Below are 72089 nucleotides of genomic sequence, written 5' to 3' on the forward strand. Positions count from 1 at the left end.
AGGTTATGATAGAGGCCATAATAGGGTGATTTATAAGGTTTACTTGACTAGGGGCAAAACCGTAATTTTTGAAAAGTTTCGGGCCAGGAATGGGTAAAAAATGGAAGTAATACCCAAAAAATTCAAGAAAATTTCAAAAAATGGAAAATGACATTTTAAGGCCTGTATATGAGGAGAAATGATGAAAATGCCCTTGAGTTGACTTAAAAGGAATTTATAAGTTTATGGCTCAGTTTGAGATATAGAGGTAGATTTAATTGTTTGAGTCATAAGAAAACCTCAGAAAATTATGGTAAAATAGGGATGTATGATCTAAGAGGCTATAGAATTTATAAAATTAGTCTCAATCCTAGAAGACCAGCAGAATGGCATTAATATTTTTTAAGGCCAGAACTGCAGTTTATGGGCTTGTTATGGGGAATTTAAAAAGAAATACTTATGGTCTGAGTTATGATCTGAGAAAATTCAGAGATTTTTTTACAAAATTAAAAAAAATTTATGGTATAAATAGATGAATTTTTAGAGTTCAGGATTGGATAAAATGCTCTAGTCAAATGTTAAATAATTAATGTCCCTTAATTAGGAGACAAAGTTAGAAAATATCTCAGATACTTTAAGGAAGACAAGTTCAACTTGATTTCTCTTCTTCTTTCCCATGTGCTTCATTTATGAGGGTGATGAGTCATCATATGAGTCACCAGAAGATATTTTATGGGCAGTAGAAAAATTAGAATGCAATACTGGTAAGTGTTAGACAGTTCCCTATCTACCCGGTAGAGTAAAATGTCTACTATGTGACTCAATAAGGTTGACTAATTGGTCAATAGTGTTGACTATTTTTTCCCCTCTGCTCCTCTAAGGTGGCGCCACATATGTGCCTTTTATTGGCCAATATCAATTATTAAAAAAATTCATTTAGGAATTATAGAGATTTATAAAATTATTTCCAACCCTAAATGATAAGGAGGTTAGTTTTAATTGAATTTAAAGCTAAATTAATATCGATAGATTGTCAGTTTTTACAGAAACAACAATTTAAAGAGTTATATAGGGAGAAAAATTATGAAATTTATCAAGAAAGTTTCCTTTACTGAGATATAATTAATATTGATTTGATATAAGAATTCTGAGATACTAGAATTTTTCGGCTATTAGATAAAATAAACCAATATTATATTACGATTTAGTAGACTGTCAGGATAACTGGAGGGGTAAAATTTCTGACAGAATGTCAAGGACACATGTCATGCCCAAATTGGCCAAGAAAGGGAAAAAGAAAATAAAAAGAAAAAAGAAAAGAAAATACCAAATCAAGTTAGATTAAAATTTAATTAGGGATAGGTAAAATGATTATGGTTAAGTCATCTTCCGTAGGATCGTGACACGTGGCAAACATGGTTCATTGGATGGCTAGGATTTAACCATCTATCTTTGAAAAGTCAAAAGTTTCTAGAAGGGTAATTAGCCAAGTTAATCAATGAATTAAGAGTTAACCTTGGTTAAAGCCTAATTAATCTTAATGGATAAGAAAGATGACATAAGCCCTAATGACTCACCATCCAAGTGTCAACATATTAAGCCACATAGCCTAAGATTTGTACATGTAGAAGGAGGTAAAAATTGAAGGGCTAAGATTAAGTCTTATGTAAGAAGGCAAAGGTGGAATTAATGAAAAATGAAGCCTATAAATACCCCCTCTTACATGTTCATTTTGTGTGAAGCCTTTCAAGTAGGAAACCTCTTGCAAATTTTCATTTAGAGAGAGAAAGAGAAGATTTAACCTCTTGCAAATTTTCATTGAGAGAGAGAAAGAGAAGATTTCTAGTGAGAGAAAGTCATTTGGAAGCAAGGTAAGCTTCTACAACTCTCCTATTTCAAGTATATTAATGATATGTGGGTTTTGTGCTATTTTAATGATGATGGAAAGTCATTTTCCTAAGGCTAAGTGCTGAACAAATTTTATCAAAATGATAGGGAATGGTTTAGATGAAGTATAGTTAAGATTAAGCATGGTTAAAGGTTAAGGATTTAGTGATTACATGTTAGTTTTGTTGAGAATCCTTTTCCCTATAATTATATATATGGTTCAGCCAAATTGAGAAATGTAGGAGGGAAGATGTTTCAATTCAATTTGATACTTCCAATGAGTTTAAATGATGATTTAGTGTAGGTATATACCACGAAAGGGATGTTAGAAGCATTAAAAATTGAAATGAAAATTTTGAACCTATTTATCCCTATGGTTCGGCCAAGTCAAGTTCAATGGGAAGGGATTGGATTTTCATAAAACTAATATGATAAATGGATTCTACATGAAAAATTATGTGGGAAAGGCCCAAGAAAGTTCAAGAATCAAAGCTAGAAAAATAAACCCTAAAAGTCAAGAAAAAGGCGGTTTAAGGGGTTATGTTAAGTTATAGAATTGAAGTAATGCTTAATGTTGTGTCATTGGTTGCCTAATAGGCTATACACAACAAAAGGGCAAAGATCTAGTCAAGAGAAAAGAGTTCAAGAGGAAGGAAAGCCAACAAGGTAGCTTTTGCATTCCATTACTTGTTAGAGTTACTATACATTGTATGTTCATTGCTATGTGTTATGATGTTATGCCATGATGCCTCCATACATGTATACCTTGGTTTATGCAAGGTTGAGATGATAGGTTATGTTATGATGTTATGTTTTTCCATGGCAAGTACATAATACTCAAGTATGTATATATGCATGTAGCTTGAATTACATTGTGATGTGTAACCATAGTAATGTGTGCAATGTGCTACTAAGATTCTCCAAGAATCTTACCCCCATACTTAACAAATCTTAGGGCCTTCAACCTCCAAGAGCAAAAGAAAAGAAGTAGCTATAGTGGAGAGTTAAGTTTGCCTTAAGAAGAAGAAGCAGAAGAAGAATGAAGAAAAACCTTATGTTGGTAAATGTAATTAAGAGTATGCTTTAAGGTTTTAAGTTATGGATATATGCTAGCTTATGTGTTAATATGTGAAAGCATGCTAGTGTTGTCCAATATGCATGATTATATGGTAGGAGAATTAGTATGCAAGTAATTGGTCAAGTAAGATAGTTTATCCTTCCAAGGGGATAAAAGTCAACGTTATGGACCTAAATTTTGACCAAAGTCAAATTAAGAAATCAAGTGAGTATAGCCATGAGATTCGGTAAGCAAATAGATGGGATTTTTCTCTTTAAGATGAGAGTTGGTTCACCTGAATCTGATAACCACACAAGAAGTTATGCCCTTCCAAAGTTGGGCTAAAATAAGTGGAAAATGGAAAAATGACCATATAAACAGTAACTTTTTCAAGAAAAATTGGGCTTGAATTTTAAGGCAATCAGTCCAGAAACTATTTTCTCTCAAAATTTTATCCAAAGAGCTTTCTATAGAAGTTGGAATCAGTCAATTTTGATTTTTTCACAATTAGTTATGAATTTTCGAAATTTGCCACATTTTTGGGTTACAATGAATAGTAATCCGTAAAAGAAAATTTTCAAACTTGATTTTTCATAACTTGTAGTCTTCAAAAGTGATTCCAAATGCTTCCGCAAGGCAAGTTAATTGGTATAAACATAAGGTGTTATACTTTGTGCTCAGATGCCTCACACTAAGAACCCTGAGTCCTTAAACTCAAAAAGGCTTCGCCCTCGTGAGGAGACCAGACTTTCAAGGAAGGAAGCTGTGGAATTGTTTGCCAATAGAGGGGTGGTTCAAGAGTGATATTTTCCAGAAACCAAGCAGTACCACTTTTACGAGCTTGCCAAGGCAAGAGGCCTTAAGGAACTAATGAAGAAGAGGAACAAGGCCAGTCTGACATTGGTGAGAGAGTTCTATACTTGCTCTGCCATAGATAGGCATAGGGGGATCACTTTCAGAGGTAGTGAATGTTATTTAACGTGGGAGGCTGTTGAGAAGTTCTACAAGTTTCCTGATATCCCTGTGTACGAATACTAGTAATGGAAGACTAGACTTGATGAAGTTAACTAGCAAGATGTTTTCCAAATCATCATAGTAGAAGGAGCTGGTTGGACTATGAAGGAAAGTGGGAGAAACATCTTCGAGTGCAAGAACATGAATGATGAGGCCAGGATTTGGCTGAACTTCATAACTTACAACATAATACCATCATCCCATATTTCTGATATCTCTAAAGTGGGCGTGCTCCTTTTGCACCTCCTGATGACTATGCAGCCAGTTGACATCCCTATTATTGCCCTGGACTACATTAATCATTGTGTCAACAATGTCCAGACCCTTATGGTATTTTCACACTTGATTATAGCTTTGTGTTTGGTGAAAGGGATACTAGAGTGTAAGTCTGACTCTCTCTTGGACCTTATCAGAATAGGTGCTATGCCGCCTCTAAATCCAACAGAGAGAGGAAAGAGGGTGGTGGAGGAAGGTCCAGAAGAGGAGGCAGCTGAGGGTGGCTCCAGTTTCAACCTCACCTCCTTGAGTAAGCAAATTACCGAGCTCAGTTAGCAAGTGACAAATCTGAGTGAGGGGTTCGATGCTTACAAAGCTATCTCCATGTCGCATGAGTTCAGAAGGCAAAGGTTTATAGATACTCTAATGTTAGAGATGGCCAGGGCTCTCAAGGTCAACTTTCCTCAAGAGTATGAACAGTTCTTCTGGGAGAACACCATTCCTGCCACCAGTTACTTTAGTAGGGTCTAGGGTAATCTTCTGGTACTGCTGGTTCTGTTAATGCTGGAATGGGAAAAGCCAATGTCCAAGCAAGAGAAGATATGGGGGCAGAAGAGGAAAGAACAATAGAAGAGGATTGAAAGCTTTTCTATTAAAAGCCTTTTGTTTTTTGTTTTGTTCTATGTTTTTCTTTTTATTTTGTTGCTCTTTCTTGCAAACTCAATACTTAAAGGCTTCACTTTGATGTATTTAAACTTTGTTGCAATGAATGGTTGGTCTACTGTTTTCTCTTTTGTGGTTGTTGCTGCTCTTTTCCCTTCCTCTTTGACAGTGGGGACACTGTCAAGTTTAAGTATAGGGGAGGGATTCATTTTGCTTTGCTGTTCCCCAGTGTTGCATCACTTTTGTGTTTGTTTCAGAATTTTTGACAAATTTTTTTTTCAAAAATCCAATCTTTCATCATCATTATTTGGCTTTGAATTGATTGTGGATGGTGAATTGCAGCGAATCGGATCATTTCTGTCTATTTTGATGCTCACTGAAAGGATTTTTACTTGTTAAATGTTGGCCAAGCTTTGAAAAACTTTCATTAGTAGTTTCTGTGACCTGAGGTCATGACCTCATTGCTTAGGTCGCGACTTGAGGTGTGGCTTGGCAAGAGAGGGCTCTTTGTGAATTCAGGTCATGACCTCACTGATTTTAAGTCGCAACCTCACCCCCTTTCCTGACTTGGTGCTTTCATGTACTCAGGTCATAACCTCACTAATTTCAGGTCGCAACCTGGCCTCATTTGCTATGTACCACTTTCCTTCTCTTTGCTTTTTGCAATGCTGTGTAAGAGGAACTTTTTTTTTAAACTACCTTTGCATCTTTTTCAAGTAAACCATTGCCTTTTTAATCAACCCTCATTGCGTTAAACAGTTTTTCTCAAAAACCATGCCCATCCTTGGACTTTTAATAATACTGGATTTTGAAAATGATTTCTCTAAAGACTTTATAGTCACTTTTGAGATTCAAGTATGTTCTTAAGTGATTATTTTGATCTTTTTAGTCCTCATCTTATGGGTTGCTTTTGTGATGAGTGTCTTAATGCCTCATGATTAATGCATATTGATTGAAACTTCTTGTATGAGCAATTGAGATATGAAATCCTTGGTAGAAGGATATTCTTGAGCCTTAATCCCTATTTTGAGTGATTATTCATATGGTTTATATTCTCTAGAATTTGTTTTAGCTCTTGGTCAAGATTACGTTTGCATTTATGATTTTGAATATGATAGAGGCATTCTTTTCTGCACCTTTCTATCAAAACACAACCCACAACCATCTATCCATTGCTTAACCCTTTCGATCCTGCACTTCCTTCATTTCGTCCATTATTTCGAGTGTTTGAACTATGATGTTGATTGAGTTGATTTCATCTTGATAAATACGACTTTCAAACCTTCATGGATTTTTATTGGGAATTTCATTTTTCAAAAAAATGCAAAAAGAACAAAAAGAGTAAAGAAATATTTTTTATATACATAAATTATAGCAACAAAGTAAACTTGAATAAAGTAGACCCTTAGTGGTAGAAGGTTAGGATATGAACTTTCTTGTTTAAGATTTAATGATATTGACTCACCTTTCTTTTATTCTTGACACTCGATTTTATTTCTATCTAGCCTTTCCATCGCTATAACCTTAAAAGTCCTCTTGATTCTTTACATGAATACTAAGTAGTAGTGGAGATTTTAGAGCTATTACAAACTTATGGTAGAATGTTTGCTGCTTGGATGTTTAAGAGAAAAGAACCCCAATAAGGAGAGATGAGCGAATCAAACACTTATACCCTTTGAGCAAATCTCTACTATTCATGCATTTAGAGTCAATTGCACTTTGTATCTAATTACTTGGTATTATTCATGTTATCATTCTTGCCTCCCTAAAAGATGTTGATTGATTAGTTCTTGAGATCACTTTTAAACATGCTAGTTTCCTTAATTGTAGCTGTACTTTTAAGGAATGATTCAAGTCTTTGTTGAGGAGTACAAAGGTTTAAGTATGTGGGAGTGATAGAACCCAATCTTTATATAGTTTTCTCAAGTGTTTTCTAATGTTTTGCAACACTTTTATCCTCATTATGCATGCATTTATATCCATTTGATTACATTAAGTGATGCATTGCATGTTGCTGTTTAAGGGGTAAAAAAGGTCATTTTTTTCATTCCTTAATTGTAATTGCCTTGATTTGTAATCAGTTAGTCTTTACAAAGCTCTTTATCATGATTTTTGAGCAATTGGAGAAGGATCCAAGACCCAAGATGGAGCATCGATGGAGCCACAAGGTTACAAGGACCAAAACACAAGAGTTTAGAGTGTTCTGCCTCCCCAGGTCGTGACATGGTTCGCTAAGGGCACGACTGGGCTGCCTTTTCAATGAAACTATGTGTTTTGGACCTGAGTCAAGATGAAAGCTCTCTGCCTTCTTAGGTCGTGACATGAAACTTCTGAAGTCGTGACCTAAGCCCCCAAGTCATGTCCTGACCCCTAAGGTCGTGACCTGAGTGCATTAAGTAAAGCTGTGCATTTTGGAATAGGTTTCTGAGCTTCTACACCTAAAAGGGACAGCCACTATGAAAGAGACTCTCCTATTTTGCAGATTTACAAGGATAGTAGCCTTCTCTATTCTCTCTCAAGCCTCCATTGATCCTACACCCAAAACCTCAATTTTTCTTCATCTTTTCATCATTTTATGCATTTCTAAACTGATTAAACCACTTCAACGACCTTTTGCTTCATTTTTCCAACCCCATTTTTAGCATCAACCATGGCTATTCATTCTTGGATCGATTGCGATCGGTTTGAAGGTATGAGAGGCTAAACCCATGGACTCTTAATGATGGAGGACGGAGCTTGAGCTTAAGGACCTAATAGGAGAGTTATCAATTTAAACTTGTGCTTGATTCTGTGTTAGAGATTTCTAGATTTAGGGATTTCTGCATCTGTTTCAGACTTGATTTATGATTGTAAATCTTTTGTTTAGACTATTGAATGTATTTGGATTGGATGCAGTTAATGCTGATTCATATATATATATCAGTTTTGAATCCTTGTGTTCATTTAATTATCAGTGATCATTGGTGATTAATCTGTATGCTTGGTATTCAATGATTGTAGAGTGACTTTCTCAGGACATTTGCATCATCCATTCATCTGCACTCTAAGTGGTTGTTAACAATGTTTTAAGAGACGTTAATTAACTTTGATTAAAGTAAGTTTTTATTAATTAAGACATTGGACCCAAGTGATTACTTAGGGGTTTCTTCAAACTTAGACATTTTCGAAAACTCCCAATCATTTTAAAGAGTAGTGATAGCTGACTTTCCATCATCAAGAGACTGTTTCACCTTAATTCCCTTTCAATCCAAAATATTTCTTCATTCAATTAAAATACCAAAAATATTTAATTCTCAGTACTTTTCATTTATTGCACCACCTTAAACAGTTGAAAATCCCCCTTTTCTTTACCTAAGTCATCATGTTTTCTATTACCAATTTAGACTAGGTTGTTTTCTAATAAAGCACTCCTCGAAAAGAACAATTGGTTGTGCCCTATACTACATTATCTGGTGCAATCAAAATTTTGATGATCCAAAAAGGCTACAATCCAGTCTGATCATGGTGTTTCCTAAACTTCACTATCTATTGCTATAAAGTATCAAGTTCTATAGCATGTTGTGCCCTCTTAGCAACTCCTTCTTGAGGTTACTGAGGTTGTTGGATGGGTTGGCTGCTCCGGCTAAGCCTTAGCCAATTTACTATAACTGTGCTAATGCTGCTACTACTACTGTAGCTATGACAGCATCCCTTTCCTGTTCTTGTCTGGCTTGTGTAGCCTATATCTCTTACATAGCCTTTTGTTGTTCCTTTAGTCTTTCCATGATTCTTTGTGTTGGGTCGAGAGAGGGTCTTGTTCGTTCTTCCTCTATCTGAGTTGCCCGTCTTGTTCTAACCATTTTGTTAAATCTTCTTAACTACAAAAGGAACATAATCATTATTGTGCACAAAAGATATTTTACATTAAACTTTTCTACTTACATATAAAGATATATCATAGTCAGTAAAAGCATTTGCTTAAGTGTTAGCACAACCTGTCATAACTATATAATATACAGTCATCCATGTTTAGGGCACAGAGGAAAAAGTAAATAGAGAAAGCATAAAGATCTCCACATCATCAAGCAGTCGATCAAAAGCATAAGGTATTGAACTGTAACACCTTATGTTTATACCAATTAACTTGCCTTGCGGAAACATTTGGAATCATTTTTGAAGACTATAAGTTATGAAAAATCAAGTTTGAAAATTTTCTTTTACGGATTACTATTCATTGTAACCCAAAAATGTAACAAACTTCAAAAATTCATAACTAATTGTAGAAAAATCAAAATCGAGTAATTTCAAGTTCTAGGGAAAGCTCTTTGGGTAAACTTTTGAGAGCAAATAGTTTCCAGACTTATTTCCTTAAATTTCCAGGCCAGTTTTTCTTGGAAAAGTTACTGTTCATATGGTCATTTTTCCATTTTCACTTATTTTAGCCCAACTTTGGAAGGGCATAACTTCTTGTGTGGTTATCAAATTTAGGTGAACCAACTCTCATCTTAAAGAGAAAAATCCCATCTATTTGCTTACCGAATCCCATCTATTTGCTTACCGAATCCCATGCTTAATCTTAACCATACTTCACCTAAACCATTCCTTATCATTTTGATAAAATTTGGGCAGCACTTCCCCTTAGGAAAATGACTTTCCATCATCATTGAAATAGCACAAAACCCACATATCATTATTATACTTGAAATAGGAGAGTTGTAGAAGTTTACCTTGCTTCCAAATGACTTTCTCTCACTAGAAATCTTCTCTTTCTCTCTCTAAATGAAAATTTGCAAGAGGTTTCCTACTTGAAAGGCTTCACGCAAAATGAACATGTGGGAGGGGGTATTTATAGGCTTCCTTTTTCATTAATTTCACATTTGCCCTTCTTGCATAAGACTTAATCTTAGCCCTCCAATTTTTACCTCCTTCCACATGTACAAATCTTAGACTATGTGGCTTAATATGTTGACACTTTGATGGTGAGTCATTAGGGCCTATGTCATCTTTCTTATCCATTAAGATTAATTAGGCTTTAACCAAGGTTAACTCTTTTAATTCCTTGATTAACTTGGCTAGTTACCCTTCTAGAAACTTTTGACTTTTCAAAGATAGATGGTTAAATCCTAGCCATCCAATGAACCATGTTTGCCACGTGTCATGATCCTATGGAAGATGACTTAACCATAATCATTTTACTTATCCCTAATTAAATTTTAATCTAACTTGATTTAGTATTTTCTTTTCCTTTTTCTTTTTATTTTCTTTTTTCCTTTCTTGGCCAATTTGGGAGTGACATGTATGCTTGATATTCTGTCAGAAATTTTACCACCCCGATTATCCTGACAGTCTACTAAATCGTAATATAATATTGGTTTATTTTATTTAATAGCTTAAAAATTCTAGTATCTTAGAATTCTTATATCAGATCACCATTAATTATATCTCAGTAAAGGGAACTTCCTTGATTAATTTCATAATTTTTCTCCCTATATAACTCTTTAAATTGCCATTGACGTAAAAATAAGCAATCTACTGATATTAATTAGCTTTAAATTTAATTAAGCTAACCTCCTCATCATTTAGGGTTGGAAATAATTTTATAAATATCCATAATTCCTAAATGAATTTTCTTTAATTTTGCATAATTTTCTGAGATCTCTAGGTATTTTTAATAATTGATATTGGCCAATAAAAGGCACATATATGGCGCCACCTTAGAGGAGCAGAGGGAAAAAAATAGTCAACACTATTGACCAATTAGTCAACCTTATTGAGTCACATAGTAGAAATTTTGCTCTACCGGGTAGATAGGGAACTGTCTAACACTTATCAGTATTGCATTCTAATTTTTCTACTACCCATAAAATATCTTATGGTGACTCATATGATGACTCATCACCCTCATAAATGAAGCACATGGGAAAGAAGAAGAGAATTCAAGTTGAACTTGTCTTCCTCAAAATATCTGAGATATTTTCTAACTTTGTCTCTTAATTAAGGGACATTAATTATTTAACATTTGATTGGGGCATTTTATCCAATCCTGAACTCCAAAAATTTATCTATTTATACCATAAAATTCATTTAATTCTGTAGAAAATCTATGAATTTTCTCATATCATAACTCAAACCATAAGTATTTCTTTTTAAATTTCCCATAACAAACCCACAAACTGCAATTCTGGCCTAAAAAAATATGAAAGCCATTCTGCTGGCCTTTTAGGATTGAGACTAATTTTATAAATTCTATAGCCTCTTAGATCATACATCCCCATTTTACCATAATTTTCTGAGGTTTCTTATCACTCAAACAATTAAATCTACCTCTACATCTCAAACTGAGCTATAAACTTATAAATTCCTTTAAGTCAACTCAAGGGCATTTTCATCATTTCTCCTCATATAAAGGCCTTTAAAATGTCATTTTCCATTTTTTGAAATTTTCTAACAAAAATTTGGGTATTAGTTCCATTTTTTACCCATTCCTGGCCCGAAACTTTCTAAAATTACGGTTTTGCCCCTAGTCAAGTAAACCTTATAAATCACCCTATTATGGCCTCTATCATAACCTTTGGTTTGAACTAACCTCTTTTCTCATTTCTGGGCCTTGAGACTTCACTGGAGCCTCTAACTTTCTTTACGTTTTAGTCTCTAGAACTTTCTCTATTTACAGTTTAGTCCCTAAAACCCTTCAACATTCCTTTTACATTTCTTGGACTCCTGCTCATAGGGATTTAGTAGCCTGCCTATCTTAGGCTAATCCATGATTCTTAGGCCCAAAACTTGGGGTGTGACATGAACTGTCACGAATCTTTAGGATTTTATTCTGCCAAATATGAGTTCCTAGGAGTGTATCTAACAATGCTTGACCCTACAGTGTGTCGTCTGTATCTAGGTCTCCTTCATGTACTTCATTATGTAACAGTCTTACATAGAAGAAGTAATCCAAATAGATAGAGGCATATTGATTTTGTGTCCGGTCAATATGCCTTTCTAGCTCCAAAAACTCCTGAAAGATATCATCATACCCTCTAAATTCCTTCTTAACCAATAAAGGTCCCTTCTTAATCGGTAAGTCCTTGGCCTTTATCTTGTTAAGTGATAAATCTCATGTTTTACATATATTTCCTAGTCCAAACTTATGTTTTTGTGGCTTTTAATTGTGTAATTTGGGTTAAGACAGAGGTTATTGTGCATCAAGGGTATAAGAGTCAATTGTGTGCTTTTATATAATAATTCTTGAGTTTCATTCATTCATTGGCTCTTATGTATCCCACATATCCTGGAATAGATGACTATAAACTTAATTTGAATATTGTAGGTGATTAGAAGATTAAAGAAACATTGGAAGAGGTCCTACCTCCATTCACCACGACCAACTATGGGATTCGTCGTGACAAAAGTTTGTTCTAAAGGAAACAGTATTACTTATTCATACGGCATCATTTTGACTTCGTCGTGGCAAAGATACAAAATTTCCAGATTTAATTCCAGAACACATGCTAGATCTGTCATTCTGCAATTTTTCAGTTTTGGCTTCATTATCTCCGTCTAGAGCTCTCCCATTTCATTCGTCTTCACTTCCCTATCATTCCTCCTCATCAATTCATCATTTCTACTCCAATTCTTCTATTTTCTACCAATTATTCTCCTCCATTCTCCTTCATATCATTGCTGCTATGGCCATTGAAGTTGCAAAACTTGGTGAAGCTGTGATTTCAGTCATAAGAGGCTAGATCTTCATTCCTTGATGTTCAATAAAGCCAATCTAAGTTCCTAAAGCTACAATTGGAAGTTTCTTTTACCTTAATCTTAGTTTCACTCTATATATTCATAGATTATAGTTTTTAAGGTTTAGATCTGTGATTTGTGATTGTAAAGAGGTGTAATTCGGTTGTTTTACATTGAAACTAAGATTTGGATTGTATTCTACACTCTAATTAACTAATTGGATTGATATTCCTTTTGTTATATTGATTATTTCTTCTCAAGCATTTGAATCTCTTAATTGACCGGTTAGGTTTTTAACATTGTTAATTAAGAGGGTAAAATACTTTTTGTAAAGCATAATCCAGGTTAGGCATTTAAGTGAGTTTGATAAGTTAGGGTTCTAGCTTGTTGGATTCATTGTTTGAGAAAGGTCTTCACAAATTGAGTCTAATAAAGGAATTAAAACTCAATCAAGAGGGGAACTAGGATGATTGGTGGACTTGACCATTAAGGATAATTAATACATTGCATTTATCTCATTCATTAAATACAGATATAACAGAGTTTAGATAGTTTTACTTTAGGTTTTGGTATAATCACTAATTACACAAGCCCTTTATACATCATACTTAGTTAATTTGATATTTGCGATAGATTACTAGGACATTAATAGTTTCCTCAAGAGATCAACATCTAGGTTAGTGCCACTTTATTACATTTAGCTTAGTTTTATTTGATAGTCTAACGACAGGGCTACATCACTAGGTCCTACGACACTGATAGGTACTGCTTTGATTGTACTAGGATATGCTTCGTCTAGATTGGGCTTAGCTCTCACTGTACTTTGAGCATCATCTTTGAACTCTATGATCTGGTTGGAGTTTACCTCTGAGTGGATGTCCTCTATCTCACTCAATAGTTCATAATACCCTAGCGGAGGAGTAGGGTCATCAAGGTCCTTTATTAGTGGATGGTACTACTCCGGGTACAAAACCCATGGCATTCTCTGATTGACAGTGCCTCCTGATTCATTATCTTCACAACAAGCCATACTTTCTTTCTTTCTACACTTACATCAATTTCATAATACACGGCCAAACACAACCCACATTTCACAAATAATAACCAATCATCAATCATATTTTATATTACACATCAATCATATTCCACACAAAACAACACAGTCCAACCAATATCTATCTAGAACCTTTGCTCTGATACCAAAATGTATCACACCCCTTTTATTAACATATGATACCATATTTAGGACCATTTGGAACCATTATCCAAGATTTAAAGGTGAGAAAATTCCATATTTTAAAAATTGGTCTTAAGTTACTGTTCACTATTCACTGAAATTTTGTGAACTTTGTAAATTCATAACTAATTATAGAATATTTGAAATGGGATAGCTCCAAGCTCTATTTCAAGCTTGTAATACAATCTTTAAGGAAAAAATACTCACTAGTATCATATCCTTATGAAACAAACTCAGGAAATTCGCAAAGCTGCACTATTCATTTGGTCATTTTTCAATTTTTTAATACTTTAGCCCAATTTTGAAAGGAACTCTTAACACAAAACTCTAAATATAATGATCTACCACTTGATTTAAAGATAAAAATGAGATCTATAAATCTACAAAATCTTAGGTCCAAACTCAATCATTTGCTCATTATTTTATGTGTTCCAAATTTGTCTAGTATTAGGACATTTTCATCCCCTAAATCCAAAATCCTCGAATTTTCCTTCCTTCCTTTCATACCATACCGTACCAGCCATATCAAATCAATATTCATAAGCATAAATACTACCTTATAAGTGCATAATTTTAAGTTTACAATATCCATAATCCATTAAAAAATCATATTAAAGTTCATCAATATACAACATAATATTATATGGCCATAAAAGTCACATAACTTCAGTATCCCAAGACCAATTCCTTGGCCTTATCCTTGCTTGATCCACCTCTTAGACAATGCATAATTTTATATAAAAGGAATGAGATTTCATTGAAATCATAGTAGCAATGAACCATAATTGTCATGTTAATCAAGATTTGCATAATCTGACATGTTACCTTATTTAATACTATTCCCAATTCATGTATCATTATGCCATGTATTGTGCCATATAAGAAATCAATCACATATTCACATTAAAATATCATTATGCATTTGGCCAAAGCATATCAAGCATCATAAAATCAACCATTGCCATAACGTAATGAACCAACAGAAAGCAAACAATATATACACATTAAACAAGCAAGAAAAACAATCAAATTATAATTTCAATGCTACCTCTTATCCTTGGTTCAGTTCGGCCTCCTCAAGGATTTAGTGTTCTCCTTGGTTCTTCTCCACAAAACCTATCAAGTCAAGTATAATTACAAGCTACATTATCAACCATTCAAGCTTGAATACAAACACTTAACCTTAAACCTACTTAAGTCCCCTTTTTCTTTGATTTTGACATTATTATTCTTCCTTTGATTTCATCAATCTCTTACTTCATTCCTACACAATGTTTCATGTAGAATCCAAATATCAATTCAGATTTATCAAAATCACACTCCTTCTCCTCCATTTTGACTTGGCCGAATAAGGTAGTATAGCTTTCAAAAATTTCATTTTTGATTCCAATAATTCTAAACACTTTTCCTTAGTATTGCCCTACACAAAAATACCTTTCAAACTCATTGGAATAATCAAAACATAGCAAAAGAAACTCCTACCCCAAGAACATATCATGGCTAAAAGGTAGGTATAAAGTCCCTTACTTGGTTTTCTTCCAAAAATCAATCTAAATAACACTTAAACATGATAATTCTAACTCATTTTCAAGGCTTCTATCCTTCCCTAATCCATACTCATTCAACCAAAATTGGATAGCACAATAACCTTAGAATACAACCTGAATTTCTAGCCAAAACAAGCTTTAAACTTAACCAAAATAAAGCTCAAGCTTACCTTGATAAATCCTTGACCAAAGCTTAATATTTCCTCCTTCAAATGCACTATCTAAAACTCACTTCTAAGCTCAAAAATTCAATTTGGTACCACCTCTCCTCTTTTGTTAATTTTTGGCTATTTTAGTGTAATTAGGGGTATTTATAGATGAAATTTCTGGCCTGCCCCCTACATATGTAGCGTGATATGATGCCACTTGAAAGGCCAAGTGGCTGCCATCAAGTGCCTAATTCCTAATCATGCCATATGTAAAAATTTAAGAATATTCTATGGATATTTTTGGTGAGAATTGGGCTTAAATCCATTTAAATATTGGACCATTTTTTACATGAAATTTTTAGGCTTTCTTGGCCCAAAATGAGGCCCAATTCTGATTTGGAATGATTCAGGAAGATGGCCTAATTATAAAATATCAATTCCAAGCAATATTGAAATTTATCGACAACTATCCACTTATAACTTTACATAATTATTTTAGGCCCCCAAAATCACATTTTTCTCCATGAAAAATCGTATTTTAATATAAGAATGTATTCTAAAAAATTTTAGAATTTTTTTTCACCTCTAACTATTTATTTTGAATTTCCTTTGAAGAGAGCTTTATAAGTAAGACTTTGGAAATAAATTCCCCAAAATTAGTTCCTATATTTTTAGGACCTAAAATCAATTTTATAAATTTAATTAAATATTTAGATAATTATTTCATATTTTTCTAGAATTATTGAGTCCTCTACATATTTAAAATAATTATTTTCACTCAATTTTTACTATTTTTTCTAAAAAACTATTGTTTTCATGGAATCTTGTAAGTAACTATTTTCAAACCATTTTCACCTTCAAGGCCTCAATTGTGGTTCCAAAACCTCTAATTTACCTTTTTGCCATTTTTTAGAGATTTTCTAGAATTTTTCTCAAATTTTTCTATTTTGTCCTTTTTAAACTAATAATTCTAAAAATATCAATACGGACCTTATTATGGTTTTATACCAAAACTTATATCATCCTTCGGTCTACTTTCTATATTAGCCCACAACCTAATTTTTTAAATTTAAATACTAGGGTAAATTTTTCAGGATATGACACCTTGGGGCTTAAAAACAATTTTATAAATTGAAATAAATCCTTAAATATTTTCTCATATTTTTTCAGAATTATTGAGACCTTTACATATTTAAAATAATTGTTTCGAACTAATTTTTTATTGTTTTTCCTAAAAAAAACCTTTATTTATTGAAAATTCTGTAATAATTTATTTTTATACTATTTTCACCTTTAGGGCCTTGAATAGGTTTTCAAACTTCTAATTTACTATTTTACTATTTTTTAGAATTTTTTTCTAATTTTTTCATTTTGCCCTTCCTGCACCAATAATTTTAAAAATATCAGTCTAGATGACTGTCAAATCTCAACTCAAAAGTTGTTTCACCTCTGAGTCTACTTTACCATTTGACCCTTTTTCTAATTTATTATTCACATTTCCAAAGTCAAATTTGGCAGGATGGGATAATTTGGTCACATTTCCAAGGTCACAGAGCTTTGTAAAAATTGAATAAGTTAAAGATCAAGATATTTATATATTGGATGAGATAATTAACCTTTTTTACCCTTGAATTAGCATAATACAATGCATAAATCGACATAATCAAAAAGGCATAAATGCATGCAAAATAAGGGTAATAGTGTTGCAAAATACCAGAAAACACTCAAGAAAATAATGTAAAGATTAGTTTCTATCATGACCCTACCTCATAAGTTCTTCATTTTATATTTAGCCTTTGATTATTTGCCACCTAAGAGATTGAACATTGTTGAGTTCTTCTTAAACTTTTGTTGTTTAATTCTTTTATGTACTATAGTTTCCAGACTGCTAGACTTTTGATTTTTCAGCTTGCTTTTAGAGAAGCAAAAGGACGAGGGTACCATACCCCAAAATATTGTTATCATTTTTGTTATATAAGTAGACCTAATGTTGCATAAGGAGAACACATGACCTCAAGTTGGCAGTGGTCATGTTCGCTTTAAAAATTTTGAGGCACTGCCTTTATGATTCTCAGTTCAAAGTATTTAATGACTACAAAAACCTAAAATACTTGGTAGACCTAAAAGAACTAAACAATAGACAATGAAGCTAGATGAAGTTCCTAAAAAATTATGACTTCAAGTTAAAATACCACCCTGGGAAAGCAAATATGGTGGCAAATGCCTTGAGCAGGAAAGCAATCCATGTCTTTCATCTATGCTTATATGAGCACTGGCTTGATAGGATAAAGGACTTAGGGGTATTAAAGGACGAGGTGACTACTTTGAGATCCCTATAGATTAAGAACCAATTTTGAGGAGAGATATGTACCGCCTAACTGGAGGATAAGTAACTAATAAGAAAACGAAGTGATGTAGAAGGTGTAGCCATTGAGTTAAAATTATCAAAAATAGGCTATTGAGATGCCAAAAAAAGATATTTGTTCTTAATAATGAGAAATCAAAGAAATGTATCCCTAAGAAAGCACATCAGAGTAAGTATATCATTCATCTGAGAGCAACCAAGAAGTACCATAACCTGAAACAATCCTTCTAGTCACTGGGTATGAAGAGAGAGGTAACCAATGTTGTGGGAAGATGTTTGGAGTTCCAAAAAGTGAAGATTAGACATCATAAGCCATTAGGATTACTCTAATGTTTGGAAGTCCCAAAGTAGAAGTGAGAGAGCATCTCCATAGATTTTCTTAGGAGTTTACCCAGGACACAGGCTGATCATGATGCTTTCTAGGTTATCATGAATCAATTGACAAAGTTGGCCCGCTTCTTGCCAATCTAACAAGACTAGAATTAAAGAGTCAAGCTCGGTTGTATATTGCTGAAATCGTCATATTGCACAGAGTAGCAAAAGACTTGACATAGGTCAGGTGGTGGACCTAACCAATATAAATTAACTGTGTTGATTTCTCTCCTTACTCCTTTAGTGATATCTCTCTAAGTCTTTACTTGTTTAGCTTAATTCAATTTTGCTTAAGTTTTAAATTTTTAAACTATCACCCAATTTATCCTCTCTTAAGTGAGTTGTTATACTAACAGTATATAGAACTAAAGTCCACAATTCAATAATTTGGATTAGGATTATTATCTAGGCAAGCAGTACTATAAAAGCCAACAGTAGGGCCATTATTAGATTTTGAGTTTTGTGAACTAAGGAGTTATCAAATAATGTTTAGCAACTTAGCATTAAAAGGATTTGCATTACCATTTTAGAGGGACTCAATATTTGTTGTGATAGCTAAAGCTTTAGATCTACATTGCTTTGGTTTAAAGCTAGTTGGCTTACCATGCAACTTTCAACACTTATGTTTCACATGACCTACCTTTTTACAATGGTCACAAGTTGGCCTATCTCTTTTCTAGCTTTCAAAATAAGAGTTGGTAGGTCCCTTTGTGGCCATAGCAAAAGCCTTAGTAGATTCTTAAGGAGTCAGAATGTATTCAAAGATCAATTGCTTTTGCTTTCTACCTACTTCAAGTAGATATAATTCTCCCCCTTACATCATCATAGATAGGATTAAGGCTAAGAAGAATAGATGCAAGAGATACGCACATTCAGAGAAAGAGTATAATGTCACAACTTATAACCATATAAGGAGCCAAAACATGTCAAATGGAACCACATTATATAGCATTGGGTCCAGAGGATTCAATTTTGAAAAATTCTCTTCTCAGGTTACTACTCATTTAGTAACCTAAAATTTTGGCTAGGTTCAAAATTTTATAACTAATTTTTAAAAAATTGAAATAGTGTGGTCTTATTTATATTTGAAGCTCTTGCATTTCTTTACATAGAAAAAAATACCTATTAGTCTATTTCCTTTTTCTATTTAGGTTCCATTTCATATGCAAGATATACTGTTCATTTGGTTAATTTTTAATTTCCAAATTTTTTACCATATTTTCAAAAATTCATAGCTTTTAACTCAAAACTCCAAATTAGGTGATTTACCACTCTATTTAAAGCTTGAAATGTGTAATTTGAGTATACCAAATCTCATAACTAGATTCAATCATTTAATTAGGTAAGTCACAGTCACAAAAATATGGTTTTATATGCATTATCAACCCTTTTAAGGCATTATCTTGAGGAATATAATTCATGGCAATACAAATTGACTATATACTATTCATTCCTTCACATACTCATGCACTAGTCATACTTTGCTAGAGGTGGGTTCATAGATACAAGCACTCCAAATAATTTACAAATTTACATAACATAATTCAAAAGAACACATAAGTTTAAAATTTCATAAACTCCTTTATTGGATCTCCATATTCTTCCCATAGCTCAAAAATGGTCTAGCCCCTATTTGGTGTCATTTGAACATAATAGGAATAAAATTTCAAAGAAATCCCAGTAGGAAAGAATGATAACAATAATGCAAACAATGCAAGGTTATTATAAAATATGTATTTATTAGACATGCCATGGAAAAGGAGCACATATACATATTATAAGAAAACTCAATCATGCATATTATCAAGATATCAAATGCAAAAGGAGTTCAACACATAACATTAATAAAGTTCAACAACATCATAGCATACAACATAACATAACATCACATAACAATCAATACAAGTTAATATTAAAGTTTGATGTTTTTGCTACCTTTCGCAAAATCTTGATCTTGTTTCTTTTCCCTTGGATTGGAAACCTTTCTTGCCAATACTCAACTCCTTGATTAGACGCTTGGATTTGCCTAGGTTTCCCTTTCTCTTGCTCTTTCCTCTTCCTCTTCCCTCTTGGTCAAATTCTTTCCCTCCTTTCCTCTTTTCTCTGGCCAAAAACTTTGCTTGTATAGGAGGGGAGGGAGTATTTATAAATCATGTTTTAAAAATTTACCCTATGGTTAAACTAAGTTACCAAGCTTAATTACCATAACATGTATCTTTTGATTAGACTTTGTCTTCTATGATCTAGCCAAGTGTTTTGGCTTGCTTAGGAAGACAAGGGTTCTATATATTTTTTCCAACTTTGCCCTTTAAAAAATGCTTTCCTTTTCAATTTTGCCCTTAACAATTGTTACAATTCCAACACTATCCTCCTTCTAAAAATGGCACAAAAATAAAGGGAAAATAGGAAAAATTAGTTCAAAAATAAACCCCAGGTCCTCAATCTTGTAACATTGTATCGTATTGGGTATTTTTTTGACTCCTAACTTTCCTGATAGCACCGACATATGTTCTATAACCCTTTGCTGATATTTCATGCTCTCTCTTATTAGAATTAACTTCATATAATAAGAATAAAAGTACAATGTGCTTCTAGAGTTTATACGTCTCAAAGAAAACATAAGATTATTTAATTTCATTGTAACTTTGACCAATTACTTCCTAATATTTTCATATTCTAAAAATCCATTTCTCTACTCTAATACTTTTCTTTTGTTAGGGAGATGTTCCTTGATTTTTTTTTTAATTCAAAAGTCAACCTGTGAATACTTCTATTTAGAATTTTTCGAATATCCGCTTCTAAAAATTGGTTTTAATTTTTTTTTTAAAGCAAATCTCTGTGCTTTCAAAGGTAAGGAAGAATTTTACAATCTGTCATAATCTCCAAACTATTTTTTTTCATTTTTTCTAATAATATAAGGCCTTCGTATCATTAAAATAATTGATTTTGACTAATTTTCTCCTAATTAGTCAAAATTCCCATAATTGAATAAAATTTCTTTAATAATTTATTTTCACCAAATTTTTACCTTTTCGGCCTCAAACACTACTCTAGGCCTTTTTTTTTATTTTCTATGAATTTCTGAGATTTTTCAGAAAATTTTAGGCATACTTTTTGAAATGCCCTTCTCAGACCAAAACTTTTCAAATTTGCAATTTAGTCCCTATCAAGGTTTCACTTCAAGAGTTATTTCGTCTATATCTTCTCTATCCCATTTGGCCCTTAGTCAGCTCTAAAGTACTCTTTTCAGTGGTTTAAAATACAGGATGTGACAAGGAGAATGTAGGAGACTAAAGCACACTACAAAGTATGTCTCAAATGATGGATGTGAGAGGTGACTATATTCAAGATTGAGGAAACAATGCTTGAGACATGAGTCACTAAATAGTATCACATCACATAAAGTAGGATCCATGACCATACTCTAAAAAAATTGAATCTTCGAATGGCAAATAGAGCAGAAGATGCTAGGTTGCAAACAACCACGCTCTGAGAGCAAGTCGATGAACTTGAACAAAGGATATTAGGTCAAAATCAAAACGAAAGTAGGATTTTTAGTTCCTGCTCTGATACCATGTAAAAATAGATATAGATGCATCTTTGAATATTATTGCATGAATAAGAAAGTTACACTGAATTGAAATAGAAAGACAAGTAACATAGGCAACAACTAATCTAAACCTAAACCTAGTATCTAAATCTATCTTATTGTATCAAATCTAAATATCTTAAATTATTAAGATATATACATAACTAAGAAATAATCAATATAAATATTCATTAATTACTAATGGACTTGAGCCTATAACTCAAAAATAATTAATTGTATCTAATTGATTTATAGGATAATTGGTGCTAGAAAATATTAATTTTTATTGTAAGACACTTGAACATTGGAGCCAACATCAAAGATCGAGGGATTATAAAACATAAGAAAGCCAAGGAGATGATCATTGTGAAGTTCACCATGACGTATGTGCAATTTCTACTGTTGTAGATTTTGTAGTCAAGCTCTAATAAATCTGAACCCAAGACCCATTTTCTAACCCAGAACCTATCTAGAACATCTTTTTTTTTAGATCCTGTTGGAAACCTTACTAATTCATTTACCTCTATCTCGCTTCTACCTCTCATCCCTATATCACCATCCCTCTCTTTCCATTTCATCCATTCTCCTTTCATTTCCATTTGATTTCTTCCCCCTCCAATCACTATAGGTGACAAATTATAGCTCTTAGGGGCTATTATGAAATTCCCCACTTATCCAACTGTTGCTAAGCAGTTTTTGGATATCAAATGGACCTCTCCATAAGGTAATTTTAATGTGGCCAATTTCTCCTCTTTTGCAATCAGTTTCACCACAGCACCTGCTGCTCTAGCTAATTGTCAAGTTAGATGTGGCTGAAAATTCTAACTCTTGGGGATGGTGATGATGGCATGAGTTTCCAAGCTTCAATAGGGAATTCTTTGTTTTAATCCATTTGGTTATTGTAGATTTTGTATCCACTTTGGATGGTTGTTGTTTGTGTTTGAAACTTAGTTGCTTTAGTTAAGTATTATGTGTGGATTAATTTTGTGATTTAGATTGATAAATATTGAATTTTGGGCTGCAATATATGTGATTACATATATGTTTCATGGTACTTTTTTCTTCTTTCCGTTAGTCCTTACGTTGTTGTTTTGATAATGTGTTGATTTGGATTACCTTGGAACCAATTGCATAAATCATTCTCAAAGTGCACATTAGGAGGGTTTAACAATATTTTTATTAATGAGGTCCATTGATTGGAATCCATTGGTAATTAAGGTTTGGCATTCAGAAAAGTCTAATAATATTTATAAAACTCTCATTGTCTTAGATAAAATGTGACTACCATCAAATTCATTTTTAAGAGATTTCCTATTATCTATTTCCATTCTATCATTATTTCATCCAAAAATACCAAAAATGAAGTAACTTAGTTTTATTTTTATTTTTATTGCATTCATTTAGTTATAGCTCAATTTGATTTTCTAAACCAAACCTCATGTTATTCAATTTCATGGAATTTAGTCTAGCTTAGATTTTCAATAAGGCTTCTCAAAGTGAAATGATGTAAGATTGCACTATATTGGTTAATTATTGATTGAGAACCCTAAGGCATGACACGACAAGGATCTTATTACTCACTCAAGCAATCATTACTATTGGGATCTTTTCCAAAACCATTTAAACTAGGGAAAATCACTAACAGGTCCCACAGAAGGCAATTTATTACTCTGAGGTCCCACGAAATGTCAAAATCACTGACAGGTCCCAAGGGACCTCAGAGTAATATTTTCGTTTTGTAAAATGACATTACTGCCCCTCATATTCCAGATTCACATTTGCTCTGTCATTACGATTTACAACCTCAGCAGCGACTATTAACAACCTAATGAGAGGGCGTTAACAACCCTAGCAGTATCCGTTAACAACTTACTTTATAGAATTATATAACCTCTACATAAGAGTAAATTATAACCAAATAATATAATACAACAACTTTAACACTAAAATGGAAAGCTTTTTGATATCATTAAGAATTTTAACTAGATCCAATAGGATTATAGTAATATTTTAATGCGAAGATCCATTTACAACCTCAACAGTGACTATTAACAACCGAATGAGAAGGCATTAACAACTTAAGCAGTATCAGTTAACAACTTACTTTATAGAATATATAACCTCCACATAAGAGTAAATTATAACCAAATAGTATAATACAACAACTTTAATACTAAAATGGGAAGCTTTTTGATATCATTAAGAATTTTAACTAAACCTAATAGGATTATAGCAACATTTTAATGTGAAAATCCATTTACAATCTCAATGGTGAGTATTAATAACCCAAAGAGAGCTGTTGACAATCTAGGCAGTATCTATTAACAATTGACTTTATAGGATAATATAACCTCTAACAACTATATAAGATTAACTTTAAGACTATTTAGTTATAGTTTAGTTAGTTATAGTTAGAAGTTATATTATCCGATAAAGTTAGTTGTTAACAGACACTGCTAAGGTTGTTAACAATTCTCCTTAGGTTATTAATACTTACTGTTGAGGTTGTAAATGGATTTTCGCATTAAAATGTTGCTATAATCCTATTGGGTTTGGTTAAAATTCTTAATGATATCAAAAAGCTTCTCATTTTAGTGTTAAAGTTGTTGTATTATACTATTTGGTTATAATTTACTCTTATGCAGAGGTTATATAATTCTATAAAGTAAGTTGTTAACGGCTACTGCTTAGGTTGTTAATGCCCTCTCATTCGGTTGTTAATAATCGCTGTTGAGATTGTAAATGGATATTCGCATTAAAATATTACTATAATCCTATTGGATCTAGTTAAAATTCTTAATGATATCAAAAAGCTTCCCATTTTAGTGTTAAAGTTGTTGTATTATATTATTTGGTTATAATTTACTCTTATGTAGAGGTTATATAATTCTATAAAGTAAGTTGTTAACGGATACTGCTAGGGTTGTTAACGCCCTCTCATTAGGTTGTTAATAGTCGCTGCTGAGGTTGTAAATCGTAATGACAGAGCAAATGTGAATCTGGAATATAAGGGGCAGTAATGTCATTTTACAAAACAAAAATATTACTCTGAGGTCCCTTGGGACCTGTCAGTGATTTTGACATTTCGTAGGACCTCAGAGTAATAAATTGCCTTCTGTGGGACCTGTTAGTGATTTTCCCTTTAAACTACTTTAAGCACCATACAATCATTACTTTCACTATTGCATTTGCTTTGTTGGGTCGAGCCCACCGCCATATTCATCATCCTCAATCTAACTCAATGGGTCATTCCTCATCTTGGCCTAAGAGTACATTAAATGTCTTGTGGGATTTTAAAAAGGGAAAATTTCAGATAGCCCTTGAAAAAGACCTTTCCTCATAACATAAACATAAATGATTTTAAAAAAGTTAACCATGGCCAAAAAAGAAGTTGGACTCATGTTTTGCAAATCCTACTATAATTATAAAGAGTTTAACTTATCATAAAGGCTAATCATGACAAAAAAAGAATTATTTACAATAAGAAGGCCAACATGCTAAAAGAGACTTTTATCAAACCCTTTTTTTCCTCCAAATCATGCCTTTTAAAACCTATGAACATCACATAGGACTTAGGGCACACTAGAACACCCATAAGCTTATCAATAAAAGGAATAAGGCCTAGGACATATTAACTACCCAGAAACCTATTACAAACGTCAATCACAATATTACTGAAGGAAAGAGGAACAAAAGGCTAAGCCTAATTCACAAGTCATGCACCTCCTCAGTTTAGTTAATCACAACACAACTAAATCATCCAAATCATATTAGTTTTTCAAAATAGGTTAAGAGTAGATCTATAAAATATTCATATATAATAGTATCCTTTTGCTTCTGTCCATTTTAATAACATTCCAATAAAATATAATTGTCAAATTAAATAAAAGGAAGTATATATGTCAATACAAAATATGGGCTCTAAATGGCAATATACATATTAATACAATCCCAAGCCATAGGAGACCTACTATGATGTGCGTGCCTATACCTCTTGTAATATCCCAATTTTTGTCCCTAAGATTTAGGTAAAAAAAAAAAAGATATATATGTCTACATAAATATGTAAATGAATAAATTAACAAGGTAGAGAAGTCCCATATTGATTAAATGATAGGAAAAGGGAGCCTTAAGAACCTATATATAGGAGGTGGTAGAGTTGAGAATGAGCTAAGCAATTTTAATATACATTTGAGAAAGTCTCAATAAAGTATCATTAATTTTGTAGCTTTCTGGTACCAATTGCCTTAACAAAAAGAAAGTGCTCACAATAAAAAGCTATATATTTATCATTCCTAGTAGATAAGAATGTAATATCCTGAATTTTAGGCTTGGAAATGTAAGAAATAGCCTAAAATGAGTAGGCCATTAGACCCCAATTGGCAAGAGTCCTAGAAATTTCTTAAAAGGATAGAAGGATTCTTAAGGACCAAATGACAAAGAGAGTATTTTGGGACTAAAAAATGAGAAAGATGGAGACTCTGATGAAGTCTCAAGGGCCAAGTACAAGTTATGATAGAGACCTCAATCAGATAGTTTCTAGGGCTAAACCCTAGTAGAGACCTAATCGTAATTTTCAAAAGTTTCGGGCTAGAAACAGTAATGATGGAAAGTATGCCCAAAATTTTCAAAACATTTCTAGAAAATGGGAAATGAGGTTTTGAGGTTTGTATGAGGTTAAAAATGATAAAACTACCCCCGAAGAAAATTATGACATTTCAAGTTTTTTTAGCTAATTATGGGTTATTAGTTGAAATTGAATTATTTAAAATATTAGGAGGGCTCAGATGATTGAGAAAGAATGAGGAATAAATAGTTAAGACATTATTACATGTTTTAAAAATGATTCCGTCCCTATAATGGGTAGAGGTTGGCTTTAACAGAATTTAAAGTATATTTATACCCTATCTGGGGAAAGGCAAAATAAATAGTTTACAGGTCAAAGTTTGTCTTGAGAAAAATTAGAAAAATTTCCCATGATAAAAAGGAGTTATTAGTACCTAGAGACAGACTTTCAGAATAATGGATCAATAGAGAAAATTTGGTCAAGTTTACTCTGAAATAAATATTATTAAATGTTTAATAGAGAGACAAGGAGAAAAGCATCTCTGTCTATGTACATACATATAATTATTAGCGATGAGAAAGAGTGCTAGAACATGTTCCAGTGTTACTGAGTAAGGTTAAACCAGAAAAAATACTCGATATGGTGTAAAATTGTAAAATTAGTGGAGGAATAGTTAAGGATGAGAAGGAGCATGAATTTCTCTCTATTTTTCTCCCTATTTTAATATTAATTTAATAAGGGGGCATAGAAGGAATTATACAATTTGTCTGAGGATATAATTGAAAGAAATTAAATAATAATAAAATATTGTTTTATGATTACGTGTGCATTAGGTGGCATAACATGTGGCAAGAGATTAAGTGGTATGGTAAGGGATTTGAACACATGGCAAGAGGCTTGAATGGATCATAAGAGATCAGGCCATAAGATCCTTGTGATTTCAAGTAACTTTAAGGGCAAAATAGGAAACTCGAAGCTAAAATTTGTCTATAAATAACACCATAAATGACGAAATTCAGCAAAAATAGAAAAAATAAAGAGGGAAGGTTTTGGTCTTGAGTTGAGGGAAGGGGAAGAGAAAAAAGAAGAGAAAGAGGGAGAAGAAGATCAAGCTAACTCCAAGTAATCATCTAAGGTAAGTTAAGAATTTAATTATCTTGATTAGTGGTTATTTTGGGATTGATTTGGTAGTTAAAAGCCCAATGGAACCTTGCTTTCCAAATATGTTCAAGTCATGAAAAAGTTTATTGATGATAGAATCATATTTAATAGAATCATATTTAAAAACTAGAAAAGAGTAAGAATCAAGTGGCTTTAAGATGAAATTGGGAAGAATCTAACTTTTTCTTAACATTGTGTATTTTTTACCAGACCTATGGTTCTTGATTGGGTTGGAATTTGATGATTTTGATGCTCCTAATTTGGATACAAGTGAGAAAGCAAGTTTGGAAGCATTGGAATTGAAAATAAAAATTTTAAATTGTAAACCCTATGCATTTGGCCAAGCTAAGTTCATGAGGAAGGAGTTTGATTTTATTTGATTTGGGCTTGGAAATAGATTCTACATGCAAAACTAAAAGGGAATAGCATGCGGAATTAATTTTAGAAAGATTGGAATTAAAGCTCAAAAGTTAGAGGCTAAAGTAGGTTGAATGATCCAATGAGTATTTTTTTTTCTCTGTAGAGAATTGAAAAAGTTTTAAATGCAAACTTAAATCAACTCAATACAGTTTTTCTATAATTAGTTATGAATTTTTAAAGTTAGACTAAAAATCTGCAATTTACAAGTGAATAATAACCCGAAAATCAAATTTCAAATTTTCAATCTATAGGCTTATTTTGTAATCTGCATGAACCATAACGCTTTCAAACGCATACTAAAGAAGGCAAATAAAAGGATGTTTCAAAGAACATCTTAAAAAGCCAATGAAATCACAACACCCAACAAAACCAGACCACAACTAGCCATAGCAAAGCAACAAGCTAAACAAGAAAGCACCTATAGATGAAAGAAATCTTAACTAATACCAATCAAACCAGTAGGGGAAGAAAAAGAAGAAGACAAACCAAAACAGTTGCAAAAATCTACAAACCATGCTACTTTATCAAGTTCAATAGAACTTTCAAGAGAGAACACTCCTTCCAAATTCAGCTTTAACTTTCAATCTAAGCTCAACCAATTCAAACCACCATGCATATAATATATCAATCAACTTAGTTGATAGGCCTTTAAATGTTTTAATGGAAGTAGCTTTAGCACAAGAGAAAAGTATTTTCTTTTACGAGAACCTTAAATTAATGGCAGAATTTCAACTCGAATATATACCTAGTCTTTTCCAATTAAACCCATGCTTGTTAACCCATTTACATGGTTTTTTAAAATAGGGTTAAGGTACATCCAACACCCTAAAATATTTTGTAGTGTATCCAACACTCTAAAGTTTTTTTTTTTTGGTGTGTCCAACATCGTGGTACATCCAGTAACTTAAAATATTTTTTATGTGCTTTCAGCATTCAAAAATATTTTTTGGTGCATCTAGCACTAAGGCCAAAAAAAATTTCAGGGCATTGAACACACCTAAAAAATATCTTAAAGTGTTGGATGCATCACAAAACACTTCTGGATATCAGATGCACATGAGAAAATATTTCGGGATGCTAGATGCACTGTAACCTTTTAAAATAGGGGGACTTACAATCAAGTCCCAGAGAAGCAATATGATTACTAAAAAGTTCTAATAACAACTTAAATAGCCTGTAATGACAAGTTTTAGAATAAAGAATAACAACTTTTGAAACTTATTTTGTAATTATGTTCTTTTGGGATCTTATTGTAATTCTCCCTTTAAAATAACATACTTTATTTATTTGTTTTTGGCTAAAATATACATAACCCCTTTAATTTTAGGTCAATTAGATATAACCCCCCTCATCTATAAATGTTTAAATTCCACACCCTCACTTTTTAGGTTTTGATCATAAACCCCTTACCGTTAAAATGATGGTTAAAGTTAACGGAATTTATGCCACATCATTCTGATAAAGATTACTTGGCAAATGAGATGGGATATCTGTAGTAATATTAATTTGACCCGACTTAAAACCCGCCACTTTATTGAAAGGGCAATTTTGATATCAACTACGACCCCTAAATCACTAATGTTTACATTTGCAGCGTCTTCATGTTTTCTTCTTTGACATGTCCAGATCAACTCTCTTTTTTGCATTGTCATCTTTAGCTTCTGAAATGGCATAAAGTCATCTTAATTTCAAATTTTATGGCTAGCTGTCCCGCCCCTGTAACCTTTTTCCTTGAAATCTGTTAATGGTATATTTTTTAAAAACATTTTCATTTTATGCTTACATTCAGCTTAGGCCCTTTTTGTCTTTCTTTGTACAATATTGGAGTTAGTAAGCCAAGTTTAAATGCCAAATCAAACTAAAATGAAGATGGAAAGCATAGAGATATTTTGAACGAAAAAGATGATTTCTTGTGGATTCTAGAAAGCGTTAAAACATCACCTCAAGAAAGGAAGACATTGTCAGAGTTTAATTGGTACTGCTAAATTAGATCTGTTGAAATTAGTAGAATGGCAAAATTATCCTTAGATAAAATACTGTGTTTTTCGAGTTTAAATAAATTAATGAAAACTACAAAATTTCATCTCATTTGCCAAGTAATATTAATTAGGTTGGTATGGCATAAATTCTGTTAAACTTAACAGCCATTCCAACAATAGGGTGTTCATAGTCAAAATTTGAAACATCAGGGCGTGGAATTTACTTTTAAAGGTAAGGGGGGTTACGAGTAACTGATCTAAAGGTAAAGGGAGTTATCTGTACTTCGGCCTTTGTTTTTTTAACCACACGTTTTATATTCAGAGTTTGGGTTTCGGGTTATGGTTAAAATGCTTAAGCCCAGAGAAAATCAGGAGATGGCCCAAACGAAACAAAGCGACAGGTCGTTGGTGAATAGTACTGTCATTCCCGCGTGCCTTCCCTCGATCTGGATCCACGATTCAGAAAACTAGATCTAACTCTCTTCCTCTCATTTCCAATCTTCCCTCTTCTCTCTTCTCTCTTCTCTTTACTGATCGCCGACTGTTACCTTGACCGTCGACGGCTGCTGTGGCCGCTTCGTGACGCGCCCTCTCTCTCCTGGCTCATAGGTGCTTCCTTGGCCCGCTCGATCTGTCGAATTTTAAACTTGATTGTCTCCCTTTCATGCTTATTCGCATGTTTCCCCTTTTTTTTTTTTTTTTTCCTTTTTATCAGTTTCAGCTTTTGCATTCTTTTTTTGTTTCGGTCATTTGATTTTCTGGGTTGCCGATTGATCTCCTTTCCGCACATGGTGCGTTTTTTCAGAATATTTTCTTTTGAGTTTTCTATTTGTTGCATGGGAATTGCTTTTTACTCAGTCCTTGTAATGTTTATTATGGGTTTTGGTAAATGGACAATTTTTTTTTTTCACGGTGAATTGGTGAAGGACATTGGTTGCATCTCATTTGAGTTTGAACTGATTACTGAGAATGCTGCCGCGGAGGGGGCGGTTCAGGGTTTTGGATGAGCGGATTAGTTCTCCCCTGTTTTAATTTTTGCTATACGCGAAGTCTGAGAATTTGGGGGTTTATTACTCTTATTATTATGTTTACTGTGTCGTGTAGTTATCTCTTCTTAGAATGGTTATATGAAGTTCGAATAGTGACATGGATAAATTGCAAACTTCCGAATATATCTATTTCTGTGGTACTTGAAAGCTGAACTTAGGATAAATGATCACTTTTGCTTTCATTAGCGTGGTGATCTCAAGTGCTCAGCCACTCTTGTGTGTATGATTCAATATCACTTCCTGATTGTATCGGCAGACACTCTATTCTATTTAGGGAAAGTTGGGTTTCATAACACTTGTAGTGGAGAAATAGCAGGTCTAGTTTAATAATCGAAATGGATTTTGAGTCTTAACTGTTTTGTTGGTATATTGCTGGCAGAAATATGCCTTCTCAAAAGGTTGAAACGGGTCATCAAGACACAGTCCATGATGTGGCAATGGATTACTATGGCAAGCGGCTGGCTACAGCTTCATCTGACCATACTATAAAGATTATTGGGGTGAGCAACACAGCCTCTCACCATCTAGCAACTCTGAGTGGTCATCAAGGACCTGTGTGGCAAGTAGCGTGGGCTCACCCGAAATTTGGATCTCTACTCGCTTCATGTTCCTATGATGGGCGTGTCATTATATGGAAGGAAGGTAACCAAAATGAATGGACCCAGGCTCATGTCTTCGATGACCACAAGTCATCTGTGAATTCAGTTGCTTGGGCTCCTCATGAGTTGGGTCTTTCCTTGGCTTGTGGTTCATCAGATGGGAATATCTCAGTTTTCACTGCAAGAGCAGATGGTGGCTGGGACACTTCAAGGATTGATCAAGCCCACCCAGTTGGTGTCACTTCTGTTTCATGGGCCCCTTCCACAGCACCTGGTGCTCTTGTTGGTTCTGGGTTGCTTGAGTCTGTGCACAAGCTGTGTTCAGGCGGCTGCGACAATACGGTGAAGGTATGGAAGCTCTACAATGGGAACTGGAAGATGGACTGCTTCCCAGCCCTTCAAATGCATACTGATTGGGTTCGAGATGTCGCATGGGCACCTAACCTGGGACTACCTAAGTCTACCATTGCTAGTGCATCACAAGACGGAAGAGTCATTATATGGACTGTGGCCAGAGATGGTGATCAGTGGGAAGGCAAGGTTTTGAATGATTTCAAGACCCCTGTTTGGAGGGTCTCATGGTCATTGACAGGAAACATATTGGCTGTTGCTGATGGAAACAACAGCGTGACACTATGGAAGGAAGCCGTGGACGGGGAGTGGCAACAGGTGACAACGGTGGAACCCTAGAGTCTGATTTTTTTAAAGTCCTCATTGTTAATTTGGTACCATGATTAGAATTTTCATTTTCCATTCTTATAATGTAATTGACATCTTGTTTTTTCTTTTGTTCCATATCATACCTTTGAGTAAGTGTGCTTCTACTAAGCTCTAGGTCCTTGAACTTTGTGATCCATTTAAGAGACTCTGATTTCAAGAATGAAGTTGAATATTTTGAATTGTTTCCTTTAAACTTCAGATCCCTAGCATGTGAATTACATGGATCTTTAGAATGGAACTGAAGATCTTCGTTAGAGTGAGTCCATGTGACTGTGTGCCCTATTAAAGCCCCTCTCTTTGCTCTTTGAACTGTTGTTAATATGGTGAATTATGTGTGTATGATTGTATGTAAGTAGGGCGTTTTACTATTAGGTTATCACACACGATAGATGGCTTTCTCATCTAGTGTTAGATTGAGATTTGTCAACAATTTATTGGTTAATAACCCTCTTTTCTGCTCATCTTTTTTTTTTTTTTATAAATTAAATAAAACACTCATCTTCAGGTATTTCCTATTAAAATTGTAAAACTGGAGGAGGATTACATGAAAGTTGAAGGTGAAACCACAGATGTTCCTTAATGCTAACACCCCTGTAAGTTGATCTTTAGACGTGATATTGGTATACTTTGTATGAAGAGTTATTCAAAAGCTGGAAATTATGGGGAAAACAAAAACCTTTTAATAATCAAAGATTCAACCAATTTGTATTTTGTCCGAGCGTTTTAATTGGTATTAATTTAGTCCTTATAATTTCAAAATGTCAAGTATGGCCTCCCCATTGAATGCATTGAAATTATCATCAGATAAATGGTCTTAAAATATGGAATAAATGGAATCTGATGAGTAGTATTAGTCTGAGAATTAATTAGTTAATAAAAAAATTGTCTGAAATAAATGGGATGCTATGAATAGTACTTTCTGAAAGGGATAGTATGTTCTTATTTATAAGATATTAATAGTTTGTCTAAAATTTTTAATATCATTTTTATTTATGCTCTTATTAACTAGTTAATTTCACCGCATTAATCATCTCATTCGCTCATTCTCTCACACTATATACAAATAAGGGTGTTTTTAAAATATAAGTTGAAGATTTCGTATGTTTACTGTCTTTAACTAATTTTAATTATTTTTTATCTATATAATTCAGCTCGGTTATTTATATCTATAAAAAGGATTGGAAGGAGTCAGGGAATTTGTAATTATTAAAAACAGTTTTTTGTCTGATATTAACACTTTTTAGGCCCATTGGATTGCAGAGGATTGAAAATGATTACTCCATCACATTGGTGTGCGAATTTTCATAATGGGCCAATAAGCAGTTTTTCTTTGTTGGAGATGGTGATGATTGAGAGGGGTACTTAGGTCCCGTTTGGTACAAAGTATTAAAAATAAGGAATTGAGATTAGAATTGCAATTGAGAAAAATTATTAAAATAATATTTTGTATGAGTAATTGCTTGTTATATGGGATTAGACAAACCCATAGAGGTGAGATTAGAGAATGCCGCTTCCCCTTATGGTATTCCCAATCCCACATACATAGGTTTTGTTAATTTCTTATACTAAATATTTTTTAGTAGATTTTTTTCAATCCCAATCCTAATCCTTATTTCTAATTTTCAATGTTTCCTACCAAACAATATCTTAATGGTCATTTTGCTTTTGGGGCTTTAAGCCTCCTTCCTTACCCAAACAAGTCTGCAGTTTTAGTTTAAGTTCATCTAATAAAAGTTAGATTTTTCTACTAATAGGAATTAGGTCTAGTAGAAAAGAATAACCCTTGCCATAAAACTTGTCTTTTGTGTTAGTTTTGAAAACAAAAACATATTCTAAAATCGATAGTACCTTTCAAGTAATTGAAAATTTCTTTTGCAAATAATTCAATGGATCACCTTGTTCCCAACTATTCGCTTGATAAAAGTAACCTTTACTTTCTTTTCCTCATAATCTTTCACAAATTTTATAGGCTTTTAATTTCATTCAATTTTCAATTTGATCATTCTAGAATAAAAATGTAAAATTAATTATATTTCTTAATAAAATTTTCAATTCATTCTTTATGGATAAAGTTATGAACAAATTTCTGTGACTGTTTATCAATTTGATTTATATAATTTATTTACATATTCTTTTAATATGTATAATTCTTTACAATAAAGAAAGAAGATTTAATTTATACAATAAAGTAAAATGATCTAATATACATATATATATATATAGAGAGAGAGAAATGACAAAAATATAATCATAACTAAATTAAGAATGACTTGAACTATAAAAACTTGGCTACAAATTTTTGCTATGAAATTAACATAAATATATAATATCATCAATAGATCAAAATAAAATTAAAAGGACAGACAATACAAGCAGTACTATTCCAAAATAACTCTAATTTTCAAACTCTTGTGTAATTGGGAGACACATATTGTATAGCAGATTGTAAAATATTGTTAGTTTTTTTCGTTGTTCATTAATTAAATTCAGTGGTTATTTCATTTGCAGCCACCAGGAGGCCCAAATCCAAGCCTTTCTGCATTGAGATCATGCACCACCTCTATTGTCTTCTGCTGAACATTACCCAGAATAAGCACATCCTCTTCCCTTTTATTTGGAGCAAAAGCCAAACAAACCTGCTTCAAACTCGCAGCATAAAAAATCCCACTCGTGTCCAAGTTTAGGTTAACGCCCACCACCAAACACCAAATTTATCTTTGGAATTATCACCGTCTCGTACCCGCTCAAATCATAACACGTGTCCAGTATTACTAACTCGCTTGCCATCGGATACATCGCCATCTTTTGCTGGAACTCCGATCTCAGAGCAGCATACACCGACGGCGGAAGCCTCGTGATGGTTGTGCCGACGTCAATGATTGCTTTGGCCGATGACAGTGTAGAAGTAGCAGATGATAGTGTTGTTCCACCGACGGTAATTCCTATGATGTTGATGCCGTAGAACCAGTTTAAGTTGGGGATGGTGGTGATCGGAGTGTATTGGACATTTTTGGGAACTTCCCCGCTCCCAAAGGTGAGATGGCCGACCGAGCTAGGGGTGGAAGGGAGACAATAAGAGAAGACCTTGTTATAAGTATTTGCTGTTTGCTGAACGAAGGAGATAGGGTGGCGACCGAGGCCGAGTATGCCAGCGGCGCCGCCATAGGAATCCCCACGGTTGTTTTGGCCACAACCAAACAAGAAGTTGTCAAAGGTGTCAGCGGCGATGGTGAGCCTTTCTTTGCTGAGAAAGCCGACGGAGGAGGAGGTGTCAACGTATTCAACATTATATATGCATGTTTGGGTAGAATTAGCACATTGTCGATATCCTGGACCGGGGGAAAAAAAGGTCATCCCAAGAAATATTAATAAATTTTGGCCCAAAAAAATATTAATAAATAATTGAGCATTATTTTTATTACTTTTTATTTTCATCTTCATCTGTAAATTATATTATCAAAATAAAAATATCCTGTGTAATGAAAAAACATATTTCGTTGTATGACATTAATTTTTTAATAAAAAAGTATTTAGTTGACATGGCATATGACATACATATCATATTAATATATCAAACAATAAGTATTGATAAGTAAATTATGATTTTACTCTTTTTTTTTACATATAATTTTACTCCTACTAGCATAACAATTAATAAAAGTGGCGAAATAATTTTATGTTATTTTATTTGTGAATGGATACTGATATATTTTGCTAAAAGAACTATGACTTTATTGAAATAAGGTAAATTTGAAATGAATAAAAAATTGAAAAATAGTTTTTTTTGCTACGCATGATGACAACACTATTTGAGGTAAACCAATGAAGATTAACAATTGTACCTTTATATATAACACTACCTTTGCTTCTTAGTATTAAATCTAGCTTGACTTTCATTTTAAGTCTAAATATAAGACTCCAATTCACTTTGTTTCTCATATTTATTTACTTTTTTAAAATAGTCATTGTAGTAGTTGTGTATATATATTAAAGGTTTATTCAAATGGTACTTTTAGTTAATACAAGATTAGCAAAGGTATCTTAGGAAAAATAACACCTAATTATTATAAATAACTAACTTAACAAACTTTTTAAATATACTTAAATTAGTCTCTTATATTACGGATCAGAGGCAGCATAATAATAATAACAATAGGACATAAAACACACATACCAGAACACAAGGGTCTCTCTGAATGTGTGAGGGGGCTTTGTCGGAAATTCCCAACAATTATTACCTCAGTCCTCAATATAAGAGTTATTTGACTAATTAAATAGATTAATAAAATTAGTTTAAGTTATTTATTTGTAATAAATAGATGTTGTCTTTCCTAAAATACTCTTTCTAATCAAGTATATTAGATAAAACTACCATTATTACAATGACTATTTTGGAAAAAATGGGTAAATATAAGAGATAAAGTGAATTGAGATTTTATATTTAGAACCAAAATAAAATTCAAACTAGCTCATATATTAAAGATCAAAAGTAATATTACAGTTTATCTCCAAAAAAAACACAAACTGTATGTGTTTCACCAATATTTTATCGTCGAATTAAAACATAATTAAGAGACACGTATAGTTACTTTTCAGTTCAAAATGCAAAATAACACCTGCCCAAAGCTTTTATTAAAAAGTTATTAAAAGCCCATTTTTAACCCCACTATAACATTGATGAGTAAGAATATGCATAGCTTGATTATTTCATATGGAAGAAAACTAAAAGATTAAGGATTAGTTAACTCACTTCCTGTAGAAAAAATCTGGCTGCACATTGAAGAAGAAGAGCAATTGATGTGAGAATAAGTTGAGGATTTAGAGGGATCAAAGATTGGCTCTTGTTGGTTGTAACACGTCACAAGACACGGTTTGCATTGAGTCCAAGTGAGATAACTTCCAGTATCGAAAATAATCGACAAGTTTGCTTTAGGGCTACCCAAGCCGACGGTGACAATGTAGCCACCGGAGCCAATGGGTACGCCAGACCTCGCCGGAATGCTTGCAGAATCCGGCTGCTTCATGTTTTCATGGCCGAACCCTTTGGAGAGCTTGGAATGAATTGAATTGACCCTTTCCTGATCTTCACTAAGGATATCAGTATGTGTTGGAGATTTAGGTTCTGCTCCGTTATGCTTTTCTTCACAACATGGCCCATGTCTCTGCATCACTTCTAGGCTCGATTTCTTCTTCAATCCTAATCAATTGTATCAATTTACGTTATACTCATTGAAGTTGGCTATTTTTTTTTTAGAGGGCTCTCTCTTTAAACTTATGCTAATTACTACTTCTGGTTTTTAATAAGACCTAATTAACTAATTTGAAAAAAACTAAAAAAGTTACTAATTAAATTACTTATAGTATATGTTACATGATATCTTTAAAATAATTATGTGTATCTATCAATAGATTATATATCAATTTAGAGATAAGACAAATTAGTTTTAAAAAATGACAAACATAAACACTTTAAAAGAATTTAGTAACTTCCTTAATTTTCTTAAATCAGTTAATTAAGTTTTATATTAAGAATAAGAGGTAGTTTTTTTTTTTTTGTGAACTTAAACTTATGCTAATTAATAACAGGAAAATAATAAATTCTACATGACAAGATGCTACTCCTTGTGTCTTCTTTTTATCATCTGTTAGAGATATGATACTTAAACAAAACCAGAAAGGTAATTCAGATTCATAACATCACAACCAGACTTAAGTATATGAAAGAAGAATGTGTGCAAGTGTGTGGCCTCTGGCGTGCACGCGCATATACACATACAATATTTTAGAGTTAACTACTTTTCCTTCTTACATTTACAAATATCAAATAACAAATGCTTTAGATGGGAGATCGAAAATATCTATATAACCTATAAAATATCACATAATATAAAAGCTCAAACAAGGTGTTCGTTTCTTGGGCTATGAAACCTCGTTTGAGAGAGAGAGAGAGAGAATGACTATATAGAACCTGTGAAATTAGGTGAGGAAGTGGATGATGGAAAGAGCGAGGAGAGAGAAACAGTTAGCCATTGTTGGTTTCCTATGGCCTCTATTTCTTCTTCAATGGCGGCTTCATTGTTGAAGATGATTATACCTAAAACAGAAGCAAAAAAGAAACAATACTTATTGTGAGAGGCCATTTCCTTAGTACTTGATTCTCTCAAATCCCACTATGCTTGCCATTTATAGGGTTTTCCCAAAAGCCTATATCGAGAGGGCAAAAATATAAAAATATGAATATAAATAAAAAGCTTAGTCGTCATTTTCCTTGAGTAATAAAATGTTAAGAGTTAAGAATCTAATTACAACCAAAAGTAAATTTTAGAAATCCTTTGGAGGGTTTCGGGATGGGAGATTTTCAAATTGCTAAATTGCGATTTTTAATGGAGCTTTAATTCTAAGCCGTAAACTCTTTTTCAATAAGTTCACAATTTAACTTCTTTTAAAGAATAAACTGTTTTAGTCCTTATGATTTTACGTGCGATATATATATATATATATATATATTTATTTATTTATTTGTTACACACATTTTAAGAATTTACTTTAATCATTATATATATTAGATGTAATCAGATAATATACGATGTTATACCAACAAGATCCAACAAATGCTCAGAAAATTATGTCAAGAGGACTAAATTAAATAATTTATAAATTATTAATACTGAATTAAAAATTTAATATGTAAGAAATTGAATTTTAAATAAAATTATAAGGAAAATTACAATTTTTCCTGTCTCAATATAATTTTTTGACAAATCTTGAGTTATAATTTTTTTCTGCAATGTTTATGATAAAATGTTATCAATTGCATGTCATTCATTTAAAGAAACAATATATAATTTTATTGACAGATTTTTTATCAATTAATTGGTATATAATTAATACGCAGACTATCTCATGAAACCATGCTATAGACCAATTCATACTAGATTATTGTTGAGTCTAAACAGGGAGTAACTTTTCTAACACATTTTTTTATTAAATTTGTGATATCTGAACTTTTGATGTTATTTAATGGGCGTCAAATCAGTTACGTTAGCGGCTTTCGAGAGTTTTTCCATTAGTTGTGATTATTTATTTCATAAAATGATTATAAGTTTACTCTCTGCACCTAAAATCACATATACGGATGCCTTATGATATATACATAAATTGAATATTAGCATAAGATACTTATTAGAAAAGATGACAAAAAAATACTTATTGAATTTTAAAAATATAAATAGGTTATGCTGACTGCTCTTATAATGGTTTTGACTACGTTTGTAATGATTTTAGCAAATCAAAATCCACTAAAATTATCTATTTGTCATTTTAAAATTCAACAAGTATTTTTTTGTCATTTTTCCTATTTATTATGATATGTGATTTCATAAAATGACTATTAGTTATTTTCAAACCATAGAAACATGTTTATGTACACACACGTGATTTCTTACTATAATCTTATCAATTGTAAGTATATAAATTGACAAATACAAATTTTTCTTATTACAAGGCATGTCCAACCCATGTATCTTTTAATTAGCATGATGTTATGTAATACTTTTTTATATAAATAAAGTTTACATGAGAGAGGCCTAAAGCAGTTATTGGGATTATCATCTTTTCAACAAGTTGTTTTTTTTTTTCATTTGTAGGCAGTTTTAATTTTTTTTATTAGATTCTTTGTAATATAATTAACCAATGAGGGTTAGGCTGTGGAAGGAATTAGATCTTCACAACATGGCAAACTTTGAATTCCTGTTTAGAGTAGTACTCATATTTAGTGCCTAACAATATTTTTAACAGGAGGATATCCATGCATAGCAAAAACGAAAAAATTCTTTGTGATATAGTATAGTTGAACTCCATACATATTTAAGTAATTGACGGAAATTTAAAAAAAAAACAGAGAAAAAAAAAAAGATGTACGTCTTGCGTATGAGAAGCAATTGGGAATTGGGATCTATTATAATCTTGCGTTGTGTCTTTCTTCATTAGGAAAGAGTCATGCACAAAAAATAAAGATAAAAGTTACATAGAATCTGACCCTTGTTCAAAACGAGAGATTATTATTTACTTGTCATATTTCATTAATGATAATTTAAATATTGTGAAAGAAAGTGAAAAGAGAAGTATCTAAATGAGAGCAAGAATATAAGTGATTCAAAACTTTACAAAAATCATTTATTCATTTAATTTAGGTTTGCTTTTGATATGTTAGTTGTTTTTATGTTATTTTTATTAATCATAATATAAATATTATATGTCACCCTCAGAGTATTCACTGACAATTCTTTTTAATTGTTATAAGATGGATGCCAAAGGCTACCAAAGAAAAACAGCCAAATACTCCCTCCACTCCTAAATATTCACGAGTCATGTTGTAGGGTTATCAAATAAAACTAAACTAAATGCAATATAATGTTACTAACTTGGGTCGATACTTTAAAGACCCTATAAATATTTTAATAATCTAAATGTATATATCAAGTTAACCAAGTGTAATATAAGAAGTGTAATTATGGAAAAGTGAATCAATTAAGAACTGAGCAAGGCTATTTAATTTTTATAATTTTTCAATGAAGTGAGTGAAGATGAAATGCAATGATATGAATTATCCCACTTTTTGTTGAGTTCAAGTCTTCCACACTTTTAATTAAGTCCTTTGTTAAGCCAAGGATTGTGAAGACATCTTCTATAAACAATGAACGTAATGAGTCGGAGCTCTAGCTCATTAGATCCATTTCAATGCTTAATATGAATTGAATTTTGCAGAAGGAATTATGATCACTTCCAACCAACAATGTTAACACACTAACAGGTTGAATAAAAGCTTCAAAAACTTTAATGAAAGAATCAATATAATAGAAGGTCGTAACAATTCAATCAATCAATTAAAGTGCACAATATAATCCAAATTTTGGTCTCAATGCAAGCCAATCTAAAACAATATTCCTAAATAAACCGATAAACTTAACTTTTCTATAGTGACTTTAAAAAATAACTTTTTATAATCAAATCATGCTATATACAAACTCAAATTTATATCACAATTAGCTACACTAATTAATTATATAATATTGTTATCCGTGATAGAAAAGAGTAGCACCCAATCATACATCCTATTACAAATAAAAGAACTTTTTCTAACTCATTCAAATACAAACTATGTAAGAAAAGGTCAATCTCATCTAATATGGTTATAAAACAATATATAATATAGCTCATAAATCAAAATATTAAGAATTAAATCTTAATTCATACTTTATAATCAATTCATAAACAAATTACATGCGATCCTAAGCCTCTGGCCAACTACCAGCACACATACCTGTTGGAAATTGTGCCCTAGGGGCCAATCATTGTGTTATGAACATTGTTCATTTATGAATTTATTAATTATGTTATCATATTATTTGCATGTTTACTGTGATGACTATCCTTGGATAACTCATGGTTTATCCTAAATGTCCCTGGTCGGTCATTTATATGGGAGCAAAGATGAAATAAGACCAGTATGACTTTGAAGATATATAGAGATATAAATCAAAGTCATAGGCACGCGTAAGAGTACAAGGTGTTGGACCGACCCGCTATGAGAGAGCTACATGGGTTAAGTCATAAGCTTCTCTCATATACAAACCATGTCACTGTGCCCTTTGACCTGAGATCATCATGGATTCCTACATGAGAAACGCTCAGCTTTGACCTAGTCAAAAGTCACTTTTGACCAAGTGATCATAAAGACTATGTTCAGGCTTAGTGGTTTTTCATGCAGAGGAATGTGAATGGTCAAGATAGAATTTGTCCCTCACATTCATAGAGAGATATTACTGGGCCCCTCGATGAGTGAGTCTGAGAAATGTATGGCCATACTATAATGGAAAGGCAGTTCCATTTCTATACTCAGACTACTCAAGGATCGAGAAAGTAACGGTCATGAATAGGAGGATGACGTTCTCCATGCCTCATCTATGACCAAAATGTCGTGTGACAAAAGGGACGTGATATGGTTGTATGAAAGGTTACATCGTTCAATGATCCTCATATGATTTGGGTAGTCATGATGTCTTGCTAGAGACCGCTTACGACTTGTGAGTCATTATAGTTAATGGCCCACTACCAACTTCATATGGGCCTACAGGATCGCACACAAAATAGTCCAACACGAGTTATGATGTCCAGATTCATTGAATCTAAGATATGTCCAGATTCAATGAATAATATAGGGTGGATGTGTATATATATATATAAATTCGTATATATATATACATATTATATAAATATAAGAGATATTAATTGTTAGATTTAATTTATAAGGATAAATTAGATCTATGTAAATTAATTCCGTCATATCTTTATTTTGAATAAAATAAATAGGTGAATTAAATTTGTGAGACAGATTTAATATAAACCGTATTTATTTAATTGTTCTCTTATCTGATTAGTCAATATTTGATATTGCATTAATTTCGGAATTAATTTAGAATTAATTTTGAAATTAAATATCATTAATAATACCTATAGAATCCTATATATTTGATATTAGGAGCTAGGGTTTTGTGTGTGAGAGGGCAAAAGCTTGCAGATAAGAGACGGCCAAAAATAGAGAGAGGAGGACGGATTCTTTGAAAAACCCTAAACGGATAAAGAGGTGCTAGCACGTCGTTCGTGACTGGAGAGCTGTTCGTGTGGATACCGGTAGAGGAAGTCGACCAGAGTTGTCAACTTCGAGCGACAAAGGAGGCGAGCAAAGGCATCCTGAATGGCGGAATCACCGAGCCACCAAGAAATCGAACATCAAAGGTAATGCTTCTTACTACTTGACTTAAACACGATCGGTAGATCCGGGCAAGGGATTGAAAATTTTTAAATTTATTTTCCGTTGCACATCTTTCAATTCCCTTCAATACCATAATAGTACAACTCAAAAGACATAAGACATAATAATACATGAATCAATTAAAAACAATTTATTCTAAGGTGAAAATATACAAGATATAACATAGCTCATAAATCGAGGAGATGCTACAAGTCGCTAATATAGCTTTACTCCTCCTGAGCCTTCTCTGGCGTCCCTCCTTTAAAACTTTTACCTAAAAAATATTAAACAATAAGGATGAGACAATGTCTCAGTAACTAAATCCCTACCTATCACACACACTAGCATGGGCTAGCGAGGTGTCAGGTGGGATATACAGAGTTAATAATAGTCAGTAGATATTTATTTAACATTAAACTCATAGTAACCATATAAGGTGATATTTCTGCCAATCTCATGCAGCTGATAAATTTCGAAAGAGATAACATACTTTTCATTTTATTCAAAAGATATAAATATCAAATGAAGATATCATGTCAGATGCAATCTATGAACCTAAATCCATCCTTATATCCTCATTATTTCTGCCGACTAGACTCATGGGCTAAGTTCTTTCCATTTGAATAGCTACTTTAACAAGCTTATCACACGAGTAAAATGGATCATCCAAAGACCACAAAGCACTCAGTAAACCGTGGGTCCCCCCTCAAAGAACTAGTGGGGTGTCGCAGTCCCTCGAAGAACTAGTGGGACCATAATAGTAGCTAACCATGGAGCTCCATATAAAGGTCGATACCACGTGGTAAGTATATAAAGCTTAGTAACTCCAATCATCTTCTTCCCCCACCCAAACTAGATGCACAAGGTTCAAAATAACACATTTATATGCATAATCAATCAAATTCTAGGATAACACCGCATAGTCATAATCATTAATATCTAACAATACAAATAATTTCAATCCTTTTCAAAATAGTATCCCACACGAAAATTCATACAAAACATAACACACACACACGAAACTTGGTTATAAAATCACTCACAAACCTTACACCAATACATGTAACAGATAGAAATTTAGTTACATAGTCTCCTAGTTAACAGTCAAGTACAAACGGGGCCTGTACTCAAAAGTACCACAATAGGATTTATATCTACAATTGAAATTAAAACATTATCTCATAGTATTAGAGTAAATTACTCACAAATTTTTAGCCTTTAACGCTCCCTCTAATACCTTCAACTGTTACTCAAAATTCTAGTACGAAAGATTTTTTCTAAGGTTTGTAGTAAGAACATATATATGATGATTTATATTCAATTCCTAGATTCCCTTAACTTACATTATCTGTAATTATTAAATTATATCATTTGAATCACCAAATTCATAACCTAGATAGAGAACCCTTAATTTATAGCTTACGTTCTATCTTCAAAGAATTTGGACAGACAACCTCAATATGAGTTAATTTATTGTTACTGTAGAAGTATAATTATTAATCCAACCATTGAATTTAATGTCTTACATGTCATAAGTCTACTCTATAAATTTCGGGTTAATCCAACGGTGAATGAATTTAAAAATGCTAATTTACTATCTAGTATTCTATCTACCAAATCTAAAAAATAAATAAAAAACACACCTAATAACTTTTAACTTAGAGATCGAATTGACGATGCAATCATTAAAATTGATGAGTATGAAGTCTAGAATCGGCTGACCAAATTGCAGCTCAATCCAACAGTTCACAGACTTGTAAATAGCACTTTACTGAGACTGTCTCAGTTTTGTGTGAAAATTATTTAATTCATTTTTAACTCTCTCCTATTACTACCTATATATAGGCTCCTAGAGCTCCCTCTTCCCATTATTTAGTCGATGTGGGGCTTCTTAACATTGATATTTTATTTATTTCCTTATATATACACACACATACATAGAATCAGAATTATTTTAATTGCATATATATATTTAACCTCTACTTATTCTATGAAAATTTGTTTAAATATTAGAGATATAAAAATTTGGATGTTACACAATCGACTCACATCTTAGCCATAACTACATGGGTTAAGATGCAAATATCTCCTGAAAGTTTGAGCTTAGGAGCATTAGGCATCCGAAAATATTTTTTGGCTTAATGTCACCCTGGAAGTTTTCAAATCATAACAATGTCACCCTGGCCATTATCTATGTCAAGTTTAACTGTTAGTTGACCAATTATGTTGAGTTGGCATGTTCACGTGTTGTCCTTGTCATTTTCTTTTATAGGTTAAGTGTGAATTTTCCCCTAAAATTTTTACTCAGGAGCACTTCATATTGAAAAGTTTACAAATAGTAGCAATATTGTCCCAATTGTTATTCATGTTAAAGTTGATCATTAATTAACCAAATATGTCAAGCTGGTAGATCCACATGTGATCTACTTCACTCTTTTTTCAAGGTGAGGATTTACCACAAACTCTGGGAAAATTATTGCTTCCATGCTTTCCAAACCCATGGCTATTCCTGAATTCGACCTCATCATTTACATCTTTCAAGAATTCTCGTGAGCTTCTCCTCTTCGTATATTATTTACTATATTTTTATGCTCTACTTTTGTTCTTATAAAAAGTACAAAACTAAGAGTGAATGATGAAATAATAGATGTGTGGAAAAAGTTATTTTTGTGTGGGAGAAATGACATTAGGGTTGTGAACCAGGAATGAAGTGGATAACATGGGGGGGGAAGAAGTGAATCACATATGGACCTATCAAGTTAACATATTTGCTTAGTTAATGGGTCAAACTTAGCATGGATAACAGCTGAGACAACGTTACTACAATTTGAAACTTTGGGATACCCAACGCTCCTGAGTCAAACCTTTCGGCGAAAATTTACACTTAACCTAGAAAAGAAAATGACGTAGACAACACATGGACTTGCAACTCGGTATAGTTTGTCAACTAACAATCAAACTTAACCTATATAACAGCCAAGGCAGCATTGCAACGATTTGAAAACTTTCAAAGGAACAATGAGATTTTAATTTCACTCAATTTGTTTGGCCAAATATTTCACTCAATTTTTAATTTGATCATTAGAGAATAAAAATGTAAAATTAAATTTATTTTTTTAATAAAATTTTAGTTCGTTCTTTATGAAAATAATTATAAACAAAATTTTGTGACATTTTTTAATTTGATTCATATAATTGATTTACATATTCTATGAATATCTATAATTCTATATAATAACGAAATAAGATTCATAAAAGTATAATGATCTAACATATATATTGTAAAATATTTAAGAAATATATAAAATAAGACACTAAGTTATGATTTGAACTGTAAAAATTTGAGCCCAATTTTCTGCTAAAAAAAAAATTAAAATCATCGATATATAATATCATCAACATATCAAAATAATTTTATTGCTTTTTAACAAAACCCATTACAAACTAGCACTATTAAAAAACCATTGAACTTAATTGTATAATGCAGGCACATATATAGTGAAGCATTACTTTTACTTACGTTTGGTATGAGGGAAATGGAGGAGAGGAGAGGGGAGAGCAGAAAATTTTTTGATGAACTCAATTTAAAAAATTGAAAAGTGGGTTTTAAAATTTTAATAAAGAGAAGATATAAGATAAAAGAATAATAAAATTCAATTAAAAACTTTTAGCCCAATTTTTTCAATTTTTTAAACCCAAGTCATTAAAACTTTTTTTCTAAACCCTCTTCTCTTCATTTCCCTCGTGGCCATTTCAGATGCAACCACCAGGAGGCCCAAATCCAAGCCTTTCCACATTAAGATCATATACCACCTCTATTGTCTTCTGCTGAACATTACCCAGAATAACCACATCCTCATCATTCGTATTCGGAGCAAAAGCCAAACAAACTTGCTTCTCACTCGCAGCATAAACTATTCCACTTGCATCCAAGTTTAGCTTAACCCCACCACCAAACACCAGGTTTATCTCTGGAATCATCACTGTCTCGTACCCACTTAAATCATAACATGTGTCCAGCATTACTAACTCACAGGCCATGGGATAAATTGCCATCTTTTTTTGAAACTCCGATCTCAGAGCAGCATACACCGACTGCGGAAGCCTCGTGATGGTCGTGCCGACATCAATTATTGCTTTGGCCGACGATAGTGTTGAAGTAACCGATGATAGTTCTGCTCCACCGACGGTGATTCCGATGACGTTGATGCCGTAGAATGAGGTCAAGTTAGGGATAGTGGTGATCGGAGTGTATTGGACATTATTGGGAACGTCGTTGCTGCCAAAGGTGAGGTGGCCCATGGAGCTGGGAGTGGAGGGAAGACAATAGGAAAAGACTTTGTTATAAGTGTTGGTTGTTTGTTGGACGAAGGAGATGGGGTGCCGGCTAAGGCCAAGTATCCCGGCGGCGCCACCTAAGGTATTCCCACCTTTATTTGGGCTGCAACCGAACAAGAAGTTGTCAAAGGTGCCCCCAGCGGCGGTGGTGAGCCTTTCTTTGCTGAGAAAGCCACCGGAGAAGGAGGCCTCAGCATATTTAAGCTTGTATATGCATGTTTTGGTATAATTAGCACATTCTTGATATTCTGGATGGGGCAAAAGGAGGGGAAAAAAAATCAAAGTTACATCAATAAATATTAACAAACAATTCAGCACTATTTTTAGTACTTTTTATATTCATATATATATTTGTTTATTATATTAAAAATAGATTCTTTAATTATTAATCCTTTCAAAATAATTTAAATATCCTGTGTACTGGAAAAAACATATTTATTTGTATGACATGAACAGTATCTATGACAGACATATCATATAAATTTTTTACCCATAGATTTAACAGTTTGCATAAGATCAGAAAATTTGCCAATCATAAGTATTGTTAAGTAATTTATGATTTTACTATTCCTATTATGACAGTTAGTAAAAGTGGTGAAATAGCTTTTTTCTTTTTGGAAATAAGTACTTGCATATTTATTTTGCAAAAGGAAGACTATGATTTCATTGAAATATGGTAAACTGAACATGAGTAAAAATTAAATAATAATTCTTGAAGCGAAATAATGATAGCTAAACCAATGACGATTAATAATTTCTTCTCTATATAATATAATAATAAAATAGTACGTATTCAAATCTAAGTATATGAGTTAGATAATTAATTTGTAAATATTAAAAAAAATAGTTAAATTAATAACATGTAAGAAATGTGTGCGTATTTTCTAAAATATTCCTTTGATAATTTGCATTGAAAGCCACCCTGAATGGAAACTTCCTTAATAAGTATAGTTAGAAAGGATAACTTGAAAAATAAATTATAAATTTAAAGTACAAAGTATATTAAGGTCTTACGATTCCACTGACTTCTATATTTAAAATCCAACAAAAAGTATATAACATACATAATGGTCTCTATGTGTGGTGGGGTGCTTTGTTGAAAATCTATAGACAATTATTACAACTTATTTAAGGAAAAAAAATGCAAAATGGTTTGTGTATGAGCAATATTGTCCAATTAAAACATAATTAAGGGGTGGGGTTAATTTTCAAAATGTAAAATAACAGTTTTGTCAATACATTGATTAAAAAGTTATTAAAAGTCAATTTGTTAACCCATTTTTATAAAGACATTAAGTGAGACTATGCATATAACTTCATTATTTCATGAAATTAAGGACCAAAAAAAGGCAAGGAATGGTTAATATACTTCCTGTAGACAAAATCCAAGCGCACATGGAAGAAGGGCACTTGATGTGAGAATAAGTTGTGGACTTAGAGGGATCAAAGATTGGTTCTTGTTGGTCGTAATGGCTCTCCACAAGATATGGCTTGCACCGAGTCCAAGTGAAGTCACTTCCAGTATCAAAAATAAACGACCATTCTGTTTCAGGGCTACCCAAACTGATGCTGACAATGTAGCCACCGGCGCGAATTGGCAAGCCAGACCTCACCGGTATGTTCGCAGAATCTGGCTGCTTCATGTTTTCATGGCTGAACCTCCTGGGGAGCATGGAGTGAATTGAATTGACCCTTGCTTCATCTTCACTGAGGATATCAATGTGTGGGTGAGATTCATTAGGTTCTGCCTTGTCATGCTTCTGTTGCCAACATGGCCCATGTCTTTGCATCACTTGCAGGCTTGAATTCTTCTTCCATCCTGACATCAATTGTATCAAATTACATTATACTACTCATTGATCTATTACTTATTGACTTTTGTACTTAGAATATTTTTCAAGTCTAAAGTACACATCAAAGATATTACATGTATAAATCCAATGACAAAATTACAACAAATATATAGCACAGATTTGAAAACTTGAAGTTATTCATGAACGTAAAATTAATTAGTATATATACACTAGTCACATGTTATACCTATATATATATATTTAGAGTGATAAATTCTACTCATCCGATCCTTGATTAATATAAGAGTTACTTAACTAATTTAAGTAGATTAAAGAAACCAAATAAATTACTTAATTCTAATAAATATGACATGACCTCCCTAAATAACCTTGTATAACATTAGACTATATATCCAATTTGAAAAATAATTTGAGAAAACAATGAAAAATATACAAGATAAAATATATTAAAGTCTTACATTTAAGGTCCAAAACAAACTCTAGATGAGTACTCAATAAGAGTGCTATATTTCTTTTTCCTTCTCTTTATTATCTCTTAGAGATCAAATATTTAATAATAAATGCAAACATAATTCAAACTCACAATACTATGATCAAATTTATGTATGATAGAAGAATGTGCACACATGTGCGTGCTGTATATTTTAACTATCACTACTAGAAAATCCTCTTTTTGCACCATGTTATCTATCCTGGTTTTTGCGCCAACGATGTAACAAATAATTCAGGCAGGGCATTTTTGTAGATAATGACACAATATTTACACCAGTTATTAACACGAACGGTATAACCCTTATTATTTACAATGGACATTCACCTAACCAATGTAAATGTAGATTTCAAAACATCAGTTATTTCAACAACCATTGTTTGAATTGGACAGATGAGGCTATCTCTTTTTGTTTTCGTTCTCCTCAAGTGGCATGCCTAAACTTGAAAAATCATTGTGTCTTGTCCCTGTCAATTTAAGGTCAAAATCACACTATTCTTCCTTGCCATCGCCGTTGTATTTAATCGCTAGTAGCCTCACAATGGTGAAGCTGTAGAGAACTCTCCCAATGCGTCCACCATTCCCTCCTCCTCCACCTCCCCTATTTGACCAGCTACTTACCAAGATAGCTACGACAGCGTTTGCCACATCATCCTTCTCTTCTATATCCTCAACAATAAAGTCAACCTCATATTTGATGATCGAGACATTAAGTATGATGTTTTGAATGACCCTTTTGTTGCCTCCTCTTTCTCTAGAGAAGAAGCCCCCTCTTACTCCTATTCCTTCAACTAATGAGGAACAAGAGTTGTTTTCTTGTTTATCATAAAAATGTGATTTTTTTGAAATATTTTGTAAGGGCCTCCATGCCCCTAATCTCATATAATATATATAGCTATTTGTTGATCTGATTTGTTCATTTGTTTCCCTTTATTGTTTTTTTTTTCACATTTTACTGATGTTTTTATGCTAATAACAAGCCCTAAAATTGGAAAGTAATACTACTATAAAGAACGTGAACTGATAATTTTCTAGGTTTTGGGTGAATAAAATTTATGTCAGTTATGGTTAAAACCCATTTAAAAATCAATGTTAACACCGATCATTGACATGTTTGATGTAATAACAAACATTTACACCAACCTTTAGGTATAACCGGTGTTAAGAGTCTACCCTAGCTACATAAGGGCTTTCTCGTGCTCAATTTGGTGACCTCAGAACACTCTCGTCTTGCGCGCTCTCTCCTCTTAACTTGTGGTGGGACGGTGTGGAGTGCTCACGAAGTTCTTTCCGTCACCATTACTATTGCTATTATATTCTCATCACAAGTAACATCGTTATCATTTTATTTCTCCCATGAGATATTCGACTAAGCCCTAATACTCGTACTCATCATTCTGTTCGAGATCTTCATCATCACCATTTATGGCATGGGGTTTTCTCCACGGACCACATGATACACTCCCTCTCAACCCAGGTAACTCATTCCTTCGTTCATTTTTGCCACTGACATTATTGTTTGTGCGTTTATTGCTGTTTATTGTTCTTTGTTAACTTGCTATTTGAGAGGGTTTGGGTGATTTGTATGAGTGTTGGATGTATATGGATTAAAATTTAATCACAAAGTGTGCTCATAGCAGATGTCCAATTACATCTGCGAAACCCAACACTCAAAAATCATTTAACCCATTTAGAGGTAGCAAAATAGAGTAACCAGGCAAAATTAATAAACTTTCAAAAGACAAATGTCATAATAACAACTAGTGAGTATAAGAAAAAATAATTAATTAAAAACATCCACTTTTAGACCAAAGGTCCAGGAAGTAGACCTTTTCTTTTATTTAAATTTCCAATAGTTACACTGATTGGTATTATAACTAGTGTTAAAAGCAATATTTTCTATACCGATTACCCTACCAGTGCAAAAAGCGGGGACTTTTAACATAAGTCGTATTGCCAGTGTCAAAGACCCATTCTAAACTATGTAAAAAACCTTTTTCTAGTATTGTATTTTTCATTTTTACATCTACAAATATCAAATAAAAAATGCTTTAGGCGAGAGAAGGAAAATACATAACCTATGAAGTATCTGCATATAAAATATAAAAACTTCAACAAGACGCTTCTTTTATGAGCTAAGAACATTATGATTCCTAGGAAAGAGAGCATGAATATATAGAACCTGTGAAAGGTGTGCAAATAGTGGAAGATGGCAAGAGAGAAGAGAGAGAAACAGTTAGCCATTGTTCGTTTATTATGGCCCCTGTTTCTTCTTCAATGACGGTTCCATTGTTGAAGATGCCCACAGCTAAAACAGAAGCAGCTAACCATTGTTCGTTTCCTATGATCTCTGTTTCTTCTTCAATGGCGCTTCCACTGTTGAAGTTGCTGATAACTAAAACAGAAGCAAAGAGGAAACAATACTTGTTGTGAAAGGCCATTTCCTTAGTACATGATTCTTTCAATTTCACATATGTTTGCCATTTATAGGCTTTATCTAGGCCTATATCGAGGGTCAAAAATATAGATATAAATAAAACGCATATCAATCATTTTCTTTGAGTAATAGGGCTTTAGAAATAATAATTTATAACCAAAAACAAATTTTAGAAATACTTTGGACGATTTCGAGGGGAAGAATTTTTGGATTTCTAAATTATAATTTTTTAATATAGCTTATATTTTTAGCCCTGATCTCTTTTTCAATAATTTCACTGCTTAACTTCTTTTAAAGAATACTGTTTTAGTCTTTATAATCTCACTTCTTGTTTAAACTAAATTTAAAATTACAAAAATTGTAATTAAGTTTATATTGCTCAAATTAATTTTAATTCAGTCTCTAATATTATTTTTTTTCAAGATGTTTTCATAAATGTGATATATATTTTATTACATATGTTTTGTGTAACTTTCTTTGATTAATAATTATGAATAATAAATGTATTCAGATAACACGTGATGATGTTATGCAAATAAAATATAGCAAACACTTTAAAAATTATATCATTAGGAAGTAAATTAATTAATTTATAAATTATAGATATTTAATCAAAATTTTAATATGCAAAAATGTAAATACTAAATAAAATTAAGGACTGAACGTAAAATTTTTCAACGTTTGTAGTAAAATATTACCAACTTCGCTAGTCATTCATTTAAACAAAATTTTTTTCATTGAGACATTTTTTAACAATTATTTGGTATATAATATTGCGGTCTGTCTCACAAAACTATAGTATAGCTGGATTCATATTAAAATTAAATAACTACTGTGTTTAAGTAGGGGTACTTTTTCTAACATAAATTTTTATATTCGTGATGTTTGAAACTTTTGAATTTTTTTTTCCTAACAACTTTTGATACCATTTAAAGGTTGCTTAATACATTCTATTCTATTATTCTATCAAGAGTTTTTCTGTTAGTGGTGATTACTTATTTATTCCATAAAATGATTATAAAGTAGTTATTCTCTGGACCTAAAATCACATATACGGATTCCATATAATGTACTATCTCATTAAGAGCTGGTTGACTAATATGAGTAGATTAAGAAAATTAGTTAAGTTATTTATTTGTAATAAATAGATGTTATCTTTTTTAAAGTAACCTTGCTAATCCATTGTCATTTGATGAAACATTTACTATATGCAACTACTACAATGACTACTTTGGAAAAAATGAATAAATATGAAAAATAAAGTAGATTGATGTCTTATATTTAAAATCAAATTAAAATTAAACTAGCCCTTATATTAAGGACCAACACATTTGATATTTATTATGGTTATTATGCATAAAGTGGTTGCTGACAGAAGATATTTATTATGATATATGATTTTATAAAGGGTTAAAGTGTAATTTTAACGAAAAAGTTTACTCTAAGGGGCATTGGGCACCATGAAGTTTACTTAGGTGCAAAAATATACTTGAAGTTGTAAAAATGGGGCATCCGGCACCACGCCATTAACATCTATTAGTTTACCGTTAGAGGGGCTCATGAAGTTAGTTTTAAGGTGTATTTTTAACAACAAAGTTTACATCAGGGGGCACTAGGCGCCATGAAGTTACTTGAGTGCAAAAATGTACATGAACTTTCTAAAAAAGAAAAAATAACAAAATTTTTCAACTCCCATAAATGTCCATTAATTTTATCCTTTTGGGTCCCATCAAATGCCATATTTTCTCTCCATAAATTTTCACTTCCAAGTTAATCTATCTTTCTCTTATCATAGTCAACACGCACACTTTTTCTATCATGTTGTTTTCTTAGCCTCCAGGCCCTCTATATGTATTTATGCAAAACGACACCTTTTCCTTCTAGAATATGAGATTCATTACTTGCACCCAAGTACTACTTCTAGTTCTTAATACAGGATGTAATAGACTAATTTGAGGAGATTAAAAAAATTAAATAAATTACTTTAAAGTATTATATTTATTATTTTTCTCCAAATTAATTTGTTTGGCTTATAAACTAATATAAAATCTAATGATGCATATAAATATTTTAGAGAGATCGCATACTATATGCTATATTTAAGTAATTGTTTTACTTTTTTAATTTTAAAAATTTTTTCCATTGTACTAAGAAGAAGAGGAAATAGGAATGAGTAAAAAGAAAACGTGATATTTAGTGGGATCCAAAAGAATAAAATTAATAGACATTTATAAGAGTTGAAGAATTTTGTTATTTTTTTTCCTTTTAGAAAGTTCATGTATATTTTTTCACCAAAGTAAACTTCATGATGCTTAGTACTCCTTGATATAAACTTTGTTGTTAAAAATGTACCTTAAAACTGACTTCGTGGGCCCCCTAATAGTAAACTAACGGACATTAATCGCAGGATCTCAGATGTCCCCTTTTGACAACTTCATATATATTTTTACACCCAAGTAAACTTTATGATACTCAGTGTCCCTTAATGTAAACTTTATTATTAAAATTGCACCTTACCCGTTTACAAAACATTATTAGTTATTATTTTCAAGAGAAAGGAAAATATTTATTTATACAAACAGATGATATTTTTTAAATCAACTGTTTCATAATTAATTAACTAATATTAATTTTTCCTATAACAAGACATGTGCAGCACACACTTGTTTTGTTTAAGTGGGTTGGCCTAAGGCAACTGTTTGGAATAGAGTATGGTCTTACATGTACACTTCAATTGATATCTTTGGATGATATTAACTATATTCTTTAGAATTGGACCAACCATTATTTCCACACAAATAATATCACTTTAAAAAGAAAATTGTGTTTGTTATTTATTAAGTTATCTTACTGTGGTAAATATTGTTAAATATTAATGCTGTAAGATTTATTATAATTTTGAAAATTTTGTTATTTTTCGCAAGTGTTGTTATAAAACTAAAGAAAGAATAGAGAATAAGAGAAGAGAATAAAGGAGAATAGAAGGTAGGAGCACTTCTCATTTCATTCAATGTGTTGAATATGTCACATCTCGAATTTTTGGCCTACTGAAATGGGCAGGCCACTAGACCTTTTTTAGGCAGAGGTCCCAAAGATTTCTTAGAAGGACAAGGGATTCCCAGAGACAAATCATAAAGAGAAAGTTTTCTGGGACTGAGAAAAGAGAAAGTTAGAGACTCTAGTGAAGTCTCGAGGCCCAAGAATGAGAAATAGAGATGAATGTAAGTCAATAGTTATGTTGGAGGTTTCAATGAAGTAAATTTTGATGTTAAGCCAAACTAGAGGCAAAATTGTAATTTTACAAAGTTTTGGGCTGGTAAGAGCAAAAATGAAAATTATACTAAAAAATCCCAGAAAAAGAGAAATGGTAGGTTAAGACCTGAACACCTCAAAAAAATTTCATAAAAATGGGAATAAGGTTTAGAGGCCTATATGAGGCTACAAATGACGAAAATGCCCCTAGAAGAAATTTGTGGAATTCCCAGGTTTTGACTGATTTTGAATAGTATTGAAAATGAATTATTTAAAGTATAAGGAGGCCTCATATAATTGGAAAGAAAATGGGAGAAAATACTTGAAGAATTATCACAGGTTTTAAAAATAATTCCGTCCCTAACAAGCAAAGAGGTTGGCTTAAATAGAATTTATATACTATCTGGGAAAAGTCAAAGTCAACAATCTAGGTGTTGACTTTTGACTTAAGAAAAATTAGAGGAATTTTCTTTGATGAATAAATAGTATTGGTACTCAGAGATAGATTATCACAGTTGTAGACCGGTAGAAAGAATTTGGTCAAGAACACTCTGAAATAAATATTATTAATTATTTTAATTATTTTAATGGAAGAACAAGGGAAGAGCATCACTCTCTCTTTGGACATGTTATATAATGCCATGTAAATTTATTTGAGGTGAGAAAATAGTATCATAACATGTCCTAGTGATTTCGGGTAAGTCAGGACCCGAAAAAGTACCATATACGGTGCAGAATGGCAAAATAGGTGGCGGAATACCTAAGGGTTGTATTTTGCACGAATTTTATATTAATTTTCACCCTATTTTAATGCCTTATTGATAAAGGAATATGAAGGAGACAAGTGTACGGTTAGATGGGAAAAGAAGGTATTACGTGTATGGTCGAATGCAAGACATGTGTACGGTCGGATTAAAAGCATATAGATGGATGATGTCATCATGATGAGGTAAGCATGATGTCATGGGACACCTGTCACCAGAAGATTAAAAGAGAAAATGAATGGTCCAGATCAAGCTGCATATTTTTAAGATCAACGTCTCAGATTCAGTTTTGTTTTCTATAAATACCCCCTCCCCTCCACTAATTTTCATGCAAGCCATGGAACCTATGGGGAAACTCTTACAAAATGGTTTCTAGAGAGAGAAAGAAGAGGGACAAAGAAAGGCCAAGTGGTTATCAAAATCATGTCCTAAGAACAAGAACCAGGTCTGGCCGAATTACTACTCAAGTTGCACAATCATGAAATTCAATGGATTTCAACATAAAACCACTTGATTCTTGTTCCTCTTAAGCCTTTAAACATTATTCTAACATCAATTTCATCTTTCCCTATTGTTAAGAATTTCATGCAGCACATCCCCCGAGGGTTCCAAGCTCCCAAAAATCATTAAAATCCATAACTAAGCTCAACAACGATAAAGGTAGTGGAAACTATATCAAAAATTATGGAATTGATAATGGAAATTTCATGCAGCACATCCCCCGAGGGTTCCAAGCTCCTAAAAATCATTAAAATTCATAACCAAGCTCAACAATGACAAAGGTAGTGGAAACTATATCAAAAATCATGAAATTCAACGGATTTCAACATAAAACCACTTGATTCTTGTTCCTCTTAAGCCTTTAAACATTATTCTAACATCAATTTCATCTTTCCCTATTGTTAAGAATTTCATGCAGCACATCCCCCGAGGGTTCCAAGCTCCCAAAAATCATTAGAATCCATAACCAAGCTTAACAACGACAAAGGTAGTGGAAACTATATCAAAAATCATGGAATTGATCATGGAAATTTTGGAAGATTGGGATTGATAATGGAAATTTTGAACCCTAAAGGCATACTATTCAGTCAAGCCTGGTTCATAGGAAAGGAGTTTGATTTTGATTATTTTGAACTTGGAAATAGATTCTACATGCAAAATTGTATGGGAATAGCGTGTGGAATTAATTTTAGAAAAATTGTAAATCAAGCTCAAAAGTTAGAAGCTAATATAGCTAAAAGAAAACAAAATATTGATATTATTGATTACCATGGCTCTAATGAATGAACAAAAATGATGTGTTGGTGCATATAGGGCCATGAGACATTAAGGAAAAGGAATGAAAAAGGTTTAGGAAGTAACCTTAATGGTTGGAAGCAAAAAAGAGCAAGTTGAAGAGTAAGAGAAAACTTATGATAGAAGGTAGCGAACTTACCTTTCTTGTGTGCTTGATGTGTATGTGTGTATGTGCTATTAATGCCATGATGTGACTAAGCTATGCTGCTGAATTATGATTGCCATGTTTATGTTAAGCATGCCTCGGCATTATGTTATGTGAATATGAATGAACTGGCTTACTTTCCATGGCATTTCACTTTGCATGAATGATAAAGTTATGTGTACAAAAACATGCCATACACTTGCATCCATCTTGCATGCATAAATGGTAATGTTTGCTACTGAGATTCTCTCAAATCTCACCCTCCCTTAACAAACCATACTAGGAGGAAAAGGATTAGAGAAGAAATCAGGAAGTTGAGTAAGAAAGAGAGGAAAAGAATTTAAGAAATGTATTACATTATGTTGTACACTTTATACACCAACGTATGTTGTCATTGTGCCAGTGATGATATGTGATGATAAATGATGATGTTGGCTTGTGTAATTAGCTATGATAATATATGGGAATGGTTGGTGTATGAATAGAATAGTATTGTGTATGGAAAGTCTTAATCATGAACTGTTAGTGCAAGTTGGGGGATAAGCTATCCCTAATTGAGCAACAAAACAGTGACAGAATAGAATTATGGCAAATGATTGATTCTACCCATGAAATTTCTCATGACTAAAGTACACATCTTGAGCTTTAAAAGAAGTGGTAGATCACTTAAAACAGAAGTTTGTGCTAAGAGTTATGATTGCTCAAAGTTAGACTAAAAATCTAAAATTTACAAGTAAATAGTAACCTGAGAACCAATCACAAAGTTCAATCTACGGGCTTATTTTGTGAATTGCTTGAACCATAATACTTCCAAACACGTACTCTAAGGGGTTAAAGAAAGGATGTTTCATTTTGGTATCAAAGCTTGGTTTTGACAATTGTTTAAACAGAATAGAGTTTTAGGTAAAAGCTCTGACAAGGGTTTAAGGGAGTATTGGTTCAAGAAAAGCCCGATATGAGTGAAATCTCCATCAAGGAAAGTGATGGGTTACTAGGATTGGTCCAACTAAAGTTATGAGATTGAGGTGATTCTCTAGGGTAAATGGACACAGAGAAGAAGTAAGGAATGACAAAAAGTAACCTAAGAGATAGGTTGTCACTCTTAAAAGACTCCCCCAAAAGGTAATGGCTAAGAGTACAGTAAACCTAATAGAGATAGAAGTCTATACCCTAATAGGGAAGCAGGATGACAATCTAAACCTTAAGTAATCGATGTAACCTCGATGGAGGCAAGGTAACAGGGCAAGTTGCTTAAGGTTTGTTCAAATCCTTGAATAGAGGTAGAAACTCCTGAGGGATAGTAAACTAAGAGGGACAGAGAATAGATAATATTGAATGAAGAATTGATGATGGGTTAGGTGCCTGACCTAGACACAACACAACAAGGTGATTGAAGATTAGCTGTGTGATATGAGCAAGGTATGGTAATCCATATCTAACCATAGGAATAATTGGTCAGAAAGTAAGGCAATTCAGGAAAAGTAAAGTCAGCCAGTGAAACATCCTGCCTTTAACCCCTTAGAGCACGCATTCGTAAGTATTACGATTCAAGTAGATCATGGCACAAGCCCGCAGATTTAAAATTTTAACACAATTACTCGGGTTACTAGTCACTATTAAATTTCCATATTACAGGTCCAACTTCAAAAATTCATAACTAATTCCATACAAATCGTATTGAGGTGATCTAAAATTTTGCTGAAAGCTATTTCGATACTCTTTGAGGAAAAAATATCCAATTAGACTTATCCTTGCCCAATTTATACAGTTAAATCAATAGATATTACTATTCATTTCAAAAATCTGGAACTTCCAGATTCTGTGCTTCAACTTTGGAAATTTGTATCTCCTTATGTACACATCCAATTGAGATGATATACCTCTCATTGTAAAGCTTGGGATGTTTACTATGAGTTTGTCAAATCTCGTGACTTGACTCATTTGTTTGGTAGGTCAAACTAGAGCTACAAACTCACTGCTCTAGGACATACGTTTTATCTCTTAACATCTCTTTACTTTAATTCTTTTTATTTCGTTCGCATATATAACATGGGCTTACTCTTTCCCATTCATGATCATACATTTCTATACATGCCAGAAGCATTATAATTAATTACATGGCATCATATGCATCCATAACATAAATTACATAATATGAGAATTACACAATGAATAATAATATCATTCATTGACATCAATAATTCTCCACTTTCTTCTCCTTGCTTCTCATGCCATTATTGCCCATCATTGATTGACCTATATTGTTGGTTAGGGAGGGGTGAGATTCAGGGGAATCTCAGTAGCAAACAATACTATATTAATCATGCTAGATGGATGCTAATGCACTACACGTAACTTGTTTATTCTCTTGTTAATTAGTGACATATTAGCATATTCAAAGCTAACTTCTTGATGCATGGCCATGGAGACATAATATACTCATCATGAATATTAATTACAACAGCTAAAACATGTCACAATAACATTCAATAACATGTACACGACAACACACAAGCATACAACATCAAGCAATGACAATAGGTAAGTTCACTACCTTGCACCTCAAGCTTTCCCCTTACTTTTCCTTTGACTCCCTTGACTTTCCAACCATGTGGGCATTCGGTCAACATCACTAAACATCCTCTTAGATGTTCCAAAGGTCCTAAACATAACCATAATGATCATACAATCCATTAGGACCACTAGATTACATAAAGTTCAAGACTATCTCTCTTGAACCTCAACCCTTTCTCTTAGTCTTAGGGTTTCCTTTCTAGCTTTTCTAACTTAAATCTCATCACTTCCCATCCTTATGATCCATTTCTTGTCAATTAGGACCACTTTAGATGGCCTTAGATTCAAGAATATCAAATCTGAAAATTTTGGTTTGCGGGTACTGTTCACGCAGAAACTCCAGAATTTTCGCTCAAATTTGAAAATTCATAATTAATCCTAAAAAACTTGAAACTGAGTGGTTCCAAGTCTTACTGAAAGCTCCTTAAGTTAAATTTAAAGGAAAAATACTTTCAAGAGCCAATTCTATGCCGAACAGTACCAGAATTGTACGGAACTCGAAACTCTTCCAAAAGTTCAACACTGTTTCCAGATTTCAAACCCTAAATTTGAAAAATCACCATAAATCGTACACATATCCAAATAAAGTGTTCTATCTATGGATTTAAATTTTACAGAGTGTACTTTAAGCATGACAAATTTTAGAATCAGATACGCACAGTAACTAATTCGAAATAGGCATAAAATCAGGTGCTATAACCATCACATACCTTGATCTTGAAGCTTGAACTTAGGTGGACTTTCTCTCACTAGAAATAGCTCTTTCTCTCTCTAAATGCAAGAGTGGCAGAGTTTTCCCTATGGATCCTTGCTTCACCAAAAAGTGAGGGGAGGGAGTGCCTATTTATAGCCAAAAATTTGGCTTGAATGGACCAAAATACCCTTGGTGGCTAATAGAAAAGGTAAAGGCAATCTTGGAATTTCAAGTTAACTTTTACATCATCTTCTTGCATCATGCTTACCTCAACCTTCAAGAAGATGCCAAGTGTCATAAAAGTGGTGGAGGAGATGCGAGATTAGATCCTAGCCGTTAGATCAAACTTAATTTCTCCAAATTTACTTGGCCCACGTTTCTCCGGCTTCCTTTATGGCCTTCCGGAGCTCAAAAAATTCTTCTATCTGCTCCATAAATTCTCTTTAATTCTAGAGAATATCTATAAATTTTATTAGGCCATAACACTTCCTTTAAACCTTGCATAAAAATTCATTTACCAAAATGCCCTTTTATCGGCAAAACCGGCTCTTTAATTTATTAAAGCCACTCCACTGGCCTTTTGGTTGCGGGACTAATTTTATAAATTAGTACAACCTTTCAACCATTTAACCTCATTTTGGTATACATTTTTGAGGTCTCTTGCTATTTTAAATAATTACCTCAAATGGTATACTTTTTACCGGTAATAACCTCATAAATTCCATTGAAGCTGCCTCAAGGGTATTTTGTCTTTTCTCTTCACAGAAGAGCCTTAGAATATTATTTCCTATTTTTTAGGATTTTCTTGGAATTATCTGTGTACTCTTCCATTTTTATCCCTGTTGGTCATAACTTTTTGAATTTACGATTTAGTCCCTGCTTGGACTTAGCTTCATATAATCCTCTCTTTGAGGCTTCTAGCTTAACCTTTGGCCTATATCTAGTCTCTTTTCTCTCTCTGGGCCTTCAAGACTTTACTGGAGCCTCTAACTTTGATTACACTTTAGCCCCTTAAAACTTTTACTTTGCAGTTTAGTCCCTGAAACTGCTTTCCCTTCCTTTCTCATCTTTAGAACTTCTGCTCAAAAGGGGTCTAGTAGCCTATTCAATCCAGGCTATTTCTGGTACTTCTAGGCTCAAAAGTTTGGATGTTACAGGCAGGATCCCTCTTGAGGATACAATTGAAGGGAAATAGATAAGCATGTGCAAGTTAATGGATGTATTAGGAACGAATAGGTCATGAGAGATGAAAAGGTTCTTGATGATACCTAAAGCCTAAGGGTGTTGGAGTATGTAATCTAGACACCTAGGCTAGTATGGAATTCGAGAAACGAAGTTCCCAATAAGGAATGGTATTATGTATGGAAAGTCTTAATCATGAACGGTTAGTGCAAGTTAGGGGATAAGCTATCCCTAATTAAGCAACAAAATAGTGATAGAGTAGAAGTATGGCAAATGACTGACTCTGCCCATGAAATTTGGCATGACTAAGGTACACATCCTAAGCTTTAAAACAAGTGATAGATCACTTAAAACATATGTGTGTGCTAAGGAGTTATGATTGTTCAAAATTGGATTAAAAATCTAAAATTTATCGGTAAACAGTAACCCGAGAACCAATCACAAAGTTCAATCCATGGGCTTGTTTTGTGAATTGCTTGAACCATAATGCTTTCGAATGCATACTCTGAGGCGTTAAAGGAAGAATATTTCATTCTGATATCAGAACAAAGGTTTTGGCGATTATTTAAACAGAATAGAAGTTTAGGTAAAAGCTCTGATAAAGGTTTAACGGAGTATTGGTTCAAGCAAAGCCCGATATAAGTGAAATCTCTATCAAGGAAAGTGATGGGTTACTAGGATTGGTCCAACTAAAGTTATAAGATTGAGGTGATTCTCCAGGGGAAATGGACATAGAGAAGAAGTAAGGAATGACAACATAATGATATAAGCCCTCTCCCGATGTCGTTTAAAGGTAGCAAGGACAGTAGAATCCTAAGGCAAGGCAGATTGGCATTGATATGAGAATAAGCTCATGAGCTCGATAAATAAGCAAGTTCTTAAGCTACCATCAGTACTTTAAAGTGGCTAAGCTTAAAGACAAAGTGGACATAGAAAAATAAGAACTCTAAAGTTGGCAAGAAGTATTAATTAAGGTCCGAGAAGACAACTTTGGTGTCTATGAATAGTCTTGGGGAATAATCTGTTAAGTTACCAATAGAGTGGAAACAAACTATCACTCAATCCCATGGTCAAATATCTCCTAAAGATCTTAATGTGGCAAATTGATGTTGCTGATGCTGCTGCTGCTAATATTCCAGGGTCATAATAGATCCTGAAGAGGCCTATAATAGAGCACAGTTGCTCCCAAGGTCATATTAGACCAAGCCTAAAGGAATTACATGTTAAGCTGAGAGGATGATGCCTCTCAAAGTATGGAAATGAGATGATATGCTGAGTCAAGAGAGTGATACCTCTCAAGACATGGGATATAGATGCCACGTTAGGTCATGAGGGTGATTCCTCTTGAGGCTTGATAACAGAATGACCAGGGATGATTTTAAGATATAGAAGCTGCTCTAATAGTTAACTAGTATTGAGAGAGTACCCTTGACTTTTTTATGGACACAATTGTTGTTAATTAGACCTCGAGCTATAAGTCTTGAACAGTATGCATTCAGGCAAGTTATATGTGAAATAAGAATGTGAAAGAAAGGAGACAGGCTTTTAAGTTAAAAATGAGAATGACAGAATATGTTGAAAAGACTGGATAAAGGCAGTGTTAAAGGAACTAGAAATGCCATGGTATAATAAAATACTATGAAGATGAGTATACTGCTATGGCATTATTATGAAAGAATGGGCCTAGAGTATAGTGAGAATGCAAGCAGTGATGACAAAACATGTAAAAGCAAAGGCCATGCTCATATAAATGATAGAAAAGTAAGAAAGGAAAAGCTATGTAAGCATGAATTCCAGGATTGAAACTTGGCAATGAGGTATAATGGAAAGTTAAAGAGGCCAAATTTGAGTATAAGTGGGGATATTCTCTTTAGTTGACCTCTTATTAAGGGTAAGGATAGACCCATAAATTTCAAGGACGAAATTTCTTTTGACAGGAGGAGAATTGTCACATCCCAAATTTTGAGCCTACTGAAATGGGCAGGCTACTCGACCCTTTTTAGGCAGAGGTCCCAGAGATTCTCTAGAAGGACAAAGGGATTCCTAGGGACTAAATCGCAAAGGGAAAGTTTTTAAGGACTAAGAAAAAAGAAAGTTAGAGACTCTAGTGAAGTCTTGAGGCCCAAGAATGAGAAATAGAGATGAATGTAAGCCAATAGTTATGTTGGAGGCTTCAATGAAGTGAATTTTGAGGTTAAGCCAAACAAAGGGCAAAATTGTAATTTTGCAAAGTTTTGGGCTCATAAGGGCAAAAATGGAAATTATGCCTGAAAATCCCAGAAAAAAGAAAATGGTAGGTTAAGACCTAAACACCTCAGAAAAATTCCAGAAAAATGGGAATAAGGTTTAGAGGCCTATATGAGGCTACAAATGACGAAAATGCCCCTAGAAGAAATTTGTGGAATTCCCAGGTTTTGACTGATTTTGAATAGTATTGAAAATGAATTATTTAAAGTATAAGGAGGCCTCATATAATTGGAAGAAAATGGGTGAAAATACTTGAGGAATTATCACAGATTTTAAAAATAATTCCGTCCCCAAAAAGCGAAGAGGTTGGCTTTAATAGAATTTAAAGCCTATTTATACACTATCCGGGGAAAGTCAAAGTCAACTATTTAGAGGTTGACTTTTGACTTAAGAAAAATCAGAAGAATTTCTTGTGATGAATAAATAGTATTGGTACCCAGAGATAGATTCTTGGAGTTGTGGACCGGTAGAAAGAATTCAGTCAAGATCACTCCAAAATAGATATTATTAATTATTTTAATGGAAGAACAAGGGAAGAGTATCACTCTCTCTTTGGGCATGTTATATAATGTCATGTAAATTTATTTGAGGTGAGAAAATAGTGCCAGAACATGTCTTAGTGGTTCCGAGTAAGTCAGGACCCGAAAAAGTACCCTATACAGTGTAGATGGCAAAATAGGTGGCGGAATACCTAAGGGTTGTATTTTGCATGAATTTTATATTAATTTTCTTCCTATTTTGATGCCTTAATAATGAAGGAATATGGAGGATACAAGTGTACGATTAGATGGGAAAAGAAGGTATTACGTGTACGGTTGGATGCAAGATACATGTACAGTCAAATTAAAAGCATGTGAATTGATGATGTAAGCATGATGTCATCATGATGAGGTAAGTATGATGTCATGAGACACTTGTCACTACAAGATTAAAAGAGAAAATAGACAGTCCAGATCAAGCCACATATTTTTAAGATCAACGGCCCAAATTCAGTCTTGTTTTCTACAAATACCCCCTCCCCTCATTTTCGTGCAAGCCATGGAACCTGATGATTGATTCTATGCTCCACATCTGTTGTATAAATACTAAGAATCATCACCTCTTTTGTTAATTCATTTATATTTACTTGAAGAAGAAAACTTACTTGTGCGATAGGACTTCTGCAGATTACAAAGCATAATGGTTACATTATAGCCCTTAACCTACTGTGTCAAAAGCATTAATGGTGAACAACCGTTGTAACTGCCAAACACATGTAAGCAATCTCCAACGGCTAGAAGCTCTTCAGTCTAACGGATAACTGAAATACTCCAACTATAAATGGTGCGAAGAGCATTGAATGAAGTATTAAATACACGAGCTACCATCTACTGAAATTTATTATTGCATTTAACACTCTATTTTACTGAACATTAGTGTTTATCACTTATATACTCTATGAGAGAGTTTGTTATATCATTTTACTCAAATTCTATGAGTAGCTCAAGAGTGTGGACTCTTGAGGGGATTGTAACCTTACGAGTAGTAAGGAGGAGTGATTAAGAGATTTAATTGCTGTACTGAGGCACTAAGAGCCCGTTTAATCTTGGGGATATAGTGGAAATCTGAGAGGCGCTCTGAGGACTGGATGTATGGTTGAGACCAAATTAGTATAAACTCCTGTGTCTTCATTATTTGGTGAAACCTTCCAAACTCATCTCCATTGTTTTATCTGTTCAGTTATTTTAATTAGTTATATTTTTATACATCACCCAATTCACCCCCTCTTAGGTGAAGCTGCCACTAACATTTGGTACTAGAGTAGGTCTATTCATTTAAGACTTAACCATCCAAAGAGAGATCCAATGACAGGTTTTAGAGATAGTGTGCTATCTGAAGGATGCTCAACATCAAAATCACCAAGCTTGAATAGAGAAAACTCTACATTCTGGAAGATGAGGATGAAGATTTTCATCAAAGCAACTGAATATGGTTTATGGGATGTGATCGAGCATGGGAACTATATTCCAAAGAAAACCATTGACAACCAACAAATTCCTAAAAGCCTGAGGGAGTTTGACAAAAAAGATAAAAAGCTCCTTCTGTTGAATGACAAAGCAATCAACATACTGACCTATGCATTGAGCCAAAAGGAATACTTTCGAGTTTCAAGCTTGGAAATAGCAAAGGAGATGTGGGAATCACTCAAAATTACTCATGAGGGAACAACCAGCGTAAAACACAATAGAATCAACACTCTCACCATAGAATTCAAATTATTCAGAATAAAGGATGGAGAGAGCATTCGAGATATAGAAGTAAGATTTTGACATCTCATTAATCACCTTACTGCACCTGGCAAGAAGTATAGTCAAGAAGATCAAGTGAGGAAAATACTGAGTGGTCTCATAAAGGAATTGGCTCCGTTACTGCACTATTCAGAAGCTTGGCAGAATATGAGAGCAAGCAGAAATACAAGAAGGAGATGAATGAGAAGAATCATAAAGGTATTGCTTTCAAGACTTAAGAGAGTGAAAATGATGATAAAGAGGATCTGGAGGACAAGGAAATGGGTCTCACAGTCATAAGATTCAAAAATTTCTATAGGAATAAAGCCAGAAGAAGATTCCAATCAAAACGTAAAGCCTCCCCATCTCAAATTAAGTCCAAAGATATAATAATATGCTTTGAATGCAAAAAGTCAAGCCATATTAAAGCAGATTGTCCACAACTATCCTAGTCGAAAGACAAAGATAAGAAAAACAAAAAGATTTAGAAAGAAGAAAGCCTTCATCACTTTAATCTGGGGAGAGAGCTCATCTGAAGATGATGACAGTGACGATGAGGAAACTGCCAATATCTGTCTTATGGTACAAGAGGATGGAGATTCAAAGACTGATGAGGTAATCATTTCTGAACCTTCTTATGATGAATTGCAATCTAAATATAATGCCTTGCATTCAGAGTTAGTTAGAATAGCCAACGAGTTGGTAAGCTCTAAAAAGAAAATCAAGAGTTTAGAAGAACAACTCACGCAGGAAAAAGATAGCTAACCAGTCTATACTGAATATGAGTAGAACAAAAAGAGAAACTAACAACTCACAAACACTCTAGAAAAATTCACAAAGGGCAATGAAATGCTCAAAGTGATACTGGGAATCCAACGGTGTACAATGGACAAATCTAGAATAGGATACAATCCTACTCAGGATAAAAGTAAGGGGAAGAAGAAAAGTGGTGAAAGATCATATTTAACGTTCTTTAGAAATTTTGTTCATTCTTCTAATCCTTTTGCATTGTGTTCTTATTGCAACCATAAGGGTCATACAACATCTTCTTGTTATCACAAGAAGAAAGGAACCTACGGAACACTAAAATGGATACCCAAAGATACATATATACCATAAACAAATCAAACTAACTAGAAAGGACCTAAGAAGGTATGGGTACCTAAAACATGATTTCTCTGTTGCAGGCATGTCTTAAAGCATCTAGAATAAATAAGTGGTACATCGACAACGGATGCTCCAAACACATGACAGGTGATACTGACAAATTCTCATCACTCAAACCTAAAGAAGGTGGCAAAGTGAACTTTTGTGGAAATCAATTTGGAAGAATTACTGGAATCGGAGAAATAGGAAGTAACAAAGGAATGAAAGTCGAAGACGTGTACTACGTCAAAGGTTTATGTCACAACCTACTCAGTGTCAGTCAGAGTACCAACAAGAACAACTGGGTGAGCTTCAATTCAGAAGAATGCCTAATCATCAGCAAAGATGACTTGCCAGTCAAAAAGGAAAAATTAAATGTAGAGCTCAAAGATCTAAGGTCATCAACAAAGATGACTTGCCGGTCAAAAAGAAAGAATTAAATGTAAAGCTCAGAGCTCCAAGGGAAAGTAACTACTATACTATTCAAATTGATTCTAAACTCTCTAAAAACTAATTTGTTAGTAAAAATAAAGAAAGTTGGCTTTGGCATAAATGTCTTGCTCATGTTAATATGAATCAACTTTTAAAATTAACAAAAAGGGATTTAGTTATTGGTTTACCTCAAATTTAATTTGAACATGACATTATCTGTGATGCTTATCAAAAGGATAAACAAACAAAGGCCTCATTTAAATCAAAGAATACAGTCTCAACTGAGAGACCACTCTAATTGCTTCATATGGATTTAGTTGGTTCATCAAGAGTCAAGAGTTTCAGTGGAAACTTATATACTCTTGTGATAGTTGATGGCTATTTAAGATTTACTTAGACTTTGTTTCTTTCCTCTAAAGATGAGATATTTAGTGCATTCATTGTTTTTACTAAAAAGGTCTAAAATGAGAAAGGTATTTCTATTATGTCAATCATGACCGATCATGAAGGAGAATTCAAGAACAATGAATTCATTGACTATTTTGACGAGCATGGAATTGACCACAACTTCTCAATAGAATGGAGTTGTGAAGAGAAAGAGCAGGGTGCTCAAGGAGATGGACAGAGCAATGTTGAATGAAAAAGGAATCTCTCAAGTGTTCTGGGCAAAAGCCATGAGTACAGCTTGTTACATCTCCAATGGAGCATATATCAGAACGCTACTCGAGAAGACACCATACAAACTTTACAAAGGAAGAAAGTTGAATTTGGCTCATCTAAAGATCTTCAGAAGCAAATGCTATATCCATAACAACAACAAAGAAAATCTTGGTAAATTTGATCCTAAAGCTGATGAAGGTTTATTTTTGGGATATTCTAACCGTAGTAAAGTGTATAGATTTCTTAACAAAAGAAGTTTTACTATTGAAGAATTAATTAATGTTATGTTTGCTGAAACTGAGTTGATTTTGAAACCTCTAGATGGTGACACTGAAATTGTTCAAAGTTTTGAAAAACTAAGTCTAAAACAAGTCTTCAAACAAAATTTCTTTTGAAGAAAATATTGAAAATAAAGATGATTCAAATGAAACATTTTCTCAAAGGCTTGGAGACATAAACATTCATCTCAAACAGTGAACCAACCAGTGTTGATGAAGCTCTATATGATAAATTCTGGATAACAACAATGCAGGAAGAGCTTAACCAATTTGAGAGAAATCAAGTTTGGGACTTGGTACCTCGACCTAATGACCATCCAGTCATAGGCACCAAATGGGTATTCAAGAATAAGCTCAATGAATCTGCACAAATCATCAGAAACAAAGCAAGACTAGTAGCAAAAGGATATAATTAGGAAGAAGATATTGATTACGAGGAAACATATGCTCTAATAGCTAGATTGGAAGCCATACGAGTACTCTTAGCCTTTTCCTGCATAAAAGATTTTAAACTGTATCAAATGGATGTTAAAAGTACATTTTTGAATGATTACATTATGAAAGAAGTTTTCATTAAACAACCCCCTAGTTTTAAAGACCCAAATCTTCCCAATCATGTCTACAAATTGGAAAAGGCTTTATATGGTTTAAAACAAGAGCCTAGAGCTTGGCACGAATGACATAGCACTTTTCTGATAGAAAAGAGCTTTGAAAGAGGCAAAGCAGATGCAACACTCTTTATCAAAAGAAACAAGAAAGAATTGTTAATTGTTCAAATCTATATAGATGATATTATATTTGGTGCTACTAACAAAGATCTTTGCCAAGAGTTTGCTAAGTTAATGCAGGGTGAATTTGAGATGTCAATGATAGGAGAATTGAATTTCTTCCTAGGATTGGAAATCAAACAGAAGAAAAATAGAATATCCGTATCTCAGATAAAGTATCTCAAGGAACTTCTGAAGAAATATGGTCTGGAGCAAGCCAAGAGTATGAATACACCTATGAGCTCGACCATATCTTTGGACACAGACAAAAAAAAGCAAAGATGTGAATTTGACCAAGTATAGAATAGTTAGCTCACTACTCTACCTCACGGCAAGAAGACCAGACATTCAATTTAGCATGGGAATGTGTGCCAGATATCAATCAGCTCCCAAGGAATCACATAAAGAAACTATCAAGAGAATCCTTAGATATCCTGTTAGAACACCAAGTTTGGGAATATAGTATCCAAAGAAAGGAGTAGAATATCTAATGGGATACTCAGATGTTGATCATGAAGGATACAAGACAGACAAAAAAAGCACCAGTAGATAATGCTAATTCCTGGGAGGCTATCTTGTTTCGTGGTCTAGTAAGAAACAAAACACTATGGCTATATCCTCTATAGAATCAGAATACGTTGCCACTGCTAGCTGTTGTGCTCAAATTCTATGGTTAAAAACAGCAATTATAAGAGTTGGGAATTAAGTTGAAAGAGATTCTAATCCTGTGTGACAACATTTGCACAATCAAATGATCAAAGAATCTAGTCCATCATGCCTGAACCAAGCATACTGATGTTCAACATCACTTCATTCAGGATCATGTACAAAAAGAAAGATGTGAAGGGAGAATTCATTCCCACTGAGTATCAAAGAGCAGACATCTTCACAAAGCCTCTCAATCAACAGAAGTTCAATTACTTAAGACAAGAATTGGGAATAGTAAATCCCAATGAGTTGTAGGAAGTTCTATACTACATCTTCATTTTAAGTATTTATATTTAATGCTTTGATGATTAGAAAGCTAACTTAAGCATCGAAGTGAATAGAAATTTGTTTTGCAGGAAACTCTATTTTGATGCTAAAAAATAAAGGTTAACAGAAAAGGAAATGCTCGATAAAAGCGTCGATAATTATGCCTCAAAGATGACTCAATTTATCGATCACCTGATCGATAATTGCAAGTTATTGATCAACTTATCTATTAACTAGAGCACATGGAATTAGGATGGAAATGACAAGGAGCAAAATTATGGATAACTTGATCGATAATTAAATTATCAAAGACATAATCAATCAATAGTAAGAGGAGTTCAATGAGAAAGCAAAAAAGGGGTAAGTTTTATCGATCACTTGATTAAACAATGATTAGTTGCTCACATGATCGATAAACTTAGACAAGTTATGATGTTTTACTGCAAAATTATCGATGACATGTTTGATCACTACTTGTTTGATAATATGATCAATAAATTAATCATTGTGTTCTTGCTTGTTTTTCATATTTATCGATCAGTTGATCGTTCATAACTTGATTGATCATTCTTGGCTTTTTTAATGTTCAGAATTTGAAACTCCCTCATCAGTTTTAGAACCCTAACTTGATAACCATCATCCCTGCTTCTCAGCAACAGTCAAAATCTCACTATTACATTAAATTTCTCACTGTTCATCACTTAAAAACACTTCCTAAATCTTTTCATTCATTCCAAAACCCACTAATCTCTCATATCACCGAACATTGCACAAAAATTTCCTTTTGCACTGAAATGGTAAGGGTGAAGCAACCAGGGTCTAGCTAAGAAGAAATAACCGGGAAGAGAGCTTCTTTTACAGATAAAAATCCCTCTACTGTCAAGACAAAATATAGATCGAAGGTTCAACAAGATAAGCCTACAAGAAGTGGAACTCTAAAGATTAGAGAAAGTCAAGAACGGAGTTCCTCTTAACTGACACCGAGCAAAAGGCAAACACAATCTAAGTCTAAACTGCCTATAGCGTCTAAAGGTTTGGAAACTAAATATGATAAAGAGGTCTTAGTTTAGAAAACTGTGGATATGACATTAAACATCTCAGTTCCCAAGCAACCAAGGCAGAAAAAGCAAAAAACTAGTGAAAGAGCATCCCACCAAACTCCTGTTTAAGGTATTCCGTCTTAATCAACTACCAAGTTATTAGTTGGACATATAGATCAGGATGTGAGTATAGTCAAG

The 72089-nt window shown here is 33.1% G+C and overlaps 3 protein-coding genes across 3 annotated transcripts; 1 reads left to right on the top strand and 2 right to left on the bottom strand.

Moving 5' to 3' along the window:
* Positions 1 to 30359: 30359 nt before the first annotated feature.
* On the top strand, positions 30360 to 32473 carry LOC114756863 (protein transport protein SEC13 homolog B). Its single transcript, XM_028945799.1, has 2 exons — positions 30360 to 30521; positions 31341 to 32473. Exon 2 carries the CDS (start codon positions 31345 to 31347, stop codon positions 32248 to 32250), a length of 906 nt encoding a protein of 301 aa, XP_028801632.1. The 5' UTR covers positions 30360 to 30521; positions 31341 to 31344; the 3' UTR covers positions 32251 to 32473.
* Positions 32474 to 34778: 2305 nt separating this feature from the next.
* On the bottom strand, positions 34779 to 38420 carry LOC114756860 (aspartyl protease family protein At5g10770-like). Its single transcript, XM_028945796.1, has 4 exons — positions 38249 to 38420; positions 37220 to 37477; positions 35011 to 35609; positions 34779 to 34916 (listed from the first exon to the last, which is right to left on the bottom strand). The coding sequence occupies exons 1-4, from the start codon at positions 38418 to 38420 to the stop codon at positions 34779 to 34781; spliced, it is 1167 nt and encodes a 388-aa protein (XP_028801629.1).
* An 8426-nt stretch (positions 38421 to 46846) lies between these two features.
* Positions 46847 to 49257, bottom strand: LOC114756861 (aspartyl protease family protein At5g10770-like). Its single transcript, XM_028945797.1, has 2 exons — positions 48801 to 49257; positions 46847 to 47679 (listed from the first exon to the last, which is right to left on the bottom strand). Exons 1-2 carry the CDS (start codon positions 49255 to 49257, stop codon positions 46847 to 46849), a joined length of 1290 nt encoding a protein of 429 aa, XP_028801630.1.
* Between the last annotated feature and the right edge of the window lie 22832 nt (positions 49258 to 72089).

The sequence above is a fragment of the Neltuma alba genome, unplaced genomic scaffold (genome assembly GCF_004799145.2).
Source record: "Neltuma alba isolate B1F8T4 unplaced genomic scaffold, ASM479914v2 tig00010517_pilon, whole genome shotgun sequence".
Lineage (NCBI taxonomy): Eukaryota > Viridiplantae > Streptophyta > Magnoliopsida > Fabales > Fabaceae > Neltuma > Neltuma alba.

What these genes read in the sequence shown, in the direction of transcription:
- LOC114756860 (XM_028945796.1), bottom strand. Translation starts at nt 38,420, where the DNA reads ATGGCCTCTCACAATAAGTATTGTTTCTTTTTTGCTTCTGTTTTAGGT. An exon ending in CATTGTCACCGTCGGCTTGG is followed by an intron (nt 35,610 to 37,219) that starts GTAGCCCTAAAG and finishes CCCCCGGTCCAG; the next exon opens with GATATCGACAATGTGCTAAT. An exon ending in ATTTGAGCGGGTACGAGACG is followed by an intron (nt 34,917 to 35,010) that starts GTGATAATTCCA and finishes AGTTTGAAGCAG; the next exon opens with GTTTGTTTGGCTTTTGCTCC.
- LOC114756861 (XM_028945797.1), bottom strand. Translation starts at nt 49,257, where the DNA reads ATGTCAGGATGGAAGAAGAATTCAAGCCTGCAAGTGATGCAAAGACAT. An exon ending in TTGGATTTTGTCTACAGGAA is followed by an intron (nt 47,680 to 48,800) that starts GTATATTAACCA and finishes TGCCCCATCCAG; the next exon opens with AATATCAAGAATGTGCTAAT.
- LOC114756863 (XM_028945799.1), top strand. Translation starts at nt 31,345, where the DNA reads ATGCCTTCTCAAAAGGTTGAAACGGGTCATCAAGACACAGTCCATGAT.